Source organism: Gopherus flavomarginatus, chromosome 23, assembly GCF_025201925.1.
Source record: "Gopherus flavomarginatus isolate rGopFla2 chromosome 23, rGopFla2.mat.asm, whole genome shotgun sequence".
NCBI classification, from domain to species: domain Eukaryota; kingdom Metazoa; phylum Chordata; order Testudines; family Testudinidae; genus Gopherus; species Gopherus flavomarginatus.
The window spans coordinates 9,750,483-9,821,129 of record NC_066639.1 but is presented as its reverse complement, the minus strand read 5'-3'; the positions used below and the strand labels follow the sequence as shown (position 1 = coordinate 9,821,129).

Here is a 70,647-nt window from a genome sequence, read left to right as displayed (position 1 = left end):
TGCTCTGGGCATTACTGTGATGGAGTAGGGATTGTCTGTGTGGGGGATGGGAGAACAGTGGGTGACTTAAGGTGAGGGACAGGACCTTAGCCTGTAACTCGAGCCAGGCAGTGGGGAGGAGGTCTTCATGGGATTCTACTTCCACCTTCCCCACCAGCTGCTCTGCTCTACCAGCCAACCTGTAGTCTGCTCCAACTGCTCCAACAAACTGCTCAGCTCACCTCACTCTACGGGCTACTCCAACCATCTCACAAACTGTTTCTCTCCATCAGCTGCTCTGCTCCACAATATAGCTTCAGACTCCCCCACTAGCTAGCACAGCTCTTCAGTGACTTCAGATCAACAATCTAGAAGTTCAATTCTTAAGAGAATCAAAAATCAGTTCTGCTATTCAACTGTCAAAACAGAAAAAGGTACAATTGGTGTTTCTGGCTCACCCAAGGAGCCCACTCCCTTTTCTAGCGAGTGCCACTCAGTTGATGGTGAGAATCCCTGTCTCAAAGCAGTTTCACAGTTCCTAATCCACACAATCAGGGTGACAACACTCCACATCTCATGCCCCAACAACAAATAAACTGGGGATACCACAGCGGCCAAAGCAGCCATCCCAGGCTGCCGTGGCTGTGTCAGGTGGAGTGGGTGTGCCTATGCAAACATGATCAGCCCCTGAAATTCTTTTCCACACTAGACATAATTCACCACCAGATGTCAGGGTAGAGTTCATTCTGCTTCTGCTTACATAGTTTGTGCCCCCCACAACCTCCTAATCCAACTGGGACCCATCTAGGCTGGATAAAGGTATCTGTGCTCCCTACAAACCTCTAAGCCCCCCAGGGAACCCACAAGCCCAGATGTAGGCATCTGTATGCCCCACAAACCCCCTAAGACCCAGAGGACCCCTCCAGCCTGTAGGTAGGTGTCTGTGACCCCCAGAGCCCCACAAAGACTCTCGGGACCCCTACAGCATGGATGTTTGTATCTGTGACCCCCACAAAGCACCTAAGCTACCCAGGGCCACCTACAATCGGGACGTAGGTATCTGTTCCCCACCCCCAACACAGCCAATCCCCCCCGGGACCCCTCCAGACTAGACATAGGTATCTCTGACCCCACTAATCCCCTAAGCCATGATGGGGCCCCTCCAGCACGGACATAAGTATATGTGCCCCCACAACCTTCCTAAGACCCCCGAAACCCCTCCAGTCTAGATGCAGGTATCTGTGCCCCCCACAGACTCCCTAGGCCACGATGGGACCCCTCCAGCCTCGACATAGTTATCTGAGATCCCCACAACCCCCCTAAACCCCCCAGAACCCCTCCAGCCTAGATGCAGGTATCTGTGCCTAACACGAACCCCTTAAGGCCCCCAGGACCCCTCTTGCCTGGATGAAGGTATCTGTGCCCCTCACAAACCCTTAAGCCCCCCCAGGATCCCTATAGCCTAGACGTAGGTATCTGTGAACCCTAACGAACACACTGATCCTCCTAGCGACCCCTACAGCATGGATGTAGGTATCTGTACCCCAAAATTCTCCAAAGCAACCCCGGGACCCCTACAGCCTCGAAATAGGTATCTCTGCTCCCCCACAACTCCCTAATACCCCCAGAACCCCTACAGCCTGGACATAGATATTTGTGACCTCCAGGAACCCCCTAAGCCCTCCCCAAGACTTCTCCAGCCTGGACATAGGTATCTCTGCCCCCCACAAGCCCCCTAAGACCCATAGAGCCCCCACCAGCCTGGTTGTAGCTATGTGTATGCCACACAAACCCCCTAAGCTCGCCAGGGCCCCCTCCAGCTGGGACGTAGGTATCTGCGCAACCACAACCCCTTAAGTCCCCCAGGGACCCCTCAAGACCATACATAGGTTTCTGTGCCCCTCACCAACTCCCTAAACCCCTAGGGATCACTACAGGCTGGACGTATGTATCTGTGCTCACCACAACCCCCTAAGCCATCCAGGGACCTCTAAAGCCCAGATGTAGATATTTGTGTCCCCCATGAAGCCCCTAATCCCCACTGGAATGCCTCCAGCCTAGACGTAGCTATCTGTGCCCCCCATGACCCCTAAGCCCCCCAGGGATCTCTAGAGCCTCTACGTAGGTGTGATGCTCTGTGCATTACCCTGCGTGGCCGCCCAGTGTCACTGTTGCTCCATGCGGGAAATACTCTGTGCAATACTCTGTGTGGCCACACAGTGTCACTGTATCTCCAGTCAAGAAATCGATACTGCCTCACCCTGTGTGTCCACAAGGTGTCACCGTTGCACCATGCAGCAAATGTTCTGTGCATTACCCTGTGTGGCCACATGGTGTCACTTATTAGAGGGGTAGCCGTGTTAGTCTGGATCTGTAAAAGCAGCAAAGAGTTCTGTGGCACCTTATAGACTAACAGACGTTTTGGAGCATGAGCTTTCGTGGGTGAATACCCACTTCGTCAGATGCATGTAGTGGAAAGTTCCAGAGGCAGGTATATATATGCAGGCAAGCTAGAGATAATGAGGCAGTTCAATCAGGGAGGATGAGGCCCTGTTCTAGAAGTTGAGGTGTGAAAACCAAGGCAGGAGAAACTGGTTTTGTAATTGGCAAGCCATTCACAGTCATTGTTTAATCCTGAGCTGATGGTGTCAAATTTGCAGATGAACTGAAGCTCATCGGTTTCTCTTTGAAGTCGGGTCCTGAAGTTTTTTTGCTGCAGGATGGCCACCTTAAGGTCTGCTATAGTGTGGCCAGGGAGGTTGAAGTGTTCTCCTACAGGTTTTTGTATATTGCCATTCCTGATATCTGATTTGTTTCCGTTTATCCTTTTCTGTAGCGACTGTCCAGTTTGGCCAATTTACATAGCAGAGGGGCATTGCTGGCATATGATTATATTACATTTGTGGACGTGCATGTGAATGAACCGGTGATGGCGTGGCTGATCTGGTTAGATCCTGTTATGGTGTCACTGATGTAGATATGTGGGCAGAGTTGGCACCGAGGTTTGTTGCATGGATTGGTTCCTGAGCTAGAGTTACTTTGGTGCGGTGTGCAGTTACTGGTGAGAATATGTTTCAGGTTGGCAGGTTGCCTGTGGGCGAGGACTGGCCTGCCACCGAAAGCCTGTGAAAGTGTGGGATCATTGTCCAGGGTGGGCTGTAGGTCCCTGATGATGCGTTGGAGAGGTTTTTGCTGGGGACTGTATGTGATGGCCAGTGGAGTCCTGTTGGTTTCTTTCTTGGGTTTGTCTTGCAGTAGGAGGCTTCTGGGTACACGTCTGGCTCTGTTGATCTGTTTCCTTATTTCCTCGTGTGAGTATTGTAGCTTTGAGAATGCTTGGTGGAGATTTTGTAGGTGTTAGTCTCTGTCTGAGGGGTTAGAGCAGATGCGGTTGTACCTCAGTGCTTGACTGTAGACAATGGATCGTGTGATATGCCCGGGATGGAAGCTGGAGGCATGAAGGTAGGCATAGTGGTAGGTAGGTTTTCAGTACAGGGTGATGGTAATGTGACCATCATTTATTTGCACCGTGGTGTCTATGAAGTGGACCTCCCGTATAGATTGGTCCAGGCTGAGGTTGATGGTGGGGTGGAAGCTGTTGAAATCATGGTGGAATTTTTCCAGAGACTCCTTCTCATGGGTCCAGATGATGAAGATGTCATCAATGTAGCGTAGGTAGAGAAGGGGCATGAGTGGACGAGAGCTGAGGAAGCGTTGTTCCAGGTCGGCCATAAAAATATTGGCATATTGTGGGGCCATGCAGGTGCCAATAGCTGTGCCACTGATCTGGAGATATATATTGTCATCAAATTTGAAATAGTTGTGTGTGAGGATAAAGGCACAGAGCTCAGCAGCCAGTTGTGCTGTGGCATCATCAGGGATACTGTTCCTGACAGCTTGTATTCCATCTATGTGTGGGATGTTCGTGTAGAGATCCTCTACATCCATGGTGGCTAGGATGTTGTTTTCTGGAAGGTCAACAATGCGTTGTAGTTTCCTCAGGAAATCAGTGGTGTCACAGAGATAGCTGGGAGTGCTGGTGGCATAGAGTCTGAGTTGAGAGTCCACATATCCAGACAGTCCTTCAGTGAGAGTGCCAATGCCCGAGATGATGAGGCGTCCAGGATTTCCGGGTTTGTGGATCTTGGGTAGTAGATAGAATAACCCTGGTAGGGGCTATAAGGGTATGTTGATTGTTCCGGTGTTAGTGTAGGGAATGTCCTGAGTAGATGGTGCAGTTTCTTAGTGTATTCCTCAGTGGGATCTGAGGGAAGTGGCCTGTAGAATTTGGTGTTGGAGAGTTGTCTGGCAGCCTCCTTTTGGTAGTCAGATCTGTTCATGATGACAACAGCACCTCCTTTGTCAGCCTCTTTGATGATAATGTCTGGGTGGTTTCTGAGGCTGTGGATGGCATTGCGTTCTGCACGACTTAGGTTATGAGGCAAGCGATATTGTTTTTCCACAATTTCTGCCTGTGCACGTCGGCGGAAGCATTCAACGTAGAGGTCCAGACTGTCATTTTGACCCTCAAAAAAATCTGTGTGGGTATTCACCCACGAAAGCTCATGCTCCAAAACGTCTGTTAGTCCATAAGGTGCCACAGGACTCTTTGCTGCTTTTAAAGATCCAGGCTAACACGGCTACCCTTCTGATACAGTGTCACTGTTGCTCCATGCAGGAAATACTCTGTGCATTACCCTGCATGGCCACACGGTGTCCCTGTTGCTCCATGCGGGAAATGATCTGTCCATTACCCTGAATGGCCACACTGTGTCACTGTTGCTCTATGGGAAATGCTCTGAGCATTACCCTGCGTGGCCACATGGTGACACTGTTGCTCCATGCGGGAAATGCTCTCTGCATTACCCTGAATGGCCACACGGTGTCACTGTTGCTCTATGGGAAATGCTCTGAGCATTACCCAGTGTGGCCACATGGTGACACTGTTGTTCCATGGGAAATGCTCTGTGCATTACCCTGCGTGGCCACACGGTGTCACTGTTGCTCCATGGGAAATGCTCTGTGCATTACCCTGCGTGGCCACACGGTGTCACTGTTGCTCCATGCGGGAAATGCTCTGTGCATTACCCTACGTGGCCACACGGTGTCACTGTTGCTCCATGAGGGAAATGCTCTGTGCATTACGGCGATGGAGTAGGGACTGTCTGTGTGGGGGATGGGAGAGCAGGGGGTGACTTTAGGACCGGACACGTGCTCTGCCTGTACCTGAGCTAGGCAGGTGGGAGAGGGTCAGCAACTTTGCCCGGGAAGCAAGACACAGGAAGGGGCTGGCTGGAGGGAGTTGGGTTAGTTCAGTTTCGGTTTTGGGCTGGGTGGTTGGAATTCAGGGAATCCCAAACTGGGAACTATGTTTCCCGAACCCCCAGAAGGACTCGATTGCGGGGTCCTGCTTATGTCTCCAAACTCTGCTGTATCCTTCACTCCCGTTGTCCAATAAACCTTCTGATTTACTGGCTGGCTGAGAGTCACTGTGAATCCCAGGAAGAGGGGTGCCGGACCGGACTCCCCCACACTCCGTGACAGACCCTAAGCCCCTCCGGGACCCCTGCAGCCTGGACGTAGGTATCTGTGCCCCCCACCAAACACCTAAGACCCCTGGAGACCCCTCCAGCCTGAACTTAGGTATCTGTGCCCCCCACAACCTCCCAAAGCCCCTCAGGGACCTATACAGCCAGGACATTGGTATCTGTGCCCCATATAGACTTCAGAAGCCCCTGGGACACTCCGGTGTGCATGTAGGTTATGTGCCCCTCAGAAACCCCCTAGCCCCCCAGGAACCCCTACAGCCTGGATGTAGGTATTTGTACCCCCACAACACCCCAACCCCCCCGGGACATCTACAATCTGGACGTAGATATCTGTGCCCCTCACAAAACCTCTAACCCGCCCCAGGGACCGATACAGCCTGGACATAGGTATCTGTGCCCACCCGAACCCCTAAGACCCCCTGCTACCCCTACAGTCTGGACATAGGTATCTTGGGCTACCAAAAATCCCCTAAGACTCCCAGGATGCCTCCAGCCTGGACGTAGGTATCTGTGACCCCCACTAACCCCCTAAGCCCCCCTGGTACCACTACAGCCTGGATTTAGGAATATGTGCCCCCCACGAACCCCCTAAGGCCCCTTGGGACCCCTAAAGCCTGGAGATTGGTATCTGTGTCCCCCTCAAAACTCTCTAAGCCCCCCCGGGAACCCTACGGCCTGGACGTAGGTATCTGTGCACTCCAAGGCCCCTAAGATCCCTCGTACCCCTACAGCCTGGATGTAGGTGTGACGGTGCTGCCCGTGGGAGACAGCTGAGGTCACTCAATCAGGTTGAACTGCAAACAAAACAGGGCAGACAAATCCCAAACACTGCTGGTTATTTCAATACTTAGATTTACCAAGCTAGCACAAAACAGCTTCTGTAGTACCTCACTGGTTACTTAGAAGTTTAAACCACGCAGTTCCCTTAAAGTACCCAGCCTCAGGCCTCCGTCCAGACACACCTGTCAGATATGATGATGATTTCTGAAAATCTTACTTCATCACATAAAAAAAAAGATTCTACCAATCCCAAAGGATCAGCCACACACCCAGGTTCAATTATAACTTAGATCTTACCTAAAATACATGCTATAGCCAATTGTTATTAACTAAGCTAAAATTTATTAGAAAAGAAAAGAGAGAGAGTGTTGGTTAAAAGATTAATAGACATATAGACTTGAATTCAATTCTTGAGGTTTAGATACATAGTAGAGGTGAGCTTGTAGTTGCCAAAAGTCCTTTTAGAAATAGTCCATAGGTTATAGTCCAATTTCCATATTCAGGGTGGCTCCAGTCAATGACTGGGGATCTCAATCCTTGTGGCTTAAGGTTTCCCCCTCTTGAAACCCAAAGCAGATCTGAGATGAAGAAGGATCGTGTCCCAGGCTTTTTATACATTTCCAGCAGCCTTTCGGCCTGAGAAAACAATAGGCTTAACTCTCCTTCCAAACATCCTCGCAATTAGTACAGGGTAATTTATCCATCAAACAGTTCAAATACAGGTTACCACAACCTTCAAAGAGACACAGAGAAAATAATACTATTTCACTCAAGTATCATCATAAATGTTAATATTCCTTTTTTGCTCCTTGAATTAAAACTATAGCAACAGACAAGACTTGTTTGCTTACATCACAAGACCTGAGCAAACATCTCCCCTTCTACCTCTAACACTGCAGACTTGCATTTCAAAGCTCTGTTCATTTACATATCTTGCTAACCAGTTCTTAAGGTTCACCCATGGGTCAGGTCAGTCAGTGAGGTGAGTTAATTAACTCTTTCTGGCCCTGTCACCTTTCAATGAGATATTAGATTATACTTATAAAGTCACAGTCGCGGTGAGTCGACTGCTGCAGCTCCCCATAGACTCTGCCTGCGTCTCTCACCAAGCTGGAGCACAGCCATCGAGGGGAGAGCACTTGATGTGTTACATCTACACTAGACACGATATATCGACCCCCGCTGGATCGATCGCTGCCCACCGATTCGGCAGGTGGTATAGACATATCCAGAGTATCTGGTGATTGGAGCTGGATCCCGGAGGGGGACACATTGAAGGAACTCAGGGGTTAAGATGCCTCTATTGTCAACTGTCAGGGCTGCTGTGGCTCAGAGGAGGGTGCTTGACTGCCTAGCAGGCTTAGGTGCCGCAAGCCTGGGAGGTGGGAGAAGTGAAGCGGCCACGGTGTGCTCGGGATGCTCGTGCTCGGAGCAGGGGTGAGCTCGGGCAAGGGAGGTGCCACAGAGCAGAGCGGGGGAGTTGCCACAAGATGGACGCCTCAGGGTAGAGGAGGGGAGCTGCCATGGGTGGGGCGCCTTAGGGCGGGGGCGCAGGGGGGGACGGCGCAAGGTGGAAGTTTCGCCTAGGGCGTGAAACATCCTTGCACCGGCCCTGCCCTATGCCCTACCTGAAGCCAGCCCTGCACCCCCTGCCCTGCCCGCACCAGCCGCATCCTCCCTGCCCTGCCTGAAGCCAGCCCTGCAGCCAGTTCCTGACACACCCCCTGCCCTGTCTCCAGCCAACTCCTGCCGCACCCCCCTATGGCCCTGCCCAAAGCCAGCCAGTCCCCACACCTTTCAAGCCTGCACCAGCCCTGCATCCCCTGTCTGCAGCCAGCCTTGCACCCCCTGCCCTGTCTCCGGCCAACCCCTGATGCACCCCCCTGCCTGAAGCCAGCCAGCCCCGCATCCCTTGCCCTGCCTGCAGCCAGACCCTACCTCCAGCCAACCCCATGTCCACTGGTGCCCTTCAGTTCCCAGGGCAGTAACCCTGCACATCTGCTTCAATGAGGGGGGCAGGGAGCAGTTGGGACCCACACGTGCACACCCTAGGGTGACCAGACAGCAAGTGTGAAAAGTCGGCACGGGGGTGGGGGGTAATAGGATCCTAGATAAGAAAAAGACCCCAAAATTCGGACTGTCCCTATAAAATCAGGACATCTGGTCAGCCTAGCACACCTCCAGGTTTCCTGAGTTCTATTGCTGGGTTTCCTATTGGTTCCACTGCTGGTTGTTTTCCTTTTCCTTGGGGACTTTGGGCACGAAAACTGGAGACAGTACAAAGGTTGTATAAAGGTAAAATTAAATAGGTTGCAGAGGAGTTTTTTTTAAACTTAGGCTTTTGTTGTTAAAAATTTTGTCGCTCGGGGGTGAGAAAAAACACTCCCCGAATGCCAAAATTTGAGCCATGCAAAGCAGCAGTGTGAACAGCACTTTGTAGGTGGAGCTGTGCTCCCGGTGACGAAGCTCCTGCCCCTCGTTGGAGGTGGTTTGGTTTTGTTGCCGGGGAAGCTCTCTCCCAGCGATAAGGACGGCCACACAGCGCACCTTACAATGGCACGGTTAGAGTGGCACAGCTGTACCGTGGTAAGGTGCGTGGTGTAGACACAGCCTCAGAGCTGGGGGAAAGCCGAAAGGCACTGAGGAGCACAGGGTTCAGACAGAGACATCCGTTAGGATTGGAACTATTCACAGGGATTCTCTACAGCCTAGTAAGGAGGAGAGGATGGAAGATGATAATGTACAGGTAGGATCTGATCAGAAACAGTGAAATGAAAGAGTCTCCCTCAATTACATCACATAATAGCAGACAGCTAAAATGGGAAACATTTTATAAATACTTAAATACAAACGCTAGATGTCTAAGTACTAAGATGGGTGAATTTGAGTGCCTGGTACTGAGTGACGATATTGATAGAATAGGCATCACAGAAACTCCTGCACCCCCTCCTGCGCCCATGTGGGGACACTGACCTGTGTGCATGGAGCAGCTGGCATTGCTGCCCCCCACTCCTCCCTGGAACGCTGCTCCTCCAGGCACCCCTAGGGGCTGTGGGATGTGGGGGCAAGAAGCGAGATCATCCGAGCTCCCTGCACCCAGGTCACTTTCCTCAGCTGGGCTGCATAAGGGGAGGGCAGAGAGCAGCAGCTTCTGATGCTCCTCTCACAGCACGGCCCAGGTGGGGAAAGTGACCAGGACGCATGGAGCACATAGTGCTGCTCCTCGCACCCCCCAACCCTCTATGGCCCCATGGAGGAGCATTGGGGCAGGGGAGAGCAGTGAGCACCTTTGCACTGCCACACGGTGCCCTTTGACCCCATGGAGCCCTGGGCAGCTGCCAGGGGGACCCACCCCTAAGGCCGGCCAGGCTTCCCAGAATGAGCAGCAGAAAACATAGAGACTGGCCACACACTGAGCAGTAGTAGCCTGTGCGGCTCGTAATGGAGGCTCGGGGGGGAGGGGACTCAGCCTCCCCAAACCTTGCATTGCCAAGGGGACAGTGGGGCCCATAACCAGGGGCCCTGGCCAAATTAGGTCCCCCTGGAAAAGTCTCCTCTATGTCAGCCTCAGGGCTGAAGGAGCTCCCACTCCCTGCTATGGCCCAGGGGCTGCAGCAGGGGCACAGAGCTTCTGTGATCTTGGGACCGCAGCGGGGCAGAGGTAAAGGAGTGACAGGGTGGGGCCAGTGGAGGAAGGCGTGGAAGGGGGCGGAGCCACAGACAGAAGGAGGGGCCATGGTTCTGGTGCTGGGGCCTCCACACTTGTTCCCCTTTCCCTGGGCTTGGGCATCACTAGCCCCTGCTTAGTGAGTAAGGGTCAGTGGACCCCAAAGTGTGGGGCGTGATTTCTAGGGGTACACAGAGGAACATTCATGGGGGCACCTCAGGGCCTGAGCCAGCCCCTATGGAGGGCAGGGAGGAAGCACCACTCAGCCCCACTCTGTCCAAGCTCTTCCCCAACCCCACCCTCAGCCTGAGACTCTGGCTTCCAGCCCGGCATCGACCCCTTTACCCCTGTCCGCACCCCTCTCCCCAGCAAGCAACAGCCCCACTCTCAGCCCCGGTTCTTGATCGCGGCTTCCGAGGGGCCACAGCCATGGCTAAGAGGGCACAATGTGAAATGTTTGGGGACCACTGGTTTAAGGTGACATCCTCAATCACTTCTCTGCAGTCCAATAAAAGCTATTCCTCACCCACCTATCCCTCCATCAGGACGGACTAGGTATGTTCTGCTGCCCTTCACTCATACAGGAAGGAGAATAACATTTTATTCCACTCAATCCTAAAGCGATTTGTAACCCACCACCATCCCAAACTGGTCATTTTGGGGAAGTGGCCCCATCATGCTGCATAGCTAGGCAGAGTAGGTGTGTCTATGCAAACACGGTCTGTTCCTGAAGTCTTTCCCCAGCTCCTCACTAGATGTGAAGGGGGAGCTCAGTCAGACCCTGCTTATGCTTAGTATTTAAAAACTCCATATTGTCCTTATCTCTGCCAGCCTTAGATTTCTCTTCCTGGGCCTTTTTTGACAGTTTAGGTGAGGTGACCGAGTGGTTAAGGTGATGGATTGCTAATCCATTATGCTCTACACGCATGGGTTCAAATCCCATCCTCATCGGATGCATTTAGTCTTCACCCCTCCTTCATAGACAACCATCTCCCCCTTTGGCACAATAACAGCTCTAGCAATGTTGCTTCTTGCAAACAAAAACCTTCTCAGAATCTCAGCCCCTTCCCTTGCTTCAAATACAAAGTGTAAATCTCAGATTTCTAAAAAATTCTCTAGTCCTGTATTTCTTAGTTTTTATCTCAAAAGGGAACATCCTCATAATCTCCCCCAAACACCCTGGGACCTTCCCAAATAATTAAAATACCCCCATCCTGAGCAAGACCAAAACAGTGAACCAGAGCTAGTGTCTGGGATAGGCTGTTCTGAAAGAGGTAACTCAAAAACATTTTTTCTCCACTTCCTTTGGCAAAGTCTGACTCAGAAAAGAAAATTCCCCAAACTGAAAAGTTTTGCTGAAAAATCAGTACTAGTCTGTTTGGAGACTTTGATTTGAATGTATTATTATTATTCTCTTCTGATTTATTTCAGTTCAGTGTTTGTCCTCCAGATGTGTTTCCAGGTGTTGAGTTGTGGGGGAGAGAGGCCAAGTCATGATGTCTCTTCCCCTCTTTCAAAGTTTCTTCCAACTTGCTAGGAAATACCTTTGCTATGATGTGAGTCAAGCAGTGTCCATTGTCGCTGTGCTATCTCGGAGAAGTCTGCATTGTACACGGTTCCTGGGATAGTATTTGGGAGTGTGGATCCCTTTAATGGGCCAGCAGCGAGTCTGGCTCCTCCATTGTCGCACCTGAAATGCTGGTGGTGGGCATTTCCCAACCTCATAACATATCTCAGTAATGCACACACAGCAAACTTCATAACTCCCCAACCAATGCTACACACACAGTCCAACACAATATTAATGTTCAACAGATCAAGACTTTTGAAATGATACCTCACCAGGCAGACTTTGTACAAACCGTATCATTATTATATGAGAGTGGTGAATATGGGGCTTCCAGGTGCTGCTTTGAGCACAGTGTGCCACACCTGAGCTGACTTTGCAATGGAGAGAGTCCATCTCTCCTGGGATAAAGATGACAGCATGGCCGGCCTGGGTCATCTGACTTGGGCCCATGGAGCTACAGGTGAGGGGCTAAAAACTGTGGTGCGGATATTTGTGTTCACACTGAAGCCTGGGTTGAGAAACCCTCACCCTTCCTGGGGTTCAGAGGTTGGGCTCAAGCCCCTATGTCTGCACTGTAATTTTATCGTCTTGCAGCCCAAGCCCCACAAGCCTGAGTCAGCTGGCCGGGCTTTGAGACAGGTGCCCTGGGTGTGTTAATCGCAGTGTAGACATAACATTAGGCTACATCTCCAGTGCAATGAAACACCCACGGCTGGCCCAGGTCACATTAATCAGGGTCATGCGGCTTGGTCTATAGTAAAGTTGCAGTGTCCGTGTCTCGGCTCAGGCTGAGTCCCCTGCTCTAGGAGCCCAGAAGGTCAGGAGGGAGTTTAGCAAGTGGAAATGGTAAAACTGCATTGAGGGGACTGGACCACTGACCTACCAGCTCTTAACACCCAAACTTTCGGTAACTCTGTTAGCAGTGCCTGTGAGTGTAATTTAAACCATAATAAAAACCACACTGGGCTAGTCCAAAGGTCTGTCTAGCTCTGAATCTTGTTTTCTGACAGTCGCCAACACCTGGTGCCTCAAAAGCCACTCAACCAAGCACCACTACGAGTTGAACCCAGGATCTCCTGTTTACCAAACAGGTGCTGTAATCAGCTAAGCTATGGTGCCTGCTGTTACTTAAAGCATCGTGTCTGCCCACACCTGACTCCGCCAATCCCCAGTGAGCCCTGTTTGCTCGTGTTTGGATTCTGTAAAGCAGAGGAGCAGGGGAAGGTTTACTCCCAAGGTGTGTGAGTGATTATTTGGACAGGTCTACACTACAAAATTAGGTCGGTGTAACCACATTACTTAGATGTATAAAAAATTTACACTCCCCCAAGCAATGCAGTTATAGCAAACTAATGCCGGTGTAGCTAGCAGCTCAGCCGTCAGAACGTTCTGGAGCTATGAAAGGGGAGGGGCCCAGCCTCTAGCAGGAATGCAGGGCCGGCGAGTTCACAGCAGGCATTGTGGGATACTGCAGGAGGCCAGTTATGGTGATATAATGAACAGCAGCATTTACACTGACAATTTGTTGCTTTAAGTTTGCTGCAAAAAGCTCTAGGCCTCTCATCAAGGTGGTTTTATTTTGTCACCAAAACAGGGCAGTTTTGTGGCCAGACGTGGCATTGCAGTGTGTGCCGCAGCCAAAAGCTGGTGACCAAGGGAGCGTTGTGTGTTTTTCACACACCTGAGCAATATAATGATGCTAAAATAACTTTGTAATGTGAATCTTTGGCCAGGTCTGCACACACACAGCTTGCAAGAAAAATGTCACCTGCAGAATCCAAACACATGCAAAGCTTGTCAGGCCCTGGTGGGGATGGCAGGGAGTCAGGTGTGAGCAGACAATATCCCTTAGCCACAGGCCAGCACCATGGCTTAGATGGCTAAAGCACCTGCCTTGTAAACAGGCGACCCTGGGTTCAACTCCCAGTCGTGCCTTGTTGAGTAGCTCTTAGCGCACCTGGTATTGGCTACAGCCAGAGGATAGAACTAGATGGACCTTCAGTCCAGTGTGGCTGTTCTTATGGTTTAAATTATGCTCACAGGCACTGATAATAGAGTTACTGAAAGTTTGGGAGTTAAGAGCTGATAGATCAGTGTTCCAGCCCGTCACAGATGACCCCCTCCCTCTGGGACGGGGCAGGTCTGAGCTCTCACACCAAAAGGCTCATTGTGGCTGCCAGAATCTGTGGTCAGCTCATTTAGTTTACACCAAGGGTTGAGTCCTGCTTTGTGCACCATGTGTGAGAATGTAAAAGCAGCAAAGAATCCTGTGGCACCTTATAGATGAACAGACGGTTTGGAGCATGAGCTTTCGTGGGTGAATACCCACTTCTTCAGATGCATGTAATGGAAATATCCAGGGGCAGGTATACATATGTGTGCTAGCAAGCAAGCTAGAGATAACGAGGTCAGTTCAATCAGGGAGGATGAGGCCCTGTTCTAGCAGTTGAGATGTGAAAACCAAGAGAGGAGAAACTGGTTCTGTAATTGGCAAGCCATTCACAGTCTTTGTTCAATCCTGAGCTGATGGTGTCAAATTTGCAGATGAACTGAAGCTCAGCAGTTTCTCTTTGAAGTCTGGTCCTGAAGTTTTTTTGCTGCAGGATGGCCACCTTAAGGTCTGCTATAGTGTGGCCAGGGAGGTTGAAGTGCTCTCCTACAGGTTTTTTTGTATATTGCCATTCCTAATGTCTGATTTGTGTCCATTTATCCTTTTCCGTAGAGACTCTCCAGTTTGGCCGATGTACATAGCAGAGGGGCATTGCTGGCATATGATGGCATATATTACATTGGTGGATGTGCAGGTGAATGAACCAGTGATGGTGTGGCTGATCTGGTTAGGTCCTGTGATGGTGTCGCTGGTGTAGATATGTGGGCAGAGTTGGCATCGAGGTTGTTGCATGGATTGGTTCCTGAGCAAGAGTTATTATGGTGTGGTGTGCAGTTACGGGTGAGAATATGTTTCAGGTTGGCAGGTTGTCTGTGGGCAAGGATTGGCCTGCCACCGAAAGCCTGTGAAAGTGTGGGATCATTGTCCAGGATGGGTTGTAGATCCTTGATGATGCATTGGAGGGGTTTTAGCTGGGGGCTGTATGTGATGGCCAGTGGAGTCCTGTTGGTTTCTCTCTTGGGTTTGTCTTGCAGTAGGAGGCTTCTGGGTACACGTCTGGCTCTGTTGATCAGGACTCCACTGGCCATGGATGAGTAGCATGGGGTAGTAGTCAGAAGGCCAGATAATCCTCGACAATGCCTCTGTAACATCTCTGATACGGGCCCCTGGCAGGCAGCATACCTTCCGGGATGAACGGTCAGGGTGACAGATGGGTGTCTCCGTCCCCCTCAGCAGAGAGTCTCCAACTCCAACTTATGAAAGTCTGTGATGGATTGTGTGCAGTAGGCTCAGTGTCTGAGCGCAGGCCAGGGCAGGCAGCCTCTGTTCCCTACATCGGCCCTACCCCCACATTTTGCTTTAGCAAAGAGACTGTGTTAGCATTTGTGCTACTGCACCTGTGCTCTGCTCCCAAAGTGTTCTGTAGTGGGGAGCGCTGAGCGCTGGTCTATGGGTCACGGGCCTATCGGGGTGTCGCTGAAACAGGGCAAAGCTGAGGGTGCACTGTGAACCTTAACTCTTCATTTCCCCTTCTAAGAACCGAGGGGACGGGAATCCTTACCCAGCAAGGTCACGTTCTTATAGTTCTCCTGCATGACGTCTCTGTAAAGGGCTCTCTGAGCGGGGTCCAGCACAGCCCCCTCTTCACTGGTGAAATACACAGCCACCTCCTTGAAAGTCACCGGCCCCTGAAAGAGCAAGAACCCCCAACTCTGCATCTGCTGCCCAGTGACAACCCCACCGGTCACAGGGGAGAGGGCAATCACATGGAAGCTCTGGGAGGCAGGATCACACTCCCTCCCCATCAGAGCAGCCAGGAGGCATCAGGGGGAGGGAAGAGAGAGAGAGAGCCCCTCGCCCCTTCTAACAGACAGAGATGGGAGGGGTCTTCACATTCAACACTCACCTACCTGCCAGAAGCTGATACAGGAGATGGAGCCCCCAGCAGGGTCCAGGGACAGCCCCCTGGCAGCAATCCCAACACCCTCCCCAGTGCCAGCACTTGGATGGGATGGGCTGTCCTGTCCTCCTCGGGCCTCACTGGGGGTTGCCCTCTGGCTAGTAGGTTCAGACTCCAGTATTGGAGGCTGGCACATTTCCCCAGCCCAGTCTGGGGGTGTGTGTTTCCTCTTGACTAATTAGAGAATTTCCACCCACAAACCCCATGGGTCTGTTGCTAGAATCTAGGCCCCACCGTAAACAAATCCCAGCTGGTTTGTCACCCCCTCTCCCCCTCCCTTTCTCCACCCTGGGCATTTCCTGCCCCCTCCCAGCTCCTGACCACCCCAGAAGCACCCACCTCCTATGTCTTTACTGCCCTTCTCCCGCCAATAGGGGCCCACCAGCAACTCCCCGATAATCCCTACCTGAGCTGGCTCCACGGCAGCCATTTCACTTCCCTGGAAGGATGGGATGTAACGCTGCAGCCTGTCAGGGCAAGAAGGGGACGTGTCAGAACAGGACAGTCACGTCACATCACAGTTCCCCCCGGCTCTTTCCTCACAGATGGATGTTCTCGACTCTATCATGCAAACAACAGAAATATTCAAAACACAATTAGTAATTGGGGGGGGGGGCTTTAACTACCCAGACACCTGTTAGAAAAGGAATTATTGGGGACACCTGTTTGCTTCAGAAGATGGACGTAATAACTAGGGGGACAGGCATTTCTGGGTTGATTCTGACTAACAGGCAGGAGTTCGTTAGCAAACAGAAGGTGGAAAGTAGGGTTACCATATTTGAACTTTCAAAAAAGAGGACACTTCATGTGGGGGAGCTCCACCCTCTATCCACTCCCTCCCCCTGACTGCCACCCACAGAATCCCCAACCCATCCAACCCCCGCTGCTCCTTGTTCCCTGATCACCCCCTCCCGGGACTCCTGCCCCTAACCATCCCCCGGGACCCCACCCTCTATCTAAGCTTCCCTTCTCCTTGTCCCTGACTGTCCCCTCCTAACTATTCCCCTAGGACTCCATCCCCTACCTGTTCCCTGACTGCCCCACCCCCTATCCACACCCCCGCCCCCTGACAGCCCCCCGGGACTCCCACGCCTATCCAATCACTCCCTGTCCCCTGATTGCTCCCCGAACCCCCGACCCATCTAACCCCCCTGCTCCCTACCCCATGACTGCCCTGACCCCTCTTCACACCCCTGCCCCCTGACAGGCCCTCCCCCAGAACCCCCGACTCATCTAACCCCCCTTCTCCCTCTACCCTGAGGCTGCAGAGGAGGGCGGGGGAGCCAGGGAGAAGGGGAGAGGCTCTGGCTGCCGGAGGGGAGGGGCCCGGCCTCTCTGTCAGCAGCGCCACGCTCTGCATGGGGAGGGAAATCCCAGACCTTTTGAATTTTACAAATTCCCCCCTGGACTTTATAACCCAAAAAGCCGGACATGTTCGAGAGAATCCGGAAGTATGGTAACCCTAGTGGAAAGCAATATGGGCAAAATCGTTCATGAAATGATGATTTCGTGATTCTAAGAGAAGGAAGGCGTTACAGCAGGAAAATAAGGACAACGGACTTCAAAAAGGCAGACTTCAATGAACTCTGAAAACTAGTATATGAGTGTGACATTTCCCTCAATATTCTCTACGAAATGAATATGTGATAACAGAGATGTACTTTGTGCAAGGTGGGTTCTGTCAAATATCATTGGAAAGGTTATAATTTACTGACGTGCATCCGACGAAGTGGGTACTCACCCACGAAAGCTCATGCTCCAATACGTCTGTTAGTCTATAAGGTGCCACAGGACTCTTTGCTGAATTTACTGACTGTGATTATCCAATTTGTGTGCACATATCATTTCTGTATCTGAAGCTGGGAATATTGACTATGTATTTGTATTTCAACTATGCTACTTTGGGTGACGCCCATTGCTAACATTTCAGGTACAACAATGGAAAAGCCAAACAGGGCGGATGGGCCATCAGCGAAGACAATGGACTGTGAAAAGGCTCCATACTGCCAATGACTCCTGGACGCTGTGATACTACAGAGTCAGGTGGTCTTGTCACCGGATACTCAACATTACCTGGGACTTCTTGTAACTTTCCACTGGAAGGGAAGGGGGATCAAGTTTGGGAAACAAAGGATTTCCACCTTACGTAAATCCTATTTAAGGGTAGGAAGGCAAATGAGATTCCTCTTCTCCATGGCCTGTCTGCCCAAGAAGAAAGACTGCTAAAGCCACCTGAAGAGAAAGCGGGGGGAGGGGGGGAGTCCAGACTGAGACAGGGGTCCAGTCTGAAAAGAAATGTAACTGGAACTCTGAACCAGAGACACTTTGCAACCTGCCTGAATAAGATTTAGAGTAAGAAATTACATTGTCAAGTATCAAGGAGGGGTAGCCATGTTAGTCTGGATCTGTAAAAAACGACAAAGAGTCCTGTCGCACCTAATAGACTAATAGATGTATTGGAGCATAAGCTTTCGTGGGTGAATACCCACTTCGTCAGATGAACATAGTGGAAATTTCCAAGAATCAGGCTAGAGATAAGGAGGTTAGTTCAATCAGGGAGGATGAGATCCTCTTCTAGCAGAGGAGGTGTGAAAACCAAGGGAGAAGAAACTGCTCTTGTAGTTGGCAAGCCATTCACGGTCTTTGTTTAATCCTGAGCTGATGGAGTCAAATTTGCAAATGAACTGAAGCTCAGCAGTCTCTCTTTGAAGTCTGAAGAAGACCAAAGGTGACAAGGAACCCCAAGGAGAAGAATTCATCTCCAAGACCCAGCCTAAGATAACAGCTGCCAGGACTCTCCTGCACAACCATGATGTGTGGCAGCTAAGATCCAGAGACTGACCTTGCCTGGCCAACAGGGGAAGGTTGCCTGCCTGTACCAGGATTGGTGAGCACGACACTGTGTGCTTAGTATGTGTATTCTGCTTGTTTGGGAATTGTCAATAAATAGAGGATAAGGATATTACTGTGTGAGGCTCTTTCAGTGGCTAAAGATCCTGCCATCCCACAGGAAGATGCACCCTGAGCACCAGGAATTGGGTAAGGGTGGATGTATAAATTAACAGGGCTGTACCTTGATCCCTAGGAACTGGGTAAAGGTGTGTGTGTCCCTACAGCATGGAAGAGTTAGAGAAATGTTTGTGGGTAACAAATTTGGTGGAGAGAATGCAGGCAGCCTAAGGTCATTTGGACCGAATTGATCCAGCCAAACACAGTAATAGCAGAGTACTTGTGGCATTGTGTTAAAAGGCGACCACTGCTTGGCAGAATGTTCACCCTGAAGCAACAGGAGGGAATGGAAACCAAGCAAAGGGACCAGGAGGGGTGGGTATTAGCTGAGGAGGTAGCGGAAAGGGGTCCACGCCCATGGGGACAATATTTGTTCCAGGGGAGAGATGCCCTGGATTCTGCTTATAAGGGGTTTGAAGCATTCTGTAAGTGCACAAAACCAAAACCAAAGAAAAGGGCTGTGAAAGCAGCAGCAGCCTGGGCATTGTGGAAAACAGTCACCAATCTCTCCAGCCTGGTAGCTACTCCAGGAAAGGCAACTGGAGGATACAAATTTGATTTGGCTGTAGTCAAGGACACTCTGGCTCAGTGTAAGGCATCTGAATGTGCCAGGGCAGCCTCTGTATTACAGAATGTAACCACTCTGCAAGCAAAAAACGGGAGACTGTGAGCAGCGAAAGCGGACAGTGGAAAGCCTGAATAGTGAGCTCTCCGAGTTGCAACTGAATCTGGGAGATGCACAGGCAGCTGTCAGAGCAGTGTTACGGGAAAATAAAGATCGGGCCCAGACAGGCAGTGATCAAACAGCCTACAGGCAGCGAATAGAGAAGCTGGAAAGCATGTAGGGGGCCCAGAGAGGCATTGTGGCAGCTATACAGGGGAGTGTGAGCATGGGCACTAGGGACACAGACACTTGGAATAGGACTAGTTGGAAGGATCCTGGATGCCCATACCCCGCAGATGTTCTTCCTGAGGGGCCCTATGCCCCTGTACACAGGGAAGTGCAGGATTTGAAATTAAAGACACAAGAGCTCAATCCTGTGGCTCCAGTGATCACAAGGTTGATAACTAGTGAGGAACCTAACCCAGATGATGCACAACAGCAAAGGCAAACCAGGAAAACCATTACTGAGGTTTCTGATTTTACCCCAGATCAGGTCCAGGCATCTGCTCAGCTACTGGGACCGCTAGAGAAGGACACATGTCTGGAATGGATGGTGAAGGTGTCCCAGACTGGGTGGAGGCTGGCAGATTATGAGGTTCTGGCCCAGGCCTGCACTAGTGCCTCTGATTGGGCAGTAATTGTATGTGATTAAGAAGGAGATTTTGGCCATGGCCTCTGGGTTTGTGCCAGTGGTTTGAGGAACTGCCCCTGATTTTGAAACAGTGGCTTTTAAGACTGCATTGCTCGATGGTTTAAATTCAACAATGAAAGTGATTCTAGGACCCATAGATCCAGGTACGGGATACCCAGAGTTAAAGCAGGATATTTTTCCAACAGCGACAGTTTTTCGAGACCCACACAGACAGACAGGAAAAGGAAATAAGGACAGGAGACTAGAGCCTGTACAGGCAGTAACTTTTGCCAACAATTGGCCCCCAGATCTGAGGGGAGCCAGGGGAAAAGGGGCTTGATGCACAGTGGCATGGCAAAGGAAGAGGACAGAGAGGTGCAATGAGCAGCAGAGGAGCAAGAGGAAGAAATGTGTATCAGGCGCAGAATAGAGGCCATTTGGCTGAGGGTGAAAAAGATACATTGAGAGCAGAAGTGTGGAAGAAACTCATGATGGCTGGGGAGCCAAAAGAGAGATGGGATGGGCAGCCCACAGGTGAGTTACTACAGAGAGCTGCCTAGTTAGAGAAGCAAAAGGAAGGGCTGACGGGGCTCCTGTTAATCCCATAACAGACCCTGAGCCATCAGCACCCCCTCAGCAGGGGTGCCCAACTCCCAGGACTCCAACTAAGGTTGTGGCTCAATCAATATGACAAATGGGGGCGTCCCACTGTAGGGTCAATGATGGGGAGGGCAGGGGAACAGACATGTCCCACTATGCTAATCAAGTATCAGAGGGGTAGCCATGTTAGTCTGGATCTGTAAAAGCAGCAAAGAATCCTGTGGCACCTTATAGACTAACAGACGTTTTGGAGCATGAGCTTTCGTGGGTGAATACCCACTTCATCAGATGCATGTTACATGCATCTGAAGAAGTGGGTATTCACCCACGAAAGCTCATGCTCCAAAATATCTGTTAGTCTATAAGGTGCCACAGGATTCTTTGCTACTATGCTAATCGACACTGGAGCATCAGTCTGTGTGCTTAGAGAGCACTGGTTTCCCAGAGACACTGTGGAAACAAAGCAGTCAACCCAGCTGGTGTTGAAAGCCTCTATTACAAGACCAATCCTGACCCGTGTAGGGAATCAGGAGTCATGGATCAAATACTGTGTTCAGAAACAGGATCCCACAGTGAGTGGTAACAAGGAGGGTGGAATACTGGGAATGCCTTACCTTAATCAGGGGGGCTGATAGTGGATTTAGCCAAGGGACTCTTATGGGCAAATGGTGAAGAGCCAGCAGAAACAGACATTAATGCCACATATAGACATGCGCCTGTAAAGGCCCCAGAAGGAGGGCAAGCAGAAGATGACGACCCAAGGGTGAAAAAGTTTCCTGGAGTTTGGGCTAAAAATAAATTGAAGTGTGGAAATGTGGTATACGTGCCGTCAAATGGGTGAAGACGTTGTTGAAAGGCTGTACTCAGACAGTAATCATTAGTGGTTCACTGTCCAACTGACAGGATGTCTACTAGGGGTTTCAAACTCAAATGACCACGAGGACTAGTACATTGGCCTGAGGGTCACATCACTGACACGCCCTCTGCTGCCTCCAGCCCTGCCCCCACTCCACCCCTTCCATGAAGCCTCGCCCCTGCCCTAGTCCAATCTCTTCACAACCCAGGGGGTGCAGGAGGAGTGCAGGAGTGCAGGGGCTCAGGGCAGGGGGGTGGGGTGCAGGACTGATTTAAGAGGGGGAAGGGGGTTCAGCTGCAGGAAGGGTTTGGGGGGCGGGCTCTAGACCGGCACACACCAGGGGCAGGACAGGCTCTCTGCCTGCCTGCCTGCCCAGCTCCTACACTGTTACAGGAAGCAGCTGAAACCTGGGAGAGGGGGAGCACAGGTCTCTGTGCATTGTCCTGGCCTCTCCTCCAGATATCTTCCCTGAAGCTCCCATTTGCCGCGGTTCCCTGTTCCCAGCCAATGGGAGCTGTGGGGGGGCAGTTCCTGGAAGCAATGGCAACACACAGACCCCTGTGCCCCCCATCCCTCAGGTTCCGGCCACTTCCCGGAGCGGCGCAGGTGCAGGGCAGGCAGGCTGGGGGCCTGGCGTGCTCCCGGTGCGTGCTGAGCTGGAGTCGCTCTAGGTAAATGTTGCAGGGGGTGGAAGGCGGCTGTGGGAGGCGGAGGAGGGCTGCAGGGAACTGGTGGGCCACAGAAAATAACCCTACGTGTTTGAGACCCCTGATGTCTACAATGGGGTCCCCAGGGGCCAGTCCTGGATGTGATATATTGAATATTTTCACTAATTACCTGGATAATGGACTGGAGAGCATGCTGTTTAAATACACAGATAGCAGCTGTGAGGGGTTACAAGCGCATTGGAGGACAGGATTAGAATTCAAGGTAACATTTACAAATTGGAGAAGTGGACTGAATGAACAAGATGAACTTCAATAAAGACAAGTGCCAAATACTAGACTTCGGGAGAAAACCAAATGCCTAATTATGAAGCGGGGAATAGCTGGCTAGGATGTAATACTACTGAAAATGATTAGGGGTTACAGTGGATTACAAACTGAATCTGAGTCAACCATGTGACTCAATTGCGAAAAAACCTAATTAAGCACTGGACTAGATTAGCAAGAGAGGTGGTGGAATCCCCACCATCGGAGGTTTTACAGGACAGGTTGGACAAACAGCTCAGTGCTGGGGGCTGGACTAATTGCCCTCTCAAGGTTCATTCCAGCCCTAAAGTACTGTAACTCCTCACTTAACATTGTAGTTATGTTCTTGACAAATGCAACTTTCAGTGAAATGATGTTAAACGAATCCAATTTTCCCATAAGATTTAATGTAAATGCAGGAGGTTAGATCCCAAAGAAATTTTTTGGGGGCAGACAAAAGGCATATACAGTACTGTCCTGTGGTTGGGAGGTGCCCCTGGCTTACCCCACACAGGCACAGCCCACTGCAGGCCAGGATGCTAGGAAGCACCTTCGCAGCAGCAGCAGCAGCTTCCCCGGAGGAGAACAGGTGCCGACTTTGCCAGGAATGCTCTAGGCCCGCCTCTTCCTGTCCCTGCTCCACTTCAGGTCCACCTCCACTCCACCTCCTCTCCGGAGCACGCCACATCCCTCCCCGCTGTCCTGTTTGGTGGCACTTAGGACTTTCTGGGAAGGAGGGGGAGGAGTGGAGACACAGCACTTCTCCGCTCCTCCACCTCCCTCCCAGAAAGTTCTAAGCGTCGCCAAACAGGAAGCGCCGGGAGGGAGAGGAGGCAGAGAAGAGAAACTTGGGCAATGCTCCCTTGTAAAGTTGCTGCTCTTCCACAGAATCTTACAAACAGTGGACAGAGCAGGCAGCCAAACAACATTATAAGGGAGCATTGCACAACTTTAAACAAGCATGTTCCCTAAATGAACTGTGACCTAACTTTGAAACAACGTTAAGTGGGAGGACGTTAAGTGAGGAGTTGCTGTACTATGAGTCTATGCTGGCGAAATGTTTGGTCACTTGATTACAGCACTGACCAGCCCCTCCCACTAGCCCAAAACCACCGAGACATTTTGAAACTCTCACAGTAACAAAGTCTGGGAACCAAATGGGAGAGAAGAGCAGAACAAAAAGAGTGACACTGGGGGATTCCCCCTGACAGAGTCCCCAGAGCAGCGCACTCCCATCGCAGGGGGAACAGGGAGAGTCTTTCCCTCCCCCTGCACCTCACCTTGATCGTAGCAAAGTGAATCTGCCCAAGGATGCAACAATAAGTGTGTGGGGGCCGGTCAGAAATTGGAGAATCTCTCTCCTTAATTATTTCTCCCACTTCCCTTTTCAGTCTCTGTCTCCTTTTTCTTCTTGTGTCTCCCTTCCCCTGTCTCTCCCGCTCTGGCTGACAGCCAGTCCTGGGGGCTTGATCCTCCTATAGGTGGATCGGTTCCTGCAGTTACTAAGGCCACGTCCAGACTAGGAATTAAAATCGATTTTAGATACGCAACTTCAGCTACGGGAATAACGTAGCTGAAGTCGAATTTCTAAAATCGAGGTACTCACCCGTCTGGACGGCGCGGCATCGATGTCCGCGGCTCTCCGTGTCAATTCCGGAACTCCGTTCGGGTTGATGGAGTTCCGGAATCGATGTAAGCGCGCTCGGGGATCGATACATCGCGTCCAGACTAGATGCGATATATCGATCCCCGAGCAATCGATTTTAACCCGCCGATGCCGCGGGTTAGTCTGGACGTGCGCTAAGGGGAGGAGAGATATGGGGTGGGGAGGGGCTGTTCGTGCAGTGTCACTCTCATGCCCAGTCCCTGAGGTCTCCATGAATCACCTGGCGTCTCTGGCTCAGATATTGGTGTGGGCAGAGCCTTGGGTTGACCTATGGGACTAATTACAGCTGGTGACTCATGGTCACTCCCCAGCCCCGATCCCGCTGGGGGAGCAGCAGCTGCTCAGCCTAGGCTCTCAGATCGCAATGGTGGCAGCAGCGTCTGAACCAGGAAGCTCAACCCTAATATCCTGAGGCAGAGAAAGAGACAAGGAGAGAAACTGAATAACTTTCTCTCCTTTAGCAACAACTGAAACCCCCTCCCCACAGAGACACATCCTAATCCTATCTGCCATGTTAATTTGGAGTCACTCCCTGTTCTCACTTGCAGTGACTCCGGATTAACACGCGTCTCAGCGAGACCGGAAACGTAGCTCAGGAAGGAGGAGGCCAGACTCCTTTTAAAGGGATCATTGCAGCAGGGGAATCAAACCTCCTTCCGCCCCCTTCACTCCCAATATCCTGAGAGGCATTCACAGCAACAGTTTTCCACCCTCTCTGCCTGACTGCGCCCCCTTTAACACTGTCTGCCCCGCCCCCACCCCTGGCTGATTTTCCATTCCCCCCACCTGACCCCCCCCATTTCACACCGTCTGCCCCTCCCCCACACCTAACTCAGAGTCTCAGTCCGGAAGGCCCCACGCGCGCTGCTCCTGCTTCCGGAGTCTCTCCGCCAATCAGAGAGCGGGGGGGGGGCGCCATCACCCGCACCGCTAACCGCCTCCGCTCGACGGTTGGGCTAACGTCATTTCCGGCCCGAGGTGCGTCAGGAACTACGTCTCCCAGCATGCCCCAGGGCGCCGCCTAACTCTCGGGCCCCGCCCTGCCCCGTCCCTGCGGACGCGCTGACACCGGGTCAGACCCAGGAGGCGGGCTGGGACTGCGCAGGCGCGCGGAGAACGGAAGGTGCATGCTCAGTAGCACACGCTGAAGCCGCTGCGCCCTCACTCTGCCCTGCCAGGGGCCAATGGGGTGGGGGGATGGGCGGAGTCTGGGCAGTGCGCGGACACTGACGGTGGGGGTGGGCTGAGGGGGGTGTCAAACAGCTGGAGGCGGGGACAGGGGAGGAGCCAAGTCAGGGTGGGGGCGGGGCAGAACCCGGCACGGGGAGGGAGAGGGAGAGGGGGCGGGGGCAGGGACCTCCCTTACCTGGTCTAGAAAAAGCGGAAGCGCCCCCGCGGCAGGCTGGGAGATGTAGTTCCTGACTCTCCCTGGACCGGAAATGACGTGGGTTGGGCGCGAACAAGCCGAGTTGCAAACGCGCGGGGGCCGCTCCGGCTCTGCCTGGCTCGCGCGGGGCCGTTGGAGCCTCTCCCGGGGCCGGAGAAGGGTTTGTGCCGTGGGGGCTCTGGGCATGCGCAGATCGGGGAGGCTGCGGGGTGAGACCGGGCTGGGGGGCTGGGAAAGGGGGGGGAAATGTCTGTGCAGCCTGGGGGGGGGGCATGGCCGGGGGAGGGGGGAAGAGCAGGTGACCCCCGAGGAGCGGGGAGAGAAAGGGGGGGGCTGAGATCCCCTCGGATTTACCGCTGCCCCCCCCGTGGGGACCCCCCTCCTCTCCCGTCCTGCCCCCTTTCTCCCTAGAGAGCAACGAGCAGCACCCAGGGTGACCCCCCCTCCCCCAAACCCTGAGAAGTTCCCTGTTCCCCTCCCCCCATTGTGCCCCATTTTCTCTGCCCTTCGCCAATGGCCAGTTCAGGTCTCAGGTTTGGGGTGTTTCCCCCATTTTCACCTGCAGGGATTTGTCCTTGTGTGGGTGGGAAATGGTTCCCCCAAGTGATTTCTGAACTGGGCAGAGGGTGGGGGGGCCCTGAGACAGGGACACCTCTGGGTTGGGGGGGCCCCCTCTCTGCTGGCAACAGGGCGTGGGAAGGGGAGGGAGGAGCAAGTGTCCCCGATAGAGAGGGGCCCAGCCCCAGATTTTCTAGTCCAGCTACTCCTCTCCCTCCCCCCCCATCACTAGCTAGTCACATTCCCAGACCCATTGTGGCCACAATACTCCCGTTGGCAGCCCCTCCCCACAGCCAGCGACCTTCTGACTCCAGCCCCGCTCCTTTCCCCTGTGAAAAGACATCACCCAGGGCTCCCTCCTGGCCCTGTGAGTGTGAGGCAAGAAGAATCCGTCCCATCCTATTGTTGATTCAATATCCCTGTATAATCCCCTCCAATTTCCCCTCTTTTCTCTTAAACTGTTGAATGGTGACATAAAATCTCCCCACATGTTGATGCTTGTCCCTTATATTGGCAAATGTTTAGTTTGTGCCCCATTTTCTCCTCAGTTCTGAAATACTGATATTGAATTCTCAAAAATCTTCCCACTTTTCTCTCCAGGTGTGTGACTGAGATCAGGGCTCCTATCGTACTGAGCGTGGCCCTGTTCTGCCAGGCACTGGAGAGACCCCAGCTGAGATCTGGACCCTGTTCTGCCAGGCACTGAAGAGACCCCAGGTGAGATCAGACCCCACTGTTGTGCCAGGTAAAACTGAGACGTGCACCGAAATCACAGCCCCCCTTGTGCCAGGCAGCACACGACTGCGACCCAAACCGCTGCCTCCATTGTTCTGGGCACTTCAGAGACCTCGACTGAGATCTGTGTCCCCATTGGGCCTGGCATTGCACTGACCCTAACAAAGATCACACCCCACCACTGTACTGTGCACTGCACAGACCCTGACAGAGATCCTGCCCCCACATTTTTGCCAGTTGCTGCAGGAGCCCTAAACAAAATCAGGGATCCTGTAATGCTGGGAGTTGCAGAGTCCCCAACTGAGATCAGGCTTCCTGTTGTGCAGGGCTCTGCACGGACACTGACCATGATCAGGGTCCCCATTGTGACAGCTGCAGAAAAGACACCAAAGATATCGCTACCCTGCTTTCAAAAATCCCCAGCTCGCCCCATCCCCTGCCGCTCCCCCCCCAGCCCTAACCCCCCAGCGCACCCCAAACTCCCAGCTCTTCCCAGCCCTGACCCCCCCGGCCTCTAAATCCCCTGGGCACCGCTCGCCAGGGCACAGCTGGGGGGAGCTGGGAGTTTGGGGTGTGCTGGGCGGGTCAGGGCTGGGGGGAGCTGGGAGTTTGGGGTGCGCTGGGGGGGTCAGGGAGGGGTGGAGCTTGGAGTTTGGGGCGCGCTGGAGGGGGATCAGGGCTGGGGATTGGTGGCTGTTTAGAGGTCACAAGCCCTCCCAGCGCTGCCGCTGTATTAAACCGCTCCCCGGGAAAAGGCGGGGGGGGTCGGTTTCTCAGCAGGGGAAAAGGAGAAGGGGCGGGGAGACGGTCTGCCTAGCCCCGGTGCAGGCTGGGAGATGTAGTTCCCGACTCTCCCTGCACAGGAAGTGACTTTGGGGAGGGCTGTGGATCTGGCTCGCGCGGGGCCGTTGGAGCCTCTCCGGGGCCGGAGAAGGGTTTGTGCCATGGGGGCTCTGGGCATGCGCAGATAGTGGCGGGAGAGCCCTTCATTAACCCCCCCGCGCCCGGCCCGGGCCCTGCCCTGCTGGAGCTGCCCTGGGGCCGCCCTGGGCTCTGCCCGCCCCGCTGCGGAGCTGCAGCTCCAGGTCCCGGAGCGAGCCCCGGGGGGAAGCCGGGCCGGGTGGTGACTCTGCCCCAGTGTCCGGGGGCGGGACCCGGCATCTCGCAGCGCCGGGATCTGCTCGGGGGGGGGGGGGGTAGCGCCCGCTGGGGGCTCGGAGCTGCTGTCCCTGCAGGGGCCCAGCACCCCCCGGGCCCGGCCAGGATCTGCCCTGGGGCCCCGCGGGACCTGGCGGGGGGAGGGGCCTGGCCCCACTCGGGTCCCTGCGTGGGGCTGGGCGGGGCTGGGGGGTGAGACCGGGCTGTGACCCAAACAGCTGCCTCCATTGTTCTGGGCACTTCAGAGACCTCGACTGAGACGTTTGTCCCCGTTGGGCCTGGCATGGTACTGACCCTAACAAACATCACACCCCAACACTGTACTGTGCACTGCACAGACCCTGACAGAGATCCTGCCCCCACATTTTGCCAGTTGCTGCAGGAGCCCTAAACAAAATCAGGGATCCTGTAATGCTAGGAGTTGCAGAGTCCCCAACTGAGATCAGGCTTCCTGTTGTGCAGGGCTCTGCACAGACGCTGACCAAGATCAGGGTCCCCATTGTGATAGGTGCGGAAAAGACACCAAGAGTATCTCTACCCTGCTGTTAAACCCCCCCAGCTGGCCCATGCCAGCTGACTCAGGCTCACAGGGCTCAGGCAAAGGGGCTGTTTAATTGCAGTGTAGATGTCTGGGCTCAGGCTGGAGCCAGGCTGTAGGACCCTGCGAGGTGGGAAGGTGCCAGACCTTGGGCTGCAGCCCCAGCCAGAACATTGACACCGCAATTAAACAGCCCTGCAGACTGAGCCGTGTGAGCCCAATTCAGCGGGCACAGGCCAGCCGCCGGTGTCTGACTGCAGTGTAGACATGCCCACAGGGACAGAGAGGCCTTGTCAAAAAAGGCACAAAGACTAAATAGGGCAATGGTGGGAGGCGACTCTCCATTTTACAGATGGGGAAACTGAAGCTTAGAGAGCTGAAGTGATTTGCTCAAGTTTGCATGGAGAATTTGTGGCAAAACTGGGAACTGAACCCAGATTGTTTCAGTTCTTGCCTCTTCCCTTATCCACAAGCCCAGCATGTGTGTTCAGCATTGCTCTGGCCTGTATCTGCCTTGCATTGGCTTCCAAGGGAGACTGTGGAATTCCCTTCACTGGAGGTTTTTAAGACCAGGTTAGAGATTCACCAGTCTGGGAATGTCTAGGGATACTTGGTTCTGCCTCAGCACAGGAGGCTGGAGTAGACGCCCTCTCAAGATCCCTTCCAGGCCTGCATTGAAATAATTCTCTTTTGTGCTGTGTCCTGTTCTATGCTGAGCTGTTTTGCATGTTGCATTTTCTAACTGTGATTGCACCATGTTGTGTTGCATAGTTTTATGGTGCATTGTTTTGCCTCAGATGATCATATTGGTCCCTTTTGACCCTAAGGTCTATGAGTCTATGAGCTTGTTTAGTGTCTATGTTGTGTTGGTTTGAGTTGAGCTATTTTGCATTGTGTACTTTTGTCCTAAGATGTGTTAGTTTGCATTGTGTTGCTTTCTTCTCCTTAGTATTGTGTCATTTTATGCTATGCAATGTAGTTTTTTGTTTTGTTGTTGTTTTTTGAATGGCTTGACATCATCATGTTGTGCGGTTTTTCTCTGTATGTTGTTTTATACATATATATCGCATAGCATCCTTGAAATGTAGGGCTAGATAGGACCTCAAGATGTCATCAAGTCCAGCTGTCTCTGCTGAGGCAGGGCCAATTATATGTTGATTATCTCTGACAGAGGTTTGTCTTACCTACTCTTAAAGACTTGCAGGAAAAGAGACTCCACAGCCCCCCTTGTAAGACTATTCCAGAGCTGAAGTACCTCAGCTCTGGTGACACGCACACAGATTTTAGTGGTGAGCAGCTGTGGAGAGAGAGGAGACCCCAGTGAGTGGGCAGCTGGGTAAAGAGACTAAAGCTGAGAGGAGAAACATTGATGTGTGCAAGGTCTGTGACAGAGCTAAAACTAGATCCCAGTTCTAGTGCCACCGTCCTGTTGTTCTGGGCACTGAAGGTCTCTGCCATACTGGCGTTTTAGGCACTGGTGCAAACCCTTAGTACAGACAGACTTTACACTAGTGCACTCTGGCACTGGTGCATCATGTCCCTATTTGAAGGTTTGAAGTGGTGGGGTGGGAGGGGCAGTGACCTCACAGAGGCCTGGGGCTGGCTGACCAGTGCAGCTGGTAAGGGAGGGGCAGCAGTGAGTGCTGGAGGTATGAGCGAGGAGCACAACCCCACAGGACTGGACACTGACTTCTCCTGACTCGTGACACACACACCCAGCTGTGTGCAGGGACTGCAGCTGAGCTGTCCTGTCAAGACAGCCTGTGCATCCATGGACAAACCATCTCTTCCTGCAGCCTAATACAATGAGGTGTGGGGACCTTTCCAAGCTGCGGGTTATGTGGCTCTGGCGTTAACGGGGTATGTTCCTGGCTCTGTCCCTGACCTGCTTGGTGACCTTGGGGAAGTCACAGCCCCTCTCTGTTTTCCTCCTACCCATTGTCTCTTTGGATTGTGATCTCTTTGGGGCATGGACTGTCCCTCTCTGTCTGTGCAGTGCCGAGCAGAATGGGGGTGCCGATCTCAGTCAGGTTCTCTGCCATGTGCTGCACGGTGGGGCCCTGATCTCCATCAGTGTCTGTGCAACAGAAAGCACAGCTTATAGACTCAGAGACATTAAGGGCAGAAGGTAGAGGTGTATTTCAGATGATGTCTCATCAGTGCCTTTTCTAACAGTACTAACCCTTTTATGTGTCTGCTGGAAATACCTCACGTGATGTATCCTAGGACTGCATTAACCTATTTCATGACTGCATCACATTGGCAGCTCATAATTATCCTTTGATCAACCAGTCTCCTCTGTCACTTCCAATTGATAAATCCCCAGCTTATTGCAAAATTATACACTTGGGGACTTACAACTAGAATTTGTGCACTATTCATTTTCATCCCATTTCTGTTACTCCAGCTTTCAAGGACATGCAGATTTTCTTGTATGATTTTCCTGTCTTCCTCCATATTGGCAATCCCTCCCGGCTTTGTGTCCCATTCCCACTTCTTGTGCCAAGATCACTAATAAAAGTGTTGAGTAAGATTGGTCCCAAGGCTGATCTGAGGAACTCCACTAGTAACTCCCTCCAGCCTGACAACTCACCATTCAATATGATCCCCTTGTAGACTCTCCTTGAACCAATTCTTTATTGACCTTTCGGTTCTCATATTAATCCCCATCTCCAATTTAACAAATAGTTTCCCATGTGGAACTGTATCAAAAACCTCACTCACGTCCAGTTCAGGTTTCTGTGGTACAGTCTACCTTTTGTAACACCATGTTTTATTGATTTATAGTGCTGAAGGCTGGGAGGAAGTGTTAGCAATAGGCTGAGAATGGCCATGTGGAGGTAGGGGATGGGATGGCAGACAGTGGGGTGGGGGGGGGGGATGCGGCATTGAGGTGTATCTGGGAATGTGTTTTGTAGGAGTTTATGTCTCTGCTCCCTGTGGCTGTGGTGCATTCCGTACCAAAGCAGCACGTCAGCAGAGCAGACGCACACACTGTATCTCTGTCTGTAACACGCAGCGTTCACTACCAGACGGGCTGGGCAATTTTTTAAAGACCCAGCTTGATATTCCTGGCTGGGGTGGGTTCAGTTGGACGGGGGTCTGGGGCTCTGATAGTTTGCGATGTTCCTTTTTGCATGGTCAGTTCTTTCCATTTATTGTTTTACCTCCACCTATGCCCGAGGCCACTCTCTTCTTAACTTGCTTCGGTTATTTCACTTCCAGTTTTTAAATGGGCTCTAAGAATTACAAAGCTGAATGAACGATAAACAAACAGAAGCATTTGAATGTTGGCCCATAGCTGGTAGAACTATACCTAGTGATGGTCGGCTTTAATTTCCTGGTTACCTCTAGCATTTTCTGGTGGAGTGGATAAAGCAGTGTCAAAGAGCCTAATGCGCCTTTTTAGGGCAAAAGGGCTCGTCAGGTCTTAGCTCTCTAAGGAACATGTTACCAGCCAGGGCTTGTAGTCTTTCAGGAGAGGTGCACTGGGTTGTATTTAGGAATCTCAAAATGAAAGTTGAAGACGGCTGGTTCACAATATCCAATGAAATCTTGCAAACAATTATACAAATGGACCCTACTGCTGTTAAAACAACATGGTATTAATACTGATTCAAAACTGACATTAAAATTACGAGGTAAACACATGAGAAATGAACTGACACCTACTTACCATTTCTTATTGCCTAAAATTTTGACACCCGCTCACACCATCTTTTTTTAAAAGCGCTGCCCAGCACACAGTCATGTTAATGAATGAGAGCACACCCTTTATTGACTGCTTTGTGTTGCATGATCATCTGATTAAGCACCTAATTACAACTGTACCACTGTAAGTGGAAATGCATCAACCCAGCTTAGCTCCAAGTTGTTGAGATGGGAATGAAAAATTTCTAAATTAAATACATGGCAGAATGGTTAATGGGGAAAATACACTGAAATGCCTCTACCCAGTCCTGTTGACTTCTCCTAAACCCTCCATGAGTTCTGGCCTCTTGGTCAACTTGGCTCCCAGTCTCGCAACGGCTGTGCCCTCTCCCAGCCTAACCCATTTTTACTGCAATTGTTCACCCTCCTCATCCAGGCAGGGGGTTGGCGCTGCAGCCCCTAAGGTACCTGCGTTAATCACAGTCTCTCGAACCAGGGCTATTTAGATTTCAGGGAATGATTTATCTGAGTTACTGACTCTGGGAGGTGGGAGAGAGGAGAGGCTGAGAGGGCATTTGCTCTTAGGGCCATGTTCAACCCTGGTAGGCTCCTGTTACCTCGTTCTCCACCCTCTCCCATGTGTGTCTGCTCATGTGTCAGTGTGTCACCTTCTGATCATAATGCCACTGGCTTCAGCAGAGCTCCCAGACAGGAACTACATCACAAGAGGGTTACGGTACTGAGAGTAAAATACATCTCAAGGAGAGAGTAATTATCCTGAAATGAAACATTCCAATCTAGGAAGTGAAAGAATTCAAGTACTTCATTACTTAAAATTATGCTTGAAATGATTAGATTTTTATGAATAAATTGCAATAAATGTTGATTTCACTGTACACAGACAAATGAAAAATAATTTGTATAGGTAATATACAGAAATGCTTCTGGAGAGAGTGGAGTTTGATTTAAGGATATTTACACGGTATATTTTGGGTGTGACATTGACAATTTCTCTTTGAACGGTTATATGATTTGGCTTTTGGAATCTCAGCAGTTACTCTTATTAAATAATTGTTGTCTGATGACCTCCCCTAACTTCCCACAGCTCTGAACATTGAAATTGTAAACACTGAAAAAAGGGCTTAAAAATAAATATCGCTATCTATTGAAATTAAAAGAAAGAAAGAGACAAAATGAATTTTGACAAACCCACTTAACAGCAATTGCAATATGTTAGGGGATGGAAATTCACAACTAGGGCACCAACCTTAATTCTGCCCTGTAGTGACACCAGGCAATTGCCGTAGGGCTACAATTTAGGCATTTTAGTGTATATATTCCCAGATTACAAATCGGTATAATCTAAAGACACATGAGATCTTTTCCTCAGGATATCACCGTAACTGGTTTGTTTCTCTTGTTGGTAATTCCCAGAAATGAACAGATTATTAATGTTTTGTCAGTTATGAAGTGGCCATTTCAGATTTCTGGGGAGTGTCTGTTGTTTGGCACTAGGGGCCAGGTCCTTGGAGAGATGGAACCTTGGTTTCATTTTAACTTCTCCATGCTCAGCAGCTTCTGGAATTTGGTTCAAAGTATTTACATGTTTCCCTGCCCTGTTGTTAAAAGTGCTGCTTTAGAAAGTGGGGAAGGGCAGGAACTGTCTGCAGGATCAATAGCTGAGTCCCTTAGGCCTTGGCTACACTCACACTTTACAGCGCTGCAACTGGGGTGTGAAAAAACACCCCCCTGAGCGCTGCAAGATACAGCGCTGTAAAGCATCAGTGTAATCAGGGCAGCAGTGCTGGGAGTGCGGCTCCCAGCGCTGCACGCTACACCCGTAAAGGAAGTGGTGTACATGCAGCGCTGGGAGAGCTCTCTCCCAGCGCTGCCGCTCTGACTACACTCACACTTCAAAGCGCTGCCGCGGCAGCGCTCCCGCAGCGGTGCCGGGGCAGCGCTTTGAAATTCCAAATGTAGCCATACCCTTAGATAGTTATAGCTCATCGGAAGGAAGATGGGGATTAGTGGGTGTCTGGGGATTTGATAATAAACATACAAATATCATTGTTCTTAGTGAATTTTCATCTTCTAATTCCCATAACCCACTAATTATCCCTGGCTGCCCCCAGTCTTCTGGGGAGGGAGAACTAGTAAATTCCTGTGGCCAGTGTGGAACCTAAGGCACAAGGATCTTTCCGTGGCTGACTCAAAGTCACCCAGATTGAAATTCACTTCACTGGATAAATCCCTAGTTGCTGAGCTCCGCAGACGGGTGGAGAGGTGAATTCCATCCCCCATTCTTGAGCATGGACCCCCCTCCAATTCTCACCCTGATCTCAGACACTACCCCAGCCTTCCTCCTGCAGTGATGGACGCACTTGATGCTGCCAGAGCCATCTGCCATGGGATCTAGAGGGGGCAGAGGCTGAGCTCCAGAACTGCTCCCCCTGGCCACAGCCCCCAAGCTGTGCTGGAGTTGTCCTGACTTTCCAATCTGCAGATCGGTCCAGCTGTACCCAGCCCGTGCACCCGCCACACACAAACTGTCACAACAAACATGCCAGGATTGGGAAAGACCATCTGGGGCTGGCTGCAGTCTCCCTTTGCTGCTGTGAGGGGAATGGGGTGGTCCCTCATATAGGATACAAACGTACCCAGGGGCAGAAGGGAAATGTTGTTTCTTCCAGGGGTTTGAAATGTTTGGTTTAGAGTCCTGAGCTCTGTCTTCCTGTTTGTCTCCTTCTGCCACTTTCAGATCTCTTGGAGAGACAAGATGGGTGAGGTAATTTTTTTAGAACCAATTAAAAATAGCTTTATGGTATCCTGGGACCAACATGGGTACAACAACTTTCCCCTTTGTACCCCCTCCCCATCTCATCTCCCCCTCAGCGGAGACTGTCCCATGTGCTAGGAAAATAAGGGTTCAGTCCTGTCACTGAATTGGGTCTTGCCAGCACTAACGGGAGTGAAAGCCTGTGTGCATTAATGACAGCAGCAGCTCTGGGACTCGACCCATAGGGAGAAGAGATGGGAGTGAGCAGGTTATGTTTGTGCCAGGTGTGAGTTACTCATGTGGGAATTCTGCACCACTGGGTATGCACAGAATTCACGTCCAGCTGAGAATTTCTTTTTTTTTTTTGGCGTGAAGAAGATACATTCTGCCTGAGAAGTGCTACAGTTCTGCCTTTCACCCACCAAAGGCCCCTGTGGCACCAGAGCAGGCAGCGTTCAGCTGGGTTCATCTTGCTGGTGATTTGTTGCCCCAAGCTCTACCCCAAATGAGAAGAGAGTTAGTGGGTGGAACTTGGGAGAGTCCTGAGACGGCTGCCTCTGGGGGTGGGGACAGGGTGGTCATTCTCTACTCTCAAGAGGGTGTGAAAAGGGCACAGGAGGAGCAAGTGTCCCCTATGGAGACTGCCCAGCCCCAGGTTATCCAGTCCCAGACGCTTCTTCCCCCACCATACCCCAAACCTCTTCACCCCTCCAACCATCAATTGCCAGTCTTCCCTCGCTGGTAGCCCTTCCTGACTGGCAGAGACCCTCTAAGCCAGTAGTGTGTCAGGGCTCAACCTTCTAGCTGAGTCCTCTGACCACTTTCTTCCTCTCTCGGGGTGACATGCCACAGGGGCCACACAAATCTACATTGCTTAGGCTTTGGCTTCAGCCCCAGGTAGGGGCTCAGGGCCCTGGACTTCAGCCCCATGCGCTGGGACTTAAGTTTTCTGCCCTGGGCCTCAGTGAGTCTAATACTGGCCTTGCTTGGCACCCGCCCTGAAACCTGCTAGTGGCCCCTAGCGGGTCCAGGACCCCTAGTTGAGAACCACTGCCTTAGCCTACAAATCTCAGCAATGTTCAGGTTACTGCCAGTCATAGAATCATAGAATATCAGGGCTGGAAGGAACCTCAGGAGGTCATCTAGTCCAACCCCCTGCTCAAAGCAGGACCAGTCCTCAACTAAATCATCCCAGCCAGGGCTTTGTCACGCCTGACCTTGTCCCAAAGGACCAGTCACTTACTGAGGTCAGTTGAATCTTAGATCTCACAGCAAAGACAATACTTGTAGCCAGTCCTGTAATAACCTGTATTAAGACTTATTTAAAAGGAAACGAGAGTTGTTTACGAAGTTAAAGCAGGTAATCCTATAGATGGAGACAAGTTACAGTCTTAAATTTCAAAAGGTAATAGAAGCCTCTATAATAAGCAAGCCCTGTATCTTCCTTAGGACTAACCCAGGCTAATCAGCTTGGGATCTCTTGCTTATGCCTAGAATCTTTGTCCCCCAGAGTCCAAGCAGCATACAGATAATCAGTTCCTTCTGTATGGGTTTTTTTATCCCCTTCCTGCCATGTGCTCTGAGCTGCAAACTGAGCTAATGAGAAGTCAAGAGCACAACAACAGTCTTTTGTCGTCTTTAACATCCCATAATAGTCTTTCTGGTGTTGATGAACCTTTCCTGCCAGGCAGGATGTAATGCATTCGGTTGCCAGTCAGCACTTCACCTAGGTAAAGTCTCTCTCCTGTCTGGTGATTTACAGAGCCACAGAGGCTCACAATGCAGTTAGTCAGATATTAACCCAGGCAGCAACTCACAAGCATTCAATAAAGTGTAAACACATTCTTATAATCCTAGTCCCTAATACTAACACGGGTGAGTCAGACTGATTCCAGCTATGTGTTTGTCCCTGTTCCATGAAGACATGGGGGCTTTTGCAAGAGCTAACTTCTCATCTGCCAGTGTCACAGGCAGGATGGGCAGGGATGGTGTCTCTAGCCTCTGTTTGCCAGAAGCAGGGAATGGGTGACGAGGTGGATCATTTGATGATTACCTGTTCTGTTCATTCTCTCTGAAGCACCTGGCATTGGCCACTGAGCTAGATGGACCATTGGTCTGATGCATTGGGCAGCTCTGACATTCTTATGTTCACAGTCTCTGTCAGGAGTATCTACTCATTTGGACTCACTGTGGGGCCACAGAAAGAAACAAGATGTTCTGAGGCAAGAAGGCCCAGTCTCAGAGCCCCAGGGCTCATGCTTCCCAAAAGCTAAAACTAGGCCCAGCCCATGAAAGGGGCACTGCCAGGAGACACTGTATAAAGGCTGGAGCATCAAACAGCTTTGTAAACCTGAGAGAGCTGCCTTGGGAACAGTGACAGGGAGAATTCCCCAGAGTGACTCCTTTGATTCTTCTGTTCTCTGGCCTTTGGTTCATAGAATTATAGAACTGGAAGGGGACCTCGAGAGGTCATCTAGGCCAGTCCCCTGCACTCAAGGCAGGACTCAATATTATCTAGACAATCCCTGACAGGTGTTTGTCCAGCCTGCTCTTAAATATCCCCAGTGATGGAGATTCCACAACCTCCCTAGACAATTTATTCCAGTGCTTAGCCACTCTGACATTTAGGAAGTTTTTTTCCTAATCTCTATCCTAAACCACCCTTGCTGTAATTTAAGTCCATTGCTTCTTGTCCTATCCTCACCGATTCAGAAGAACAATTTTTCTCTGGCATCCTTGTAACAACCTTTTATGTACTTGAAAACTGTGATCATGTCCCCTCTGAGTCTTCTCCAGACTAAACAAACCCAGTTTTTTCAATCTTCCCTCATTGGCCATGTTTTCTAGACCTTTATTCATTTTTGTTACTCTTCTCTGGACTTTCTCCATTTTGTCCACATCTTTTCTGAAATGTGGTCCCCAGAACTGGACACACTACTCCAGTTGAGACCTAATCACTGCGGAGTAGAGCAACAGAATTACTTCTCGTGTCTTGTTTACAATAGTCCTGCTAATACATCCCCAAATGATACTTACTGTTGCAAAAAAAGTGTAACTCTGTTGACTCATATTCTGCTTCTAATCCACTATTATCCCCAGATCCGTTTCCACAGCACTCCTTCCTTGGCAGTTATTTCCCATTTTGTATGATTGTTCCTTCCTAAGCGCTGTATTTGCATTTGTCGTTATTGAATTTCATCCTATTTACTTCAGACCATTTCTCCAGTTTGTCCAGATGATTTTGAATTTCAGTTCTATCCTCTAAAGTCCTTGCAACCCCTCCCAGCTTGGTATCGCCTGCAAACTTGAGAAGTGTAACAGAGAGACTCTGCTGCTGGGAGGGTTTCACCATGTGTCAGAGGGTTACACCCTGGTAGGAGGGGGCTAGGCCTGTACTGGGATAAGGTCACTCTGTGCTTCCCAGTGTGGCAGAACCTAGAATGTCCATTAGCAGGGAAAATCCTGGGGGGAATCGACATGTGGAAAGGAGAGAAACCCTGTGTGAATGCTCTCACATTGCCCTTCTCACCCTGGCAGGCTACAGAATAACGTCCACGTTTTGCTCCAGATCATCCCATCCTCCCAGGGGGAAGGCAATGGCTGCAATGGAGCTGGCTCAGGTAAGGGATTCTCAGGGAGCTGGTGGTGGGTTCTGCTTGGAGGGAGAGAAGCGGTAAATGTATAGGAGGGTGGGAGCCAGTGATGAGCTGCCAAAATATTAACAACAGGTTCCTTCCTCCTCACTTCATGAGGGGCTCATGCCCCCCCGAGGGTCGTGCCCCATGCAACCCCCCCTGTTCCTTGACACCCCCCCAGGGACCCCTGATCCATCCCCCCCTTCCTTGACCCCGACTACCCCCTACCGCCCCATCAAACCCCTCCTCTCATTCTTGATGCCCCCTCGGAACCTCTGCCCCATCCAACCATCCCTTCTCTCTGTCCCTGACTGCCTCCCACCACCTCATCCAACCCCTGCTCCTTCTTGACTGCCCTCTCGGACCCTTGCCCCCATTCAATTCCCTTGTTCCCTGCCCTCTGACCGCCCCGACCCCTATCCACCCCCCACAACCCACCAAACACCCCCTCCCTGCTCCCTGCCTCTTACCACACTGCCTGGGGCCAGGACTGGGACAGCTCGGCCGGGACCGCGACTGACGCCGCAGGACCCAACTCCCCGAGCCAGGCTGGAGCTGCTCGGCTGGGGTGCTGCGGTGCTGTGGGACCTGAGCTGGGCTGGGTCGGAGCCGCTCGGCCGGGACCAGCCCCGAGCCAGGGGTGCATAGACGGGATCCGGATGGGGCGCTTGACCATGGCCATGTGGAGCTGCACAGGTGGAGCCGGACTGAGCCATACATGCCATCACCCCGCACCCCCGGACCAGGTTACCTGCCTGCTGCTTGTTTCAGGCTTCCCTTGAACATTTGGTTTGCAGGAAGCAGGGGATGGGGGGGAGAAGGAGGATGGAGCTTTCAGAGGAGAGGGGGAGGTGAGCTGGGGCTGGGGGCCGGGTGGACAACTGCCCAAGCCTTTGTTAAATTTAAAAGCTTTTTTAGAACCAGTAGTCCTGGGACAACCTGTTCTAAAAAGGCTTCTAAATTTAACAACCTGTTCATGCGAACCGGCTGGAGCTCACCACTGGTGGGATCTGCTAGAGGTGGTGGGAGGCAGGAAATATATTTAGTGGAGAAAGGGAAGGGGACAGGATGTGACAAAACTGCTGAGACTTGTGTACTTTAGCCTGTGATGGGTTGTCACCCCGGGGTGCAGTCTGGGGGGCTTCTGAGAACTGCTGTGCCCTCTAACCCTCGAGCCGGGCTGGCCCTTCTCACACTGCTTTGCTGGAGATTCAGCCTGTCTCTCCACGGCCTGTTATCACTCAACTCGACAGCAGGTGGCTCCATGCAGCCAACTAAGCTACCTGAGTGCGTTACCTAAGCCACTCAAGGAGAGAGAGAAGACAACAGCCAATTTCCCAGCAATAAGTGTTAGCAAACAGATCAAAGCAGATTACCTAGCAAATAACCGAAAACTCAAACCAAGCCTAACATACTATCTGGATAGAATTTGAATTAGCAATTTCTCACCCTGACTGATGATACAAGCAGTCTACCAAGTTTCCATACACAAGCTAGAAATCCCTTTACCCTGGAACCAGCACTTCCCCCAGTTCAGTGTTCATTCCTCAGGTGTTTCCAGGAGTTCTCTTGTGCGTGGAATGAGGCCAAGAGCTGATGTCACACTCCACCTTATGTAGCTTTTCCATATGGGAGGAACCCTTTGTTCTAACCTCAGTTCCCAGTCCGGTTTGTGGAAAAATACAGGTAGCAAAATGAAGTTCATTGTCATGTGGTCTGGTCAGATGCCCTAGCATGCCCTGCTGAGTCACAGTAGCCATGACTGCTAGACTGGCTGAACCGTTCACAGGAGGGCTAAGCTCTTCCACGGTCCATTGTCTTTGTTGATGAGCCATGAACACTGTCTGACTTCTTCATTGTTGTACCTGAAAGGCTCGTTGTGGCTGTTAACCCAGAGTAAGCACATTTGAAAGATAGATACAGAGTCAATATCCATAACACAGGTAAGATAATCATATTCAGCAAATCATAACTTTTCCAGTGACACCACACATGAGACACTTTGTGCAAAATGAGTCATGTCCTAATCATATTATAATCCTGCACTATGTTGAATATTGGCTGTAGTGTCAGATAGGTTCTAATTTCAAGGCACAGGCTTTGGGAATGAAACTTCCCCTCTTTGTGGAACAGGAAATAACCCTCCAGCCAGGGCTGGGACAACTTCCCGGACTCCCAGTACTGAAACCTGAACCTCGTGACACTTCATTAGTTACCTCCATCCCTAGTCTTTGTGGCAACTGCAAACTTTATCGGTGATGATTTTATATTCTCTTCCAGGTCATTGATAAGAATGCTAAATAGCACAGGGCCAAGATCCAATCCTTGCGGGAACCTGCTAGAAAGAAATCCACTCGACCATGGTTCCCTATTTAAAATCTCAGTTTTTAATCTATTTAATGTATGCCCTGTGTATTTTGTATCTTTCTAGTCAAAATATTGTGCTGAACCAACTCATGTGCCTACATATATTACATCAGGACTATTAGCTGCAAGTAAACTTTTGATCTCATCCAATAAGGATATCCAGTTAGTTTGATAGGATCTATTGTGTCTAAACCTTTTTAATGGGTACTAATTATATTACCCTCCTTTCTTTCTTAGTGAAATCCAGTATTGGCTGCTCCATTCTCTTGCCCAGTATCGATTTCAGACTGACACATGTGTTATTAGCTGCGTCATCTCTTTTATACTTTTTAAATATTGGCACTGCATTAGCTTTATTCCAGTCTTCTGAAATTTCCCAAGTGTTCCAAGTCCTAATTAAAATCAACATTAACAGTCCACCATGCTCCTCCAGCAGGTCTTTCAAAACTCTAGTTATCTGGACCATTGTTAGGATTAATTTTGTCCTTTTAAAAACTTCTTTCTTATTTTCATTGGTTGATCACTGATTTCTGATAGCTTCTCTTGCCAACTTTTTACAATTCTGACCTTCGAACTTCTATTCTTTACTTTTGAGTTCCCCTTTCTTCCATATATTTTATTTGGAGAGTGTTGGGATTCCTACCAGGGAGCTACCAGCAGGCTCCAGAGACAGCCCCATCTCCTATATTAAGCTTTGGCTAGTAGCTATGTGATCAATGTGATGACCCTGCTTCCGTCTGTCAGCTGGGAGACACAAAGGTTCTCTCTTCCTCCTGGCTGCTCTAGGCAAGGTGGGGTGGGACTCTGTTAACATGTGCCTCCTGGAGCTTCCATTTACTTGGTGCTGCTGTTCCATGAATAGTGGGGTTGTGAGTGGGGCAGCAGGTCCTGAGTGTTGGACTCTTTCTTTTTCAGGGGCCGGTGACTTTCAAGGAGGTGGCTGTGTATTTCACTAGGGAGGAATGGGCTCTTCTGGACCCTGTTCAGAGAGCCCTCTACAGGGATGTCATGCAGGAGAACTATGAGACGGTGACCTCGCTGGGTAAGAAGTCCTGTCCTCTGGGTTATTAGAAGTTGTGGGGTCTCTAAAGAACCTGAGCAGTAATAACTTTATACCTTTATTCATCATTCAAGTTTTGACAAGTTTCTTTGTCCCCCTTTTTTTCCTTATCTCCCATACACTAGCAGGGAGGGAGGAGGTAATAAGGGATAAGGAGGGAACACAAGAAGCTCCCAAGGTGCCGGGAGGTGGTACCGGCTGCGAGTAATGGGAAGAAGCAGAGGGGAGTGTGGAGGAAGGGCACCCAGGAATTGGGCTGGGTGGGTCATTGGGAGGGAGGAGAGGTTTGGGGATCTAGAACTGTGGGGGATCCCAGACCTTTAACCCTGAATCCCTACCCAAACCTCAGGTAAATCCTAGACTTCAGCATAACCACTCTCGCAAAGCCTCAACTTAATATAAGGCCCTGAACTGTAGCAAGCTTAGGCTACGTTTACTAAATCGTATCACTAAATCGATCACGGCTAGATCGATCTCAGAGCATCAGTCCCGGCTGTAGTGTCGACCTGCCCTTAATAACCCATTTCTTTATGCTCACCTCTTTGCCTCCACGCATGTACCAAAATAATAAGTAATACTCTGATCATGGCATCTTACCTCTAGCAAGTATAAAATTGCCCACAAGACATGAGACTAGCTCATAGATCGTAAAATCAGGGCAGGGTCAAGAAGAGTGAGAGTTTGGAGAGAGTCTTGTCCCCCCTCTTCCCATCTGCAGGAGCCACAAGCTGTCTTCCCTCCAGGCTCCTTGGATCTTTGAGCCTGTCCCTCTTGAGGTTACGTAGCCCAGTTCTTGTTTCTTACATTCTCCTTTTTCAGAAGAATTAGAGGCTGTTGCTCCTGAATGTTAGCGTTTAATTCCCCAGCCTTCTCCTCCCACTGGGGGAGTTTAATTCTCCCTCCCATTTCACCTGAGTCACTAGATTTCCTAATTCCCCAAAATGTGCTTTTGCAATGTCACAGTTCAGGGGTAGCTAAGCCTTTGACCTGCCTCCATGGTCTGCTCAAGGAATGGCTCCTCAGGTATCAGACCTCTAGCCAGCCCCTCTCTATGGGCAGGGACCCACATACGTCTCCTTTTTGACCAGTGTGTGAGGATTGCAGCTTGTCCTCCACTGTGTTTGCTGGATTAACGTCCAGTTCCTGTGCTTTGCTTTCTCTCCAGGGGCTGTGAACAGTGTGTGTGAGATAGAGGTGGGACTTTTGGTGATACTTGTATGATGCCAATACACACCTCAGTTTCCTGCTGTGATTGGTATTGCTATGATTATGAAGAGCAGGAGACGTGAGGGGTTTTGTCACATAGCTGTCATGGGGTGATATGAATGGGTCATTTAGGACTCACTGGGAGTAACCTACATCAATCTAATACCCAACAGAGACAAGAGAATGACTGCCACCCAGGGCTGCCCAGATGATTCAGGGGGCCTGGGGTCTTCGGTGCCGTTTCCCCCTTATCTGCTCTGAGACCGCAGAGCATTTTCCTCATGTCCCCCTTACCAGCTGGAAGGAGGTTACTAGTGGAGTTCCTCAAGGATCGGTTTTGGGACCAATCTTATTTAACCTTTTTATTACTGAGCTTGGCACAAAAAGTGGGAATGTGCTAATAAAGTTTGCGGATGATGCGAAGCTGGGGGGTATTGCTAACACGGAGAAGGACCAGGATGTCATACAGGAAGATCTGTAACAACCTTGTAAACTGGAGTAATAGTAATAGGATGAAATTTAATAGTGAAAAGTGCAAGGTCATGCACTTAGGGATTAATAATAAGAAGGTTAGATATACATTGGGGACGCATCAGTTGGCAGCAAGAGAGGAGGAGAAGGACCTTGGGGTATTGGTAGATCACAGGATGACTATGAGCCGCCAATGTGATATGGCCATTAAAAAAGCTAATGCGGTTTTAGGATGCATCAGGCAAAGTATTTCCAGGAAAGATAAAAAGGTGTTAGTACCGTTATATAAGGCACTGATGAGACCCCACCTGGAATACTGCGTGCAGTTCTACTCTCCCATATTTAAGAAGGATGAATTCAAACTGGAACAGGTTCAGAGACGGGCTACTAGGATGATCGGAGGAATGGAAAACCTGTCATATGAAAGGAGACTCAAAGAGCTTGGCTTGTTTAGTCTAGCCAAAAGAAGGCTGAGGGGGGATATGCTTGCTCTTTATAAATATATCAGAGGGATTAATATTAGGGAGGGAGAGGAATTATTTAAGCTTAGTACCAATATAGACACAAGAACAAATGGGTATAAACTGGACACTAGGAAGTTTAGACTTGAAATTAGACGAAGGTTTCTAACCATTAGAGGAGTGACGTTCTGGAACAGCCTTCCAAGGGGATTAGTGGTGGCAAAAGACATATCTGGCTTTAAGATTAAGCTTGATAAGTTTATGGAAGGGATAGTATGATGGGATAGCCTAATTTTGGCAATCGATCTTTGATTATCAGCAGATAAGTATGCCCAGTGGTTGATGATGGGATGTTGGATGGGATAGGATAGGATCTGAGTTACTGCAGAGAATTCTTTCCTGAGTGCTGGCTGGTGAGTCTTGCCCACATGCTCAGGGTTTAGCTGATCGCCATATTTGGGGTCGGGAAGGAATTTTCCTCCGGGGCAGATTGGTAGAGGCCCTGGAGGTTTTTCGCCTTCCTCTGCAGCGTGGGGCATGGGTCACTTGCTGGTGGATTCTCTGCAGCTTGAGGTCTTCAAACCACAATTTGACGACTTAAATAACTCAGGAATAGGTTAGAGGTTTGTTATAAAAGTGGATGGATAGGATTCTGTGGCCTGCTTTATGCAGGAGGTCGGACTAGATGATCACATTGGTCCTTTCTGACCCTAGAATCTATGAGCTCTGATGCCGCAGAGCATTTGCCCTGTTTCCCTGTTCCTGTTCCCCCTCCTGTTTGACTCAGTTTATATAGTAATATTCTCAGCTATACCTTTGCTTAACCAATCATTGTACTGAAATTTAATTAACCAATCCTAACACATTGAAACATAATTCTCTAACCAACTGTATCCCACTACCTAATTAACTTGCACCTAGCAAAATTAATTATACAGCAGACAAAAACAATTAGAGAACCAGACATATTAACATTGTAAAGCGGTGGCCATAAAGATAAAAAAATACAAAAGTGAGAGTTTCACAACTACAAGCATTGAGTAGTGATTTCTTGCCAAACCAGGCTGCTATTAAACTAAGTATTCTTTAACCATCTTAAGATCTGTTTCTTTATCTGGTAGTGCTGGGCACTATCAGGACAGGATCATCTTCCTAACAGCCCAATAGCATCTTATTTCAATGTGACTGGTTTGGGATGTGAGAATGTGACCCTTTGCTTCCCATCTTATGGCTGCTCCTGCTGCTTAATCAAAGGCCTTAGCCTAAGGACAAGGCCTCAGACTGTCACGGTAAGAGAAGGCCCTTACAAATACAGACAGTGATTTTGATTCTTTGTTTTCATACTCCTGTAAGTAGCTCAGTGATAAAAATACACCTAAGTTCTTAAACTATAGGCTTTACAGGCAGGCCTGAATATCTCTATTCTAACAGTGGGTTCTGTCCCTTATCCCATTCTGTGCCTGTCTTGTGTATTTAGATTGTAAATTCTTCAGGGCATGGGCCATCTACTATTCTGTGTTTGTACTTGTCCTAGCACAATGTGGACCCACTGTTAGTTGCTCCTTAGCAATAATGTAATGAATATGATTTATAATCATCATAACTCTCCTGCCTGTTTGAACCAAGGAAGCTGGCCTTGGGATGTTACTGCTTAACAATGAGCTCGGGGGTTAAAACCATGGACTATTCTTTGTGACAAGTATCCCACAGATTCTACTGACCTCCCTGGTTTTCTTTGCCTGCAGTAGGGTTTCCAGTTTCCAAACCTGATATGATCTCCCAGGTGGAACGAGGGGAAGAGCCGTGGGTTCCAGACCTCCGTGGCTCTGAGAAAGAAGTGCTTCCAAGAGCTGCCTGCACAGGTGAGGACTTGGTTAAACCAACTCAACAACTGTGTGGGAATGCAGGAAACATTTGGGATGTCCTACAAAGACCCTGTGAGCTCTCCAAGTTCAGGATTGTTCCCTGCAGATGTGGAATCATTATGGCAGATGTCACTCCTGTCTTCCATCCTATTCTGACTCACAACTGGCAGCAGGTCGCTCCCCGATCTCGCTTTCCTCTGAGTGTTCTCGTGAGATGCAGACCAAAACTGATCCCTTCCTCTCTCCTCTGGGGAAGGTTTTGGGGAAAATCAGCTCCTGATAGGTTTGATCTCTCCCACACATATTTTGGATTGTTCATCCCTTTTTCCATTCCTCTCTCTGAGATTTTCTTTCTTTCCGGTGCAGGTAGTGACCTGTGTCTGGATTCTCTCTGTCTCCCATCAGGTGATGGGATGGTGAGTGAGAATGAGGAGGAGAAACCCCATCAGGAAGATGCTGAGCAAAGAGAAGCACATGGAATGTCATCAGGAAGATCCAAAGAGAATGTTTCCAGGAGTTGTGCACTCCCAGAAAAACCAAAAGCCTGTGAGACTCAGGGGAAGCCAGAGGGAAACTTTAGTAGCCTCTCAGACCTTAAAGCAAGCGGTTGAATCAACTTGGACGAGACATGCTACACGTGCACTGAGTGTGGGAAAAGCTTCAATCGGAGCTCACACCTTATCACACATCGTAAAATCCACACAGGAGAGACGCCCTACACATGCGCTGAGTGTGGGAGAAGCTTCAATCAGAGCTCTGCCCTGAACACACATTGTAGAATCCACACAGGAGAGACGCCCTACACATGCACAGAGTGTGGGAAAAGCTTCAGTCAGAGCTCTACCCTGAACACACATCGTAGAATCCACACAGGAGAGACGCCCTACACATGCTCTGAGTGCGGGAGAAGCTTTAATCGGAGCTCACACCTTATCACACATCAGAAAATCCACAGAGGAGAGACGCTCTACACATGCACTGAGTGTGGGAAAAGCTTCAATCGGTGCTCAAACCTTATCAGACATCAGAGAATGCACACGAGAGAGACGCCCTACACATGCTCTGAGTGTGGGAAAAGCTTCAATCGGAGCTCTACCCTGAACACACATCGTAGAATCCACACAAGGGAGATGCCCTACACATGCTCTGAGTGCGGGCAAAGCTTCAGTCAGCGCTCAAGGCTCATTAGACATCAGAAAATGCACAGAAGAGAGAATTGTAATAAATCTCTTGACTAGGGTTGGCAAAAACGATTTTTTTTAAAAAAAATCACATTAGTTAATTCCCACATAGTGATTTTTGCATCATCTTCACCGTGGTGTCTCAGCTCCACCAGATAAGTTGCCGCCTTCTGCCTTTTGCAGCTCATCCTTCTTTGGGGTCAGTCCTATGAACTTTTCTATCAACTCCTTTCCTTTTGAGTCATAGGAGTGTGTATCCCTCCAGCCAGGAATGTTCATGAGTTCCAAGTTGGGGAGAGAGGTTTGATCCCAGCAAGGTACACTGAGGCAAAAACTACCTGTGCCTTCCATCCACTAGGACTGTAGATGGCGTTAGCTGCTCAAGTTAGTGATCTTAATATAAAAAGTTGTAGTGCAGGTGCAGCCCAGGTGCAGTGGTTGGCATTAGCTTTCCCCTTGACCTGACTTAAACTCCATCACTGTTCCTAGTCTAAACTAACCCTGAGCATCACGGTTATCCTGTTCCCCCATTTCAAAGCAATTGTTAGTCATCGAGTTCTCCCTTGGGGAACAAATTGTTTCATTCCCAGTTGTTCTGATGTTGCTTCAGGTTGTGCTGGAGAGCAGATATTTTCATTATTATTTTCCGCACTTAAAATATATTGAACTATAACAAAGAGGAGGAAGAAGGCAGGGATAGGGAAAAATGTCATTTCATCCTCTATAACAGACATTGTTAGGATAAGTCTGAAAGAGTCCCTTATTCCCCATCACTGTCCTCCTTCAATCCATGCTAGAACCTAAGAATCCTTTTCCTTTCCCCAGTTGTGGGATGGGAGACTTCCAAAACTGCTCCCTGTGCTATAGCACATGGCTAAGCTCAGAGAATAAACCCCAAATCTCCCCTGAGCTTAGCTTTTTGAATTCTGTATTTCCGATTGCTTCAAGCCTGGGCATTTTGATTATTAACCAGTTTCTCTAGCACTGTTCCTACCACAGTTTCTGTAACATATTTTGTTTTTTAGGGGACAGGGTTATTATTCCTTTGCCTAACCCCAACCTGGCAGGCCAGGGTGTCTATTTTCTCTGGCCTCTCCCCACAGACAAATCTGACAGGGTTGAACCTGCCTGGAGCAAACAAAAAGCCCCACCGGTCACACAAACAAAGTGGATAGACACACACAAGCCACAGAAGAAACTGAATAATGTGAGCTATCAACATTTCCACTTTCTCACAGCATGTTAGTTCTGAAGCTTGTTTTAATTTCTTTTCTTGGAACCAGAACTGGGGAAAGAGAACCCTGGAGTCAGTGGAATTACAGCAGGAAGGGATAAGTCTCATGATTCGTCACTAGCCAAAGGCTTTGTAAACAGAGCGATAATGTTACTGAATGGTCTGGCTAACCCTGCAGTTAGAAACAATCAGCTCTATGGGTGGTAAATTGACAGAGGCTTTGCTGCTGAACATGAAATAGCAGCTGTTGAAAGGTAATATGCTTCTATTTCAATGCCTCTGGAAGTACAGAAAACAGTGATCTATGTTAAAGGCAAGTTGCCATTTCTCAGTGCCCCAATTTCTATTGTATGTGTACAGGAAGGTTTGAATGTGTAGCAGGTAGTTTGGTAAAGCTTAGCTATTTTGTGTGTGTAACAGGCTCCTGCCCACCTCCAGCAGAGGTTTCAGTCACATACTATGGCAACTTACCGAATGTCAAACAAATTAGTCCATTCCTCCCCATAGTCAGTCTCTGATGGGAATGTTAGAATGATGCAGAGAAGTGGGAGAGTATCGCAGTAGGAATACATTAAAAAAGTGGGATTAATTGGAGCTGTGATGCAGACAGAGCCTGTTCTAGAGCTGGTGAAGTGACAGGGACACACTCCCACTAGTGCTGGCTCTGAGATAACAGCAGAAGCAGACCGAGGAGAATGAGCTCCTGTGGGAGCTGTGGGCAGCTGCCCTGTCAGTGCACCATTCACCTGGCAGGTGTTACACAAAACACAGCACTTCCCATCTGGAAGAGAAACACTTCCCCCTTTGCCACTACTTCATTATACCATCCATGAGGCTGTTTGTCATGCAGGACTTTGATCTCTTTGGGTGGTCTATGGTGATTCATAAAAGAGCCATTAGGGGAGCAGGAGTCATCCCAATGGAAATCTCTTCACTTCTTTCTCAGTGTTACCTTCTTAGCCCTGGCTTTGGAGATGACATTAGCCTTATCCTGTCTTGATTTTAGGTAGGATTTTGATCACCTTCTGGGGCTTGGCAGCTTAGGCCTTTTGTGGGCTTTTCTCTGCCTTTTTGGTCCCCGCTGCAGTCAGTACATGCTAGACATGGGCATGGTGACCTTCCTGAGGTTCTTGACAGCTTTAGCCAGCTTTTTGGAGGCTATTTTCCTGCTCACAGCCACTGTCATCTTCTCATGCCTTGTTCTGGGGCCCAGCTGCTGGTTGAATGTGAAGGAGCCAAAGTGCCGGTGACTTTATCCCGCACCAAGTTGCCTTTGCTTGTCAGACTCCTGAACCCCAACTGGACGTGGTTCTTCTGCACAGCACAGCCCTGGACAGGAGGGATCTGCAAATGTACATTCCTATGATCCCTTTGTTTAATGGATGAAAACATAAAGCAGACACTTAGAGGATTGGAACTGATTTCAGCTGATGGATAAGTTTGCTAGATTTTTATGCATTTGGACAGTGAAATGTGGAGTTTTGACATTCATTTCAAGCATTCCCATATAGTGGAGCTCCTGAACATAATGGATAATAGAAATGAAAATGTTTTCCCTTTTTTCAAAAATAAAAATAAAAAAATAAGAGGCTTATTAAAGGGCACTTGGATTTGAAGCAAGGACCCCTTGATCTGCAGTCAAACACTGTACCACTGAGCTATACCCCTGTGAGAGCAGATATTTTCCCCACTGTAGCTGAAGCACATCAGTGATTCCAATAGCAGGGGCAGGTTCTCTTTGGGGCACAGAGATTTTTGGGGGAGTTGGTGGCTCCTTTCTTTCCTCACCGTGGAGTAAACTCAGCTTTTTATTCCATGGTACATGTATTATGGACTAACAGCAGCAGCTTGAAGAAAGAGGAGAGTGAATATCTCACTCTCAGGGCTGAAGGTGGCCACATCCCCTCTGTCTGACCGTTGCCATTGCAGAGAGAAGGTTTCAATGGAATTGAATGCCCTGGCTCAGACTAGAGACACAGAAAGGTTTTGCTGTTCGTTGAACGGCAAAAGAAATTGTCTGTATGTGAAACTGAGGAGGGACATGAAATGCCCACGGTGGCGGAATGCCCTAAGCTAAGGCAGGAGGGTGAAGGAATGGGGCTGAGGAATGACTGAAGTGGACTCACCTGGGATTGAAATGACATTTGTTTGTGTCGGGTAGTGAGAAATGTGACATGAATTCAGATGCAGGGTTGAGGCTTCTTTAGCTCCTTGTAGAACTTGAACTTGAATTCCCAGAAGGGAGAAAGGGAAAGTCTGGGGCTGCCGTTAGTCCCTGCCTGGAGCAGTGTATAAAAAAGGCTCCAGAGATGCAGCTGGCAATTACAGGCCAGTAAGGCTAACTTCAACACCAGGCACATGGGGTGAAATTGTAGAGCTGAATTATTAGACCCATAGCTAAACAGAATTTGTGGGGTGTACAGTTAGAGAATTACTCAGTCCTCGATGGCCCCCTCCACAGTGGTCTCCAGAGTCCTGTGAGCTCCCCCAGCAACTGGTGGTCTTCTCAGTCCTCTTCTTCCTCCAGGCTCCAGCAGCTCTCCAGGACAAACACAGCTCCAGCAGCAGCAGCAGCAGCAGTTCCAGCAATCCTGGTGGCCAGGCAGGAAGGACACCCCCCCCACAGGTTGTAGCTGTACTGGTAGTACTGGGGTCCTGGCTTCTCCCTCCAGAGGTGGGGGAGTGGGGGCTGACCAGCAAGGCCCCCCCACCCCTCGCTCAGCAGCAGCAGTAGTAGTCCAAGGAAGGAGCACTCCTACCAGCAGCAGCAGCCCAGGAGGGGAGAAGGAGCTCCAGCCAGCAGAGTAGCCAGAGAAGGGGGAGAGCTCCAGCCGGCAGGACAGCCCGAGGACACAGAGCGCTTCCTGTACCTATTGGGTTTCTGGGAACTGGGCTGGCGGAAGCCTGCCCAATGCTAAAGGATCCCCCCTGCACAGCCGAAGGGGAGGATCTACAGGACCTCAGAAACCCACTGATTCTGAGGGAGAACTAATAAAAGAACAGGGGCAGGAATGCAGTCAAAGGATCATAAGAAGGGAGCCTAATGGGGACACCGAGCAGAGAACCCCGGACAGCGCCCACTGCTCCTCAAAGGCGTCAAGGGAGCCAGTGGACGTCGCCCAGAGGAACTCCGCCCAGATACGTGAACGGACCAAGGATTGGAAACAAACCCCACAGTCACCAGCGTCCCCATCGGCCAACCCCCTCTCCCTGGTTGCGTAGATGGCCAGTTTAGCCAGGGCGAGGAGGAGGTTGACCAGGAGATCCCGTGACTTTGTGGGGCCACGGATTGCAATAACAAAAAGCTCAAAACACTCAGTATACGCAGGCCACTGCTCTATATTCTCATCAAAAGGTTCCAGTGGTCCTCTCAGAGTAGCCATGATTTTTAGTTTCACTTTCACAGTCAGTGCAAACAAGCAGTTTGTTTGTTTGTTTGTTCTGTACCTTGACTTCTACTTCCTTCTGTTGCTGGAGCAGCACCCGAATCCCATCCTCATAGCCACTTGTTATATCCCTGGGGGCAGCCGGTTTAGGAAGAAATCACTTGAGGCCAGAGAGCAGACAGCTAACAAAACTGCCATTTGTTTACAGACACAGAGCTCGCCTAACGGGCCAAAACTGGCTGGGTTAGCCCCTAATAATCTAACTCAGTTGCCATAGGAACAAAAAGTATGACAACCAAGTACCCATCAGTAGGCAACGTGGCTTAGCTGGTTAAAGCACCTGTTTTGTAAACAGGAGATTCTGGGTTCAACTCCCAGGGGTGCCTTGTAGAGTAGCTTTTTGGGACACCTGCTATTGGTTACTGTCAGAGGACAAGATTCAGAGCTAGATGGACCTTTGGTCTAGCCCAGTGTGGCTGTTTTTATGGCTTAAATTACACTCACAGGCACTGATAATAGAGTTACTGAAAGTTTGGGAGTTAGGAGCTGATAGGTCAGTAGTCCAGTCCCCTCGCAGACGACCCCCTCCCTCTGGGACAGGGGCAGGTCTGAGCTCTCACACCAAATGCTTTTTGTGGCTGCCAGAATCAGTGGGCAGCTTGTTTAGTTTATGTCGAAGTTGAGACCTGCTTTGTGCACCGTATTTGAGAATGAAAATCCTAAACCGCCCTTTGAAATAACGAATGCAGCAGGACGTGTTATTGTCCCTGCCCCAAAGCAGACAGACCAATGGAGAAATGCCATGAGTCCAGGGTAATACTCCACTGCGATTTTACCATTTCCACTTGCTAAACTCCCTCCCAACCTTCTGGGCTCCTAGAGCAGGAGACTGAGACTGAGCTGAGACACGGACACTGCAACTTTACTACAGCCCAAGCTGTATGATCCTGATTAATCTGACACAGGCCAGTCGTGGGTGTTTCATTGCACTAGAGACGTAGCCTAATGTCATGTCTACACTGCGATTAACACACCCAAGGCACCTGTCTCAAAACCCGGCCAGCTGACTCAGGCTTATGGGGCTTGGACTGCAAGATTATAAAATTACAGTGCAGACATATGGACTTGAGCCCAACCTCAGAGACGCCACGAGGAGTGAGGGTTTCCAAACCCAGGCTTCAATGTGAACACAAGTATCTGCACCACAGTTTTTAGCCCCACAGCTTTAACTCCATAAGCCCAAGTCAGATGACACAGAACAGCCATGCTGCCATCTTTATCCCAGAAGAGATGGACTCTACGGGTACATCTCCATTGCAATATCAGCCCAGGTGTGGCATGCTGTGCTCAAAGCACCACCTGGAAGCCCCATATTCACCACTCATATAATGATGGCACGGTTTGTACAAAGTCTGCCTGGTGAGGTATCATTTCAAAAGTCTTGGTTTGTTGAACCTTAATATCATGTTGGACTGCGTGTGTAGCATTGGTTGGGAAGTTATGAAGTTTTGTTCTGTGTGAGTTACTGAAATATGTTATGAGGTTGGGAAATGCCCACCACCAGCCTGTCAGGTGTGACAATGGAGAAGCCAGACTCGCTGCTGGCCCATTAAAGGGATCCACATTCCCAAGGACTATCCCAGGAACCGTGTACAATGCAGACTTCTCCGAGATAGCACAGCAACAATGGACACTGCTTGACTCACATCCTAGCAAAGGTACTTCCTAGCAAGTTGGAAGAAACTATGAAAGAAGGGTAGAGACATCATGAGTTGGCCTCTTTCCCCCACAACTCAACACCTGTAAACGCATCTGGTGGACAAACACTTCATTGAAATAATTCAGAAATCAGAAGAGAATAATAATACATTCAAATCAAAGTCCCCAAACTACTACTGGTTTTTCAGCAGAAAATTTTCAGTTTGGGGGATTTTGTTTTCTCAGTCAGACTTTGCCAAGGGAAGTAGGGAGAAGATGTTTGAGTTGCCCCCTTCAGAAGAGCTTGACCTAGACACTAGCTCTGGTTCACTGTTGTGGCCTTGCTCAGGATGAGGGTATTTTAATTATTTGGGCAGGTCCCAGAGTGTTTGGGGGAGATTATGAGTCTATTACCTTTTGAGATAAAAACTAAGAAATACAAGATTAGAGAATTTTTTTTTTAGAAATGTGGGATTTAGACATTTTATTTAAAGCAAGGGGGGACTGGAGTTTCTGGGAAGGTTTTTGTTTGCAAGAAGCAACATTGTTTGATCTGTCATTGTACCAAAGGGAGAGATGGTTGTCTATAAAGGAGGGGTGAAGATTAAATACATCCAATGAGGATGGGATTTGAACCCATGCAGGCAGAGCACAATGGATTAGCAGTCTATCACCTTAACCACGCAGTCACCTCATCTGAGCTGCTAGAACAGGGACAGGAGGAGCAATCTAAGGCTGGCAGTGATAGGGACACTAAGGAGTTTTTAAATACTAAGCAGAAGCTGGATCTGAATGAGCTCCCCCCTCACATGTAGAGATGAGCTGGGGAAAGACTTCAGGAACAGACCGTGTTTGCACAGACACACCTACTCTGCCTAGATATGCAGTATGATGGGGCCACTTTCCCAAAATGACCAGTTTTGGTGGTGTTGGGTTACAAATCACTATAGGATTGAGTGGAATGAAATGTTACTCTCCTTCCTGTATGAGTGAAGGGCAGCAGAACATACCTAGTCCATCCTGATGGAGGGGTAGGTGAGTGAAGCATACCTTTTATTCAACTGCATAGAAGCAACTCAGGATGTCACCCTAAACCAGTGGTCCCCAAACCTTTTACATTGTGCCTTTTTATCTCTGTCTGCGGCCCCTCGGAAACCACGGTCGAGAACCAGGGCTGGGAGTGGGGCTGTTGCTTGCTGGGGAGAGGGGTGCAGAAACAGGTAAGGGGGTCACAGCTGGGCCAGGGGCTTAGGTTGAGGATAGGGTGGGTGAAGAGCTGGGACAGAGTGGGACTGAGTGGTGCTCCCTCCCAGCCCTTCATGGGGGCTGGCTCGGGCCCTGAGGTGCCCCCATGAACATTCCTCTGTGCCCCCCTAGGAGTCATGCTCCACATATTGGGGACCGCTGCCCTAAACTGACCCCTAGTCACTAAGCAGGGGCTAGTGATGCTAAAGCCCAGGGACAGGGAGCTTTGCCAGAGTGGAGCCTGCAGGTCAGATCATGGCGGGTGGACACATGCTCCATGCTCTGGAACAGCGCTGAGCCAAACCCAGGCAGAGTCGTCATCAGTGTGACACCCCCCAGGGGACGCTCTCACTAGGGGAAGCCTCCTTGCCCTCAGCCCTCCTAGGACTGACCTTGGATTTTTCAGCACCCCTGTTCCATACCAGGAGCTTCCTGTAGTGAGTCACCTTAGCAGGACACCTGGGAAAGCCTTACACCCCTCACCCCGAAGGGGAGTCATGCACCCCCAACTTCCGCAATCACCAGTGACTCTCAGCCAGCGTTGTAAAACAGAAGGTTTAGTAGTGGTCTGGAATCCAGCCTGGGAAAGTTCTGTGTTAGCACAGGAGGCAGGAAGATTCAGCAACGTCCATCTTGGGCAGACCCAGAACTCAGACCCTGGGCTCTCCCATCGAGTCCCCAAACCAGCAGACTCCTTGCTTCCAACAGCCCAACTGAGCCAGGTCCTTTGTCCCTCCTTTGTTCTGTTTCCCAGGCAACCTGCTCACCTGGCCTCCAGCTCTTTCTTTGTTCTCTGAAGGACATAAATCCACACTGTGTAGAGGGCAAGCATAGGAGTCTATTACACATAGCACTGGCGGAGTGTCCCCTTGCTTATTATGCTCAGAGACACTGCAAATTAATTGAATACAATAGAATATATACATTTTCCACAGGCGGGGGAAAGTGATGGGGTAGGCAGTTCCACACCCCAGGATAAGTTTTGTAGCAAGACAAAATAAGCACATTAGCCAATGGTTAACAGGTCACATAATGCCTCCACCCGTGGTCTCAAGTTAGCAAGTTAACATTTCATTAATACTTTGATAAAACATTATTAGTATAAAATATATATGTTGAATTCTAATTTGGGGTCCATAGGAATGGAGCAACTCCTTTGATTGTCCAACAGGTACATTCCTAGGGTTTAAAGCAAAGAAACAGTGAAAGTATATGGCAATAAAGATTGTTTTCTGTGTGTCTTAAGGCAAGGCATTGGTCCCTGGGAAGGGAGGTGGAAGGATGCCATATCTTATACTAAGATGTGCCAACTCTTCATAAACTCAAGCCTGGATCTGTAGAAAGAACATCTCCCTACAGAAGAAACAAACACAAAAAAAACGGGGATTCTTTGTTCAGTCTGCAACTTTGAATAATACACAATTATTTAGTTCTGAGCTCCAACACCTGGCAATTTGCTTACCAGGCTTATCTTAGCAAGCAAGGCTTTCTGTTTACCCAGCTTTCTCTTAGCTGGTCACTATTTGCTAGGCCTCTGGTCCCTTGACCATACTTTGGACTTTGGGTCTGGAAAAGAGCTGGCACAATCCATGGACCAGGTTGTTCTATAAAATCCACATGGATTTTAACCCTTCACATCCAGTAATGGCAAAGTTCTTGGTTCAGGCTTGTAGGAGGTTCACATCAAGTCTCTGGAGTCCATCCACAGCTGGGATGGGTCATTCAGTCCTTTGTACAGAGATTCAGTTTGTAGTAAAGTCCCTCCAGAGGTATGAAGCAGGACTGAAGACAAGATGAAGACGAGGCATCAGCCTTATATAGTCTCTTGCACTGTGGTCTTTGCTTTCTTTGTCCCAAGGACACTCTATCCAGCACATGGCACAGAAAAGCCTTAGAGTTCTGTCCACAGGCAGGTCCCTGCATACGTTGCAGAGTCACAAGGTGTATCTGCCTTCTCTCAATGGGTCGATTATATAGCTGATGGTCCTTAATGGGCCATCAAGCAGGCTAGGCATAACTTACACCAACTAGTCTGGGGTGTTCCCCAGAAGCATAGCACAAGTTTGAAACAGGGACAGCATAGAGCCAATATTCATAATGTCAACTACAAAAATGATACACATCTAGAGATAGCATAATTATAATCAGCCAATCAGAACCTCTCCATAGACCCCTTATACGACAACCTTTCTACAATATTGGCTGCAAATATAGAACAGTGGTCACAGCAGTGATCTATACAGTTACAGATTATGTCAGTAAGGTCACAGGAGGTGACACGGCATCAGTGAGGCTGATACTGGAATACTGCCTCCAGTTTTCGTGTCCTCATTTGAAACAGATGTTGTGAAATTGGAGCTGGGGCAGCAAAGAGCCACCAAACGTTCTGAGGGCTGGAGAAAAATGCCTTCTAGTGTACTATTGAAAGAGCTCAACCTGATTAGCTTCTCAAAAGAAGATTGAAAGGTGACTTCATTGAAGTGTTGAAGTGCCTTAATGGAGAGAAAAGATTGAGTGTTAAAGGGCTCTTTAATCAATCAGAGAAAGACATAAAAAGACCGAATGGCTGGAAGGTGAAAAGAGACAAATTCCTATTACAACTAAGGCACAAATATTCAACAGCAAGGATGATTCACCACAGGAACAAACTACCAAGGAAAGTGGTGGATTCAGCGTCTCTTGATGTCATTTAATGAAGACTACATGCCTTTCTGGAATGGGTTTGCTCCAAAAGTAGCTTTTGTGTCATACAGGAGGCCTGTGATATGCAGGGGGTCAGATTAGATTCTCTAATGCTCTCTTCTGGCCATAAAGTCGACTAACTTCTGAAAAACTGAGTGTAGCATTGGGAGCAGTGTCTGATGTTTTCCTGTCTAGCCGACTTGCTGCCTAGAATGAATGCCCCTTGAGTGGGGTGATCCACAGGGAGTATCTCAAACCTCCAAAGTGCCTGGCCAGGGGCAAGACATTGGCACAGCAAGGGAGAGGTGTGGCAGTGACATCACAAAGAGCTTTTGCAGGACCTCAGACTATTGGTCAAAGGTGGTGGGGAGATGGTGACCTCACAGAGAGATGCTGACATGAGCCAGGCAGGCCAGGGGCAAGGGGCAGGAAAATCTCAGAGACCCCTGTGGCTTTGCTTCAGCAAGTCTCCTTCTCCAGGTCTCTCTTTGAGGACTGAGAGAGTATTTGGGTTCACAGACGTGAGTGCCAGGAGGAACCTCTTTTGAGTTTTCTCCTTCCCTTTTTGTGATTTTACTAGAAAACAGCCGTCCCTGTTTAGAAGGTAAGAGCCTCCTGGAGGTTTGAAACCTGTTCAGTCTGATCCATCTGGTGAGAGTTGAATTCTAGGCATGGAAAGCACGAACTTAAAGAGGTAGAATTTTATTGCTCACCTGGGATTTTGTCCCTTAGAATCACTGGGGACATTAGGGTTTGTCCTTTTTGTTTCACCTTTTCCTCCATCCATCCCTCCTTTCTCTTCTTCTCTTGCTTCTTTTGTCCTTTCTCCTGTTCCCCTTCCAACACCAGGATGTGCATGCATGTGTGTGTGTGTGGGGGGGGGTGTTGCGGGGCAGTGCTCTGCAGCTCCCACTGTGGGAGGTCCACCCAAATATGTGAGGCTGACATAGTGCTCGAGCAGTGATCCCAACCAGTGACCTGGACCATCCTTTGGGCTGTCTGCTGAGAACCCTCAGCCTCCCGTCCTCAGTCTCTACCCTGATTGGCTGAGCAGGGGGTTATGACAGGGAGGAGGGTCAGGTCCTTTTTGTTCTCTTTTAAGACCAAGGAAATAAGTCAGAATCAGTTCTATGTTTGATGAATTTTGCTGCTTCTCTGCATTAATTGTCTCTGAGCAGTTCATGATTCTCTCTAACATTGCAGTTCTCCTTAAATACTTGCTGAATTATTACTGTCACTGTTGTTGGTATGGAGCTCATCTGAGAGCACTTTATTCAGGTCATTCAATGGATGAAATTCAAGATCCGATGGTTAGTTTGAATATAAGGGCTCTTGGGTCCTATTCCCAACTCTGCCACTGCCTGGCTGTGTGACCTAAGACAAGTCAATTCTCCTTTCTCAGCCTTAGCTTCTCCCTCTTTCAAGTAGGGATAATAATGATCTGCTCCTACCTACCTGACGGTGGGTGGAGGATGGGGACCCATTGGAGGGTGTCACTTGGAGTAGGGCATAATATGAGGTGTCCTATTACGTTTATTCAGAGCAGATTGACACTTAATAGAATAGCTGAAATATTCTATTTCATTTATATTTTTTATTTTGAAATTGTTAAGAGCAGCAACAACTTAGCTCAGATTGAAGCATCTTATCTAGTTTTCAAGATCTAAGTGTCTCCTCCTTGTGTGCGATGAGACAATTTAACACACTGTGATGAACAGGAGATGCTTTTGTTGTGCAACAAAATCTTTTTGCAAAGAACTTTCATCCCACTTCTTATGATTTCAAGAAACAATCTGGTTTAGTCTGAATGGGATTTTCTGACAGGAATGGTTTCAATGAAATTTCCCCACCATCTCGATTCCTGAGCTCTATCCCTGCCTCTGGGGGGGTTTGTTGTCCGTTAGAACAGGAGTCAAGACTGGTGGCTTCTCTTTCTGGTTCTGCCACCGCCTTGCTGTGTAGGCCCTTGGGGAGGTCACTTCCCTTCTCTGGACCTCAGGCTCCTCCCCATCTGTCCAATGGGAACAGGAACAATTCTCGAACTCTGTGCAGTGGTGAGCCTGAGTGAGAGAAGGGGTGTTAAAGCCCTGTGTGAAGGAGAAAGGGGAGTTTCACAGTGTTTAGTACCAAGGAATTCTAAAGTTTGCCAAAATGTCTAGTCTGTGGAAACAGGAAATGGTCGGGGCCAAACTTTTTAACCACTGCCCTTTTTAAAGCCCATTCAGGGATGTGAGTCCTGTCTTTTAGGTAGCTGGGGTTCTTTGCCAGCAGGAGAGGAGAGGTTCCTGCCTCCATTTTTGTGGCCTTAACAAACCAGATGTTGTGCCCCAGTTCTCGTCTGTGACCCCTGAAAAAGAATATCTTCCCATCCATGAACAAGACAGGACCTTTCTCTGAAAGGGGAACAAAGAGACCCCTGAGACTTACAGACTAGCTAGCCTCACTGCCATAGCTGGAGAGATCCTGCAATACATTCTTAAACACTCAGTTTGTCAGCAGCACCTACAGGATAATTTGGTTCTTAGGACGAGTGAGCATGGATTTGTCAAGAACAAATCATTCCAAACCAATCCTCTTTCCTTCTTTGGCAGGGTTTTGGGCCTGGTGGAGGTGGGTAAACAGTAGATGGGATCTAGCTTGGTGTTACTAAGGCTTTTGACTCACTTCCGTAGGACATTCTCACAAGTGAATGAGGGAAATGCAGTCCAGCTGCTATCAGTGTAATGTGGGTGCAGAGCTGGTTGAAAGCCCAGACTCCAGGAGCCCTTCTCCATGTTTGGCTGTCCAACGGAGAGGGTGTACCTAGCTGGTCCAGCAGGGATCTGTCCAGGGTCCAGAACTATTCAATATTTTCATGAATGATTTGGAAAATGGAGTGGAGAGCATGCTTCTAAAATTTGCAAGTGACACCAAGCACTTTGTAGCACAGGATTGGAATTCAAAACACCCTTAACAAATTGGAGACTTGATCTTCTTGAGCCAAACTCCTTGGTTGGGCCACTCTCTCTAGAGTGGGCTGAAGTGAAACCCCACAGCCAAACACTCCTCCTGGGCAGTGAGCTCCTCCCTTGAATGGTCAGATGCTGCTTAGCACTGTCAGAACAGCTTTTGCTGGGGGATTCTCCCAGCACTTTCCAATAGTGGGAAAGTATGAAATCCCCATTTGACTGCTGGGGACAGAGCCCTAGAGTGGGGAGCAACTTGCCCAAAGTCCCCCAGGAAAAGGAAAACAACCAGCAGTGGAACCAATAGGAAACCCAGTAATGGAACTCAGGAGTCCTGGGGGTGTGCTAGGGTGACCAGATGTCCCGATTTTATAGGGACAGTCCGAATTTTGGGGTCTTTTTCTTATCTAGAATCCTAAAACCTCCCACCCCCTGTCCCAATTTTTCACACTTGCTATCTGGTCACCCAAGGGTGTGCACATGTGTGGGTCCCAGCTGCTCTCTGCCCCTCTCATTGAAGCACATGTGCAGGGTTACTGCCCTGGGAACTGCAGGGCACCAGTGGACATGTGGTTGGCTAGAGGAAGGGTCTGGCTGCAGACAGGGCAAGGGATGCGTGGCTGGCTGGCTTCAGGCAGAGGGGTGCATCAGGGGTTGGCTGGAGACATGGCAGGGGCTGCGGTGCTGTCTGCAGACAGGGAATGCAGGGCTGGTGCAGGCTGGGGGGGTGGGGACTGGTTGGCTTTGGGCTGGGCCACAGGGGGGGTGCGGCAGGAGTTGGCTGGAGACAGGGCAGGGGGTATGTCAGGGGCTGGCTGGGGGCTGGCGGCAGGCAGGGCAGAGAGGAGGTGGCTGATGTGGGCAGGGCAGAGGGTGCAAGTCTGGCTGCAGACAGGGCATGGGGCGGGGCCAGTGCAAGGATGTTTCACGCCCTAGGCAAGACTTCCACCTTGCGCCCTCCTTTCCCTGCACCCCCACCCTGAGGTGCCCCATCAGTGGCAGCTCCCCCACTCCACCCTGAGGCGTTCCTCTTGTGGCAACTCCCCTGCTCTGCCCTGTGGCACCTCCCCTTGCCCCAGCTCACCCCTGCTCTGAGCACAAGCACCCCGAGAACACCGTGGCCACATCACTTCTCCCACCTCCCAGGCTTGTGGTGCCTAAGCCTGCCAGGCAGTCAAACTCACTCCTCTGAGCCACAGCAGCCTTGACAGTTGACAATAAAGGCACCTTAACCCCTGAGTTCCTTCAATGTGTCCCCCTCCGGGGTCCAGCTCCGATCACCAGATACTCAGGGTATGTCTATACCACCTGCCGAATCGGTGGGCAGCGATCGATCCAGCGGGGGTCAATATATCGCGTCTAGTGTAGATGCAACACATCGAGTGCTCTACCCTAGACTGCTGTACTCCAGCTTGGTGAGAGACGCAGGCAGAGTCTACGGGGAGCTGAAGCAGTCCACTCACCGCGACTGTGACATTATAAGTATAATCTAAAATCTCATTGAAAGGTGACAGGGCCAGAAAGAGTTAATTAACTCACCTCACCGACTGACCTGACCCATAGGTGAACCTTAAGAACTGGTTAGCAAGATATGTAAATGAACAGAGCTTTGAAATGCAAGTCTGCAGTGTTAGAGGTAGAAGGGGAGATGTTTGCTCAGGTCTTGTGATGTAAGCAAATAAGTCTTGTCTGTTGCTATAGCTTTAATTCAAAGAGCAAAAAAGAAATATTAACATTTATGATAATACTTGAGTGAAATAGTATTATTGTCTCTGTGTCTCTTTGAAAGTTGTGGTAACCTGTATTTGAACTGTTTGATGGATAAATTATCCTGTACTAATTGCCAGGATGTTTGGTAGGAGAGTTAAGCCTATTGTTTTCTCAGGCCGAAAGGCTGCTGGAAATGTATAAGAAGCCTGGGACACGATCCTTCTTCGTCTCAGATCTGCTTTGGGTTTCAAGAGGGGGAAATCTTAAGCCACAAGGATTGAGATCCCCAGTCATTGACTGGATCCACCCTGAATATGGACATTGGATTATAACCTATGGACTATTTCTAAAAGGACTTTTCGCAGCTACAAGCTCACCTCTACTATGTATCTAAACCTCAAGAATTGAATTCAAGTCTATATGTCTATTAATCTTTTAACCAACACTCTCTCTCTTTTCTTTTCTAATACATTTTAGCTTACTTAATAAGAATTGGCTATAGCATGTATTTTGGGTAAGATCTAAGTTGTAGTTGAACCTATGTATGTGGCTGACCCTTTGGGATCGGAAGAATCTTTTCTTTTATATGATGAAGTAAGATTTTCAGGAATCATCATCATATCTGACAGGTGTGTCTGGACGGAGGCCTGAGGCTGGGTACTTTAAGGGAACTGCATGGTTTAAACTTCTAAGTAACCAGTGAGGTACTACAGAAGCTGTTTTGTGCTGGCTTTGTAAATCTAAGTATTGAAATAACCACTAGCGTTTGGGATTTGTCTGCCCTGTTTTGTTTGCAGTTCACCCTGATTGAGTGACCTGAGCTGGCTCCCACGGGCAGCACTGTCACACCTACATCCAGGCTGTAGGGGTCTGGGGGATCTTAGGGGCCTTGGGGTGCACAGATACCCACGTCCAGGCCGTAGGGGTCCCTGGGGTGCTTAGAGAGTTTTTTGGGGGACACAGATACCAATCTCCAGGCTCTAGAGGTCCCAGGATGGTTCGTGGGAGGCACATATTCCTATATCCAGGCTGTAATGGTACCAGGGGGCTTAGGGGGTTAGTGGGGGGCATAGATACCTACGTCCAGGCTGGAGGCATCCTGGGAGTCTTAAGGGATTTGTGTGGGCCCAAGATACCTTTGTCCAGGCTGTAGGGGTACCAGGGCGTCTTAGGGGTTTGGGTGCGCACAGATACGTATGTCCAGGCTGTATTGGTCCCAGGGAGGATTAGAGGTTTTGTGAGGGTCACAGATATCAACGTCCAGATTGAAGATGTCCCATGGGGGGTTAGGAGGTTTGTGGGAGTGCAAATACCTACGTCCAGGCTGTAGGGGTTCCTGGGGGTTAGGGGGCTTTTGAGGGGCACATATACCTATGTGCACACTGGAGTGTCCCGGGGGGGCTATGTAGTCTATATGGGGCACAGATACCAATGTCCTGGCTGTATAGGTCCCTGGGGGGCTTAGAGGGTTTGTGGGGAGCACAGATACCTAAGTTCAGGCTGGAGGGGTCTCCAGGGGGCTTAGGTGTTTGGTGGGGGGCACAGATACCTACGTCCAGGCTGCAGGGGTCCTGGAGGGGCTTAGGGTCTGTCACAGAGTGTGGGGGAGTCCGGTCCTGCACCCCTCTTCCTGGGACACACAGTGACTCTCAGCCAGCCAGTAAAACAGAAGGCTTATTGGACAACAGGAGCGAAGGATACAGCAGAGCTTGGAGGCACAAACAGGACCCCGTAATCGAGTCCTTTTGGGGGTTCAGGAATCTTAGTTCCCAGTTTGGGATTCCCTGAATTCCAACCACCCAGCCCAAAACCGAAACTGAACTAACCCAACTCCCTCCAGCCGGCCCCTTCCTGCGTCTAGGTTCCCCGGGCAAAGGTGCTGACCCCCTCCTCCCTGCCTAGCTCAGGTTACAGGCTGAGCACATGTCCAGTCCTAAAGTCACCCGCTGCTCTCCAATTCCCCACACAGACAGTCCCTACTCCATCACAGTAATGCCCAGAGCATTTCCCGCATGGAGCAACAGTGACACCGTGTGGCCACGCAGGGTAATGCACAGAGCATTTCCCACATGGAGCAACAGCGGCACCGTGTGGCCACGCAGGGTAATGCACAGAGCATTTCCCACATGGAGCAACAGCGGCACCGTGTGGCCACGCAGGGTAATGCACAGAGCATTTCTCTCATAGAGGAACAGTGACACCGTGTGGCCACGCAGGGTAATGCACAGAGCATCACACCTATGTAGAGGCTGTAGAGATCCCTGGGGGGCTTAGGGGTAGTGAGGGGCACAGATAGCTACGTCCAGGCTGGAGGCATTCCGGTGGGGATTAGGAGCTTCATGGGGGACACAAATATCTACGTCCGGGCTGGAGAGGTCCCTGGACGGCTTAGTGGGTTGTGGTGAGCATAGATACATACGTCCAGGCAGTAGTGGTCCCTGGGGGTTTAGGGAGTTGGTGAGGGGTACAGAAACCTACGTAAGGTCTGAAGGGGTCCCTGGGGGGGTTTAGTGATATTGTAGGGGACACAGATACCTACGTCCAGGCAAGAGGGGTCCTGGGGGCCTTAGAGGATTCATGTTGGGCACAGATACCTGCGTCTAGGCTGGAGGGCTTCCGGGGGGTTTAGGGGGATTATGGGGAGCTCAGATAACTATGTCCAGGCTGGAGGGGTCCCATCGTGGCTTGGGAGGTTTGTGGGGGGCACAGATACCTCCATCTAGGCTGGAGGGGTTTTAGGGGTCTTAGAAGGGTTGTGGGGTCAGAAATACCTACATCTAGGCTGGAGGGGTCCCGGGGGGATTAGGTGTGCTGGGGGGGAGCAGATACCTACGTCCTGATTGTAGGGGGGCCTGGGTAGCTTAAGCAGTTTGTGGGAGCCATACATACAAACATCCATGCTGTAGGGGTCCCGAGGGTCTTTGTGAGGCTCTGGGGGTAACAGATACCTACCTACAGGCTGGAGGGGTCCTGTGGGTCTTAGGGGGTTTGTGGGACATACAGATGCCTACATCTGGGCTTGTGGGTTCCTTGGGGGGCTTAGAGGTTTGTGGGGAGCACAGATAGCTTTATCCAGCCTAGATAGGTCCCAGTGGGATTAGGGGGTTGTGGGGGGCACAGATACCTATGTCAGCAGAAATAGGATGAACTCTACCCTGACATCTGGTGGTGAATTATGGCAAATGTGAAAAAGAATTTCAGGGGCTGACCATGTTTGCATAGGCACACCCACCCCGACTGACATGGCCACGGCAGGCTGGGATGGTTGCTTTGTCAGCTGTGGTATCCCCAGTTTATTTGTTGTTGGGGTGTGAGATGTGGAGTGTTGTCACCCTGATTGTGTGGATGAGGAACTGTGAAAGTGCTTTGAGACAGGGATTCTCACCATCAATTGAGTGGCACTCACTAGACAAGGGAGTGGGCTCTTTGGGTGAGCCAGAAACACCAATTGCACTATCTTCTCTTTTAATAATTGAATAGTAGAGCTGATTTTTGATTCTTTTAAGAATTGAAGTTTTAGGTTCCTGAGCTGAAATCATTAAAGAGCTGTGCTAGTTAGTGGGGGAGTCTGAAGCTATATTGTGGAGCAGAGCAGCTGATGGAGAGGAGCAGTTTGTGGGATTGTTGGAGTGGCCTATGGAGTGAGGGAAGCAGAGCAGTTTCTGGAGAGACCTGGAGCAGATCACAGGGCAGCTGGAGGATCAGAGCAGCTGGTGGACCGAGCAGAGCAGTTTGTGGGGAAGACAGAAGCAGAATTTCACGGAGAGGCAGGGCAGTCAGCTCTGTACCATGTAAGGTGCCCCTTTCTACCCAGGCTGGCAGGGGGAAAACCCTGCAGATAGATTCTTGAACTCTGGGACTGTGGGACTGTCGGTGATTTTGGGGTTGCTGGACTCAAGAGCCCAGGGAAAACGACACTGCCTAGTTGAGATGTTTTCCCAATTTAATGCTATGTTGTTTATCTCACGTTATTAAACATTTTCTGCTACACCCAAACTCTGTGCTTGCGAGAGGGGAAGTATTGTCTCTTTGAGGCACCTAGGGGTTCGTATGTAAAATTTTCCCATGTCACTGAGTGAGGGCTCGAGCTGGTTTGCATTACGTTGTAGGGAAGGGACTCCTATGTATTGAACCCAGTCCTTGCTGCTATCAATTCAGCCTGGCAGAAGGGTTCCACCTACGTCCAAACTATAGCAGTCCCTGGGGGGCTCAGGGGTTTGGTGGGGGGCACAGATACCTACGTCCAGGCTGCAGGGGTCCCGGAGGGGCTTAGGAGGTGTCACGGAGTGTGGTGGAATCCGGCCCTGCACCCTTCTTCCTGGGACACACAGTGACTCAGCCAGCCAGTAAAACAGAAGGTTTTTTTGGCCAACAGGAACAAAGGATACAGCAGAGCTTTTGGGCACAACCAGGACCCCTCAATCGAGTCCTTCTCGGGGTTCAGGAAGCTTAGTTCCCAGTTTGGGATTCCCTGAATTCCAACACCCCAGACCAAAACCAAAACTGAACTAACTCCCTCCAGCCGGCCCCTTCCTGTGTCCAGCTTCCCGGGCAAAGGTGCTGACCCCCTCCCCCCTGCCTAGCTCGAGTTACAGGCTTAGGTCCTGTCCCTCACCTAAAGTCACCCGCTGCTCTCCCATCCCCCACACAGACAGTCCCTACTCCATCACAGTAATGCCCAGAGCATTTCCTGCATGGCGCAACAGTGACAGCGTGTGGCCACGCCGGGTAATGCACAGAGCATCACACCTACGTAGAGGCTGTAGAGATCCCTGGGGGGCTTAGGGGTCGTGGAAGGTACAGATAGCTACGTCCAGGCTGGAGGCGTTCCGGAGGGCTTAAAGGGGTTCGTAGCGTCACAGATACCTACATCCAGGCTGCAGGAGTCCCAGGGGGGCTGTGGGGGTACAGATACCTACATCTAGGCTGGAGGGGTCCTGGGGGGTATAGTGGGTGTGTGGGGGGCACGGATACCTAGGTCCAGTCTGTCGGTATCCTGGAGAGATTAGGCGGTTCACTGGGGGCTCAGATACATCCAGGCTGGATGTGTCCCGAGGATCTTAGGGGATTAGAGGGGTGCTCAAACACCTGTGTCCAGGCTGTAGGGATCCCTGGGGGCTTAGGGGGTTCGTCGGAGTCACAGATAGGTACGTCCAGGCTGAAGAGCTTGCTGGGGTGTTAAGGGGCATTGTGGGAGCACAGATACCTATGTCCAGGCTAAAGGTGTAACAGGGGTACTTAGGGGATCAGGGCAGACACAGATACCTAGCCCAGCATCTAGGGGTCCCGAGGGGATTCGGGGATGAGGGGAACAGATACCTACGTCCTAGCTGCAGGAGTCCTGGGTGGTTTAGGAGGTTTGTTGGAGTCACAGATACCTACGTCCAGGCTGTAGGGGTTCTTGTGGCTTTAGGGGGTTTCTGGGAGTCACAGATACCTACATGCAGACTGGAGGGGTATTGGAGGGCTTAGGAGATTTATGGGGGGCACAGATACCAACGTCCTGGCTGTAAAGGTCCCTGGGGAGCTTTGCGGGTTTATGAGGGGCACAGATACCAGCGTCCCAGCTGTAGATGTTCCTGGGGCGCATAGAGGGGCTGTGGTCGCACCTAACCCTACATCCAGGCTGTCAGGGTCCTGGGGGGGATTAGGGGGTTCATGGGGAGCTCAGATAACTACGTCCAGGTTGGAGATGTCCTGGGAAGGATTAGGGAGTTTCTCGGGTGCACAAATACCTATCTCCAGGCTGCAGGGGTCCCTGTGGGACTTAAGGGCTTGTTGGGGGCAGAGATAACTATCTAACTATCTCCCATCTTTAGGGGTCGCTGGGGAGGCTTAGATGGTTTGTGGGGGGGCAAATACCTACGTCCAGGCTCGAGAGGTCCCTGGGGGGCTTATAGGGTTCGTGGGTGGCACAGATACCTACGTCCAGGCTAGAGGGGTGACTGGGGGGGGGTTGTGGGAGCACAGATACCTAACTTCAGGCTATAGGGGTTCCAGGGTGCTTAGGGGTCGGAGCAGGCACAGATACCTACTTCCAGGCTGTAGAGGTCCCGAGGGGATTGGGAGCTCTGGGGGGCAGAGATACCTACGTCCAAACTGGAGGTCTCCCTGGGGGTTAAGTGCATTTGTGGGGTTCTCAGATACCTATGTCCAGGCTGTAGGGGTCCCGGAGGGCCTTAGGGGATCGTGGGGGCACAGATACCTAACTTCAGGGGTGCTTAGGAGGTGGGGGAGCACAGATACCTATGTCCAGCCTGTAGGAGTCCCTTGGGGGGCTTAGGGGTTTGTGGGGGTAAAGATACCTACATCCTGGCTGAAGGAGTCCTCAGGGAGTTCGTGTGGGTCAGAGATACCTACGTCCAGGCTGTAGTGGTCTTGGGGGGCTTAGGGGGTTTCTGGAGGTCACAGATACCTCCTTGCAGACTAGATGGGTCCCAGGGGATTAGGAGGTTTATGGGGTGCACAGATGACAACTTCCAGGCTGTACAGGTCCCTGGGGGGCTTAGGGGGTTGTGGGGGACACAGATACCTATGTCAAGGCTGGAGGGGTCCCTGGAGGGCTTAGCGGTTCATGGAGGCACAGATACCTATGTCCAGCTGAGCTTTTCCGTGGGGGCAGCCTGTGCGCAGCTGCTATCAGCTGTTTGCTGGGCAGGCTGTGCTGAACCGCTCCCTTTTCCCTGCTCCTGTGGGGGCTGGGTGAGTCCCCCCCCAACCAAACAGCCTCAGGGGTCAGGGTGAGTGGGGGTGTGGGTCCAGCAGCAGCACAGCCCGCCCCGCTCCCTGGGGCTGCCCCCCACCTCTCAGGCTGATGGCTCTGCCATGGCCTCCATGGTAATCACTGCTCCCTGCCTGCCAGGTTCGGCTCCAGCCACAGCAACATCAGGTGCCCTGGGGAGCCCAGCTAGGCTGGGGCTGGGGGCAGTGGTAGGTTGGAGGGAGGAGAAGCTCCAGGTACCGGCAAGGGGTGGGGGGAGAGGAGCCGAGCTGGAGTGGGGGAGGAGAAGCCCTGGGCCCCTGCAGGAGCTACACTAGGGGATGGTGAAGGGGGAGAGGAGCCACCCTGGGGCAGGGAGGAGAAGCCCTGAACCCTGGCATAAGACGTGGGGCTGAAGTCCCTGGCTCCAGAGCCCCAGCCACCTTAGTGGCAAAAGGGTCAGGGCTTCAGCCTTGCAACCACTCTGTGTGGAGCTGGCCTGAGCCCCTCTCACTCCCATCCCCCCTGTGGAGCTGGCTCCCACTCTCTGGCTGTGGAGAAATTCAGCCCCAATCTCCCCATGTTGGGATCTCCATTTCCCCCACCAGCACCCAGCCATAAATGGATTTAGCCCAGGAGGCAGGATCAGCATTGGCTCCATTTGGCAGGTGGGCTTTAGGGCACAGAGAGTTGCAATGACTTTTCCCAAGGCTAAGCAGGGAGTCTGTGGCATAGCAGAGACTCAAACCCAGAACACCTGAACGTGAGTCCTGTGCCTTAACCACAAGGCAACATTCCCACCAAAGGAGAGAGAACCTCCTCTGCCACTTTGAGTGTGTGGGTGGGAACAGCCACTGGACAGAGCTGCCAGGAGGTGGGGGGGTTGGATAGTTGGGGGGTGATTAGTGGGTCTGGGGGTCTCTGGATGGGGAGGTCATGGGACAAGGAGCAGGGGGGTTGGATGGGTTGAGGGCTCGGGGGGTGCCTGTCGGGGGGTGGAGTAGAGTTGGGGCAGGCAGGGAGCAGAGGGAGTTGGATGGGTCGGGTGTTCTGGGGGGGTCCTGTCAGGGGGCAGGGAGCGGTTGGATAGGAGTGGGAGTTCCGGGGGTCTATATCTGGGGGCAGAGGGATGTGGATTAGGGTCAGGGGGACAGGTAGGGGGGCAGGGTCCTAGGGAGGCAGTTACAGTGGGGGGGTCTCAGGAGGGGGACCAAACCCTGGGATAGGTTTTGCAGCAAGACAAGATAGCACAGTAGCCAATGGTTAACAGGTTACATAATGTCTCCACCCTTGGTCTCAAGTTAGTAAGTTAACATTTCATTAACACCTTGATAAAATGTTATTAGTATAAAATATATATGTTGAATTCTGATTTGGGGGTCCAGGAACAACTATCCTTTGATTGTCCAACAGGTACATTCCTAGGGGTTAAAGCAAAGAAACAGTGAAAGTATATGGCAATAAAGAGTGTTTTCTGTGTGTCTGAAGGCAGGGCATTGGTCCTTGGGACGGAGGTGGAAGGATGCCATATCTTATACTGACATGTGCCAACTTTTCATAAACTCAAGGTTGGATCTGTGGGAAGAACGTCTCCCTACAGAAGAGACTGACGCAATAGGAACAGGGATTCTTTGTTCAATCTGCAACTCTGAATAAGACACAATTCTTTAGTTCTTAGCTCCAACACCTGGCAATTTGCGGACCAAGCCTATTTTAGCAAACAAGGCTTTCTGTTAACCCAGCTTTCTTTTAGCTGGTCATTATTTGCTAGGCTTCTCGTCCCTTGATCCTACTCTGGACTTTGGGTCTGGAAAAGAGCTGGCACAATCCATAGACCAGGTTGTTATACAAAATGCACATGAATTTTAACCCTTCATGTACAGTAATGGCAAAGTTCTTGGTTCAGGCTTGTAGCAGTGATGGAATAAACTGCAGGTTCAAATCAAGTCTCTGGAGTCCATCCACAGCTGGGATGGGTCATTCAGT

General features: G+C 50.4%; 3 protein-coding genes and 2 non-coding genes across 5 annotated transcripts in view; 4 read left to right on the top strand and 1 right to left on the bottom strand.

The window, feature by feature from the left end:
• Positions 1-16,645, bottom strand: part of LOC127039398 (zinc finger protein 501-like) — a 110,439-nt gene extending 93,794 nt beyond the window's left edge. The window contains exon 1 of the mRNA XM_050933103.1: positions 16,022-16,645. Within this exon, the coding sequence (XP_050789060.1) occupies positions 16,022-16,045 (24 nt within the window). The 5' untranslated portion in view covers positions 16,046-16,645. The remainder of the gene's footprint in view (positions 1-16,021) is intronic.
• On the top strand, positions 10,845-10,926 carry TRNAS-GCU (transfer RNA serine (anticodon GCU)). The gene has a single exon. It is a non-coding gene; the product is annotated as a tRNA-Ser (tRNA).
• An 8,919-nt stretch (positions 16,646-25,564) lies between the features above and the next one.
• Positions 25,565-46,506, top strand: LOC127039449 (zinc finger protein 621-like). The gene is made up of 5 exons (XM_050933210.1): positions 25,565-25,608; positions 38,353-38,435; positions 41,733-41,859; positions 45,761-45,877; positions 46,286-46,506. The coding sequence occupies exons 1-5, from the start codon at positions 25,584-25,586 to the stop codon at positions 46,489-46,491; spliced, it is 558 nt and encodes a 185-aa protein (XP_050789167.1). The 5' UTR covers positions 25,565-25,583; the 3' UTR covers positions 46,492-46,506.
• LOC127039736 (zinc finger protein 675-like) lies at positions 46,492-49,881 on the top strand (the record flags this gene model as incomplete). The annotated part of the gene is made up of 1 exon (XM_050933594.1): positions 46,492-49,881. A coding segment is annotated over one exon (627 nt), but the record flags the coding sequence as incomplete, so codon positions are not given.
• Positions 49,882-51,993: 2,112 nt separating this feature from the next.
• Positions 51,994-52,067, top strand: TRNAT-UGU (transfer RNA threonine (anticodon UGU)). Its single transcript has one exon. It is a non-coding gene; the product is annotated as a tRNA-Thr (tRNA).
• The last annotated feature ends 18,580 nt before the right edge of the window (positions 52,068-70,647 follow it).

Excerpts from the sequence above, each read along its gene's own strand:
- LOC127039449 (XM_050933210.1), top strand. The coding sequence starts at position 25,584 with ATGCGCAGATCGGGGAGGCTGCGGG. Across the intron at positions 38,436-41,732 it reads CTGCAATGGAGCTGGCTCAG|GGGCCGGTGACTTTCAAGGA; the intron begins GTAAGGGATTCT and ends TTTCTTTTTCAG. Across the intron at positions 45,878-46,285 it reads TCCAAGAGCTGCCTGCACAG|GTGATGGGATGGTGAGTGAG; the intron begins GTGAGGACTTGG and ends GTCTCCCATCAG.